This window comes from Chironomus tepperi, unplaced genomic scaffold, assembly GCF_022539635.2.
Source record: "Chironomus tepperi strain 1889 unplaced genomic scaffold, CSIRO-AGI_Ctep_v1 contig_235, whole genome shotgun sequence".
In the NCBI taxonomy this organism is placed as follows: Eukaryota; Metazoa; Arthropoda; class Insecta; order Diptera; family Chironomidae; genus Chironomus; species Chironomus tepperi.
Genome location: NW_027226357.1, coordinates 159,442 through 231,530, shown reverse-complemented (window position 1 = coordinate 231,530; position 72,089 = coordinate 159,442). Strand labels below are relative to the sequence as shown.

General features: G+C 34.1%; 1 protein-coding gene across 1 annotated transcript; it reads right to left on the bottom strand.

Moving 5' to 3' along the window:
* Nucleotides 1–27,794: 27,794 nt before the first annotated feature.
* LOC139091171 (kin of IRRE-like protein 3) lies at nt 27,795–53,223 on the bottom strand. Its single transcript, XM_070641115.1, has 6 exons — nt 52,759–53,223; nt 48,281–49,077; nt 46,864–47,021; nt 34,908–35,118; nt 28,325–28,582; nt 27,795–27,985 (listed from the first exon to the last, which is right to left on the bottom strand). Exons 2-6 carry the CDS (start codon nt 48,342–48,344, stop codon nt 27,795–27,797), a joined length of 882 nt encoding a protein of 293 aa, XP_070497216.1. The 5' UTR covers nt 48,345–49,077; nt 52,759–53,223.
* Nucleotides 53,224–72,089: the final 18,866 nt, after the last annotated feature.

Here is a 72,089-nt window from a genome sequence, read left to right as displayed (position 1 = left end):
CAAAAATATGAATATGTCCCATGAAAATGACACAAAAGGAAATAACGTAAGGCACATAGCACATCATGACTTGCCTATCCATCCCTTATTTGATCCCATCTCATTCTATTATAATCTTTATGGACATCCAAGTACATATCTTAAGATGAAGATCTTGATGAGCCTCTTTATGGACATGTCCATAAGATATATCCATAAATGTTCCTTTTTTTGTTCCTTTTGTTTCCCTTTTTTCTAATCACTAATTTTATGGACCTTGCTATAAATTTAATAATTTATCAGATTATTAATTTGAATTGATGAAAAGGATGTTTGATGTGTGTACCGAGTGGGGATGCATGGCAGTATTGTAACTAGGAATTACAGCATGATAGCTAGAGCAGGAGTGGGCAACCTGTGTGCCACGACACACTAGTTTGAACCTAATGCCGTGTGAGATTTCCATTGAGACTTACCACCAAGCTGTGCCGGCCGCAAGTAACAAAAGGTTGCGCACCACTGCATCAGGACAACGCAACATCGCTGTGTCAAAAGACAGCCTTAATGTCTCATAATTTCCGATTTTTAAGCAAAATTTTCCACCACAGATGCGAATCTAATCCAAAAATACGTTACAAAACCCCCAAGAAGAGTATAATGACGGTACAATAAATGTGTATATCCAATGGACCCGAAAAAAAAAGGGAAAAAAGACTAAAAGAAGAAAAAGTATGGACATTGAAAAGGCAGCAAGCTCAGAAATTATATCTATTGAAGATGCAATAAGTATCTTGTTGTGTAAGCAGTGACTTGAGGATTTTCAATTTTAGCTATGAAGCTATGCTACATTGATGTTCTTGGTAGTGCTGTGAACGAAATAAGAGAAATCTTATTTTGCTAATAAAAATTTATGCTGTCATAATGCGCCTTTTTTTTGTGCTTATGTTACAGCACCAAAAAAATATCCCTTTTCAATACCCATTTCAAGTCAATGTTCTTTTAGTCGTTCTCGAGTTCTTTATTTACTCATTCCTTATTTTTCATTCTATGTCTTTTGGTCATCGTTAATTTTTCAACAGAGTGAGGTGGATGTTGGATGGAAATGAGTGTCCAATTTGTCGTGAATGGACTGAGCTGCACAATTTGTCGTGAATTGTTCAAGTTGCACAATGTGACGAGCTGCATTATTTGTCTTAAAAATGGGTTGAATGGTCGTCATCCGGTGTCAAGGTGCCGTCAGAACAACATTGCGTCTTGAGGTCTGCTGACTCATTCAGTTGGATATCGACTTTTTGACCCTCGAGAACGTACAAAAAAAGAAGCTTCTTTCCATGAGCTTTTGGATTTGGTACTGGAAATTAGCAGGCGGAAGCCAGTGATAGGGCTATTTTCAGGCGGAACATGAGAGAAGCCATGAATCTAAATTGAACTGTAGGGGCAGTGGAGTAAGTAAGTAAGAGCATTACGTTATAGCTGAACGGTCTCTGAACGTTAATATGACGACTCGGCAATTTCCTCAAGCAGTCGTGGGTAACCTGAGTGCCGCGGGGCACTAGTGTGTCTCTTAAAATTGTGTGAAATGCTTTGAACAATATCCTTTGAACAGCTTCATTCGAGGCTCACCAATAAGAATACCACGGAAAACTAAAGGTTGCCCAACACTGTGGTGTGCTGTTCGGGTTAATTCCCTTTTAAAGTCTATTTTAATCAACTCAGTCTAATCAGAAAAATCCACAAACTATTACATAATACCAAAGCTAATTGAGGCTAGCTACATCCATCAATATTTCATCATCTCAACTACCATCAGCCATCACAAAATGCGCCTTAATTATTCATATCCCAACTACTTTCCTCTTCTAATTTCCATCCAAAGTTATTCCTCACTAAGTACGGTTGTACCGTGCATATATCTTATTTTCTCCTATTCAATGCTAGGCAAAAAAAAAGGTATCAATTTTATTTCATTCTAGCCAAACACCAGCAACAGTAAGCAATACGATTGAATAAAATACGGAGGTTGAATTGAGTGTGAGTGACGATAACATGAGGCTGTATATGGGAATATCCATACAGTAGGTGAGAGAAAAAAAATATATAGGATGTGCCTCATGGCTATAACAACATGGAGAGGATGTAGTAGATCCAGCAACCCCTTATGAATTATTCAATGTGCACAAAATAGTAAATGAGAAAGACATGATGTAATAATATAATATTCTATGAGCTCTTGTACTCATTGAATTTTCATTTTTTCTCTATCTCATTCCACTTCCTTTCCTTCTCACTCATTCATCCCTCTCCAACCCATTTTCATAGTTCGATTGAGTGTTTTGGAGTAGTTGAGATTCGTCGAGATGTACATATACATTTATTGACTCAAATAAGAAGGGAATAGAGATAGTGGTGCCATTAGGAAATGTTGAGTGCGAGACATAAGGGCGACTGTACTTAAAGTTTACAATTTTTTTTATTTTGGTTGCTTTTTTTGGAGGAAAGAAATGCTGAGTTTTGTGGTTGATATTTCGTGCTGGCTATTAAGAATGGGAATTGAAATTAAATTTATATGGAGATGTAGTAACTATATTCTGTCCTGTAGAAAATGCAGAGAGCCGAGCTAAGCTCAACTGAGTCGAGCTAAGCTCAACTGAGTCGAGCTAAGCTCAACTGAGTCGAGCTAAGCTCAACTAAGTCGAGCTAAGCTCAGCCGAGTCGAGCTAAGCTCAGCCGAGTCGAGCTAAGCCATGCCAAGTCGAGCTGACCCATGCCAAGTCGAGCTGACCCATGCCAAGTCGAGCTGACTCAAGCCAAGTTGAGCTGACTCAAGCCAAGTTGAGCTGACCCAAGCCAAGTCAAGCTGACTCAAGCCAAGTCGAGCTGACCCAATCCAAGTCGAGCTAACCCAATCCAAGCAAGACATTTAAACAACGCTTTAAGCATTCAACCCAGTCAACTCTATCAACTCATTCCGCTGTACTTTCATTAAAGATGGAAATTTATTTGAGTACTCAATGATTGCTATTCGTATTACAGCGATAAAAATTCTCAATCTATTCTCAACTGATTACATAAAGTTGATTTCTTAAGTATTTAAGTGTGATTTTTAGTAGCACTCGATATAATTTAATTCCCATAGTAAATGCGCCATCTATCATGTTGCTATAAAAGTGTCAAGCAATTTAATTTAATTATTCTCTATAAAATTAAAAGGAGGTGACTAGTGGATGGAGCAAAAAAGGGACGGCAAAACAATTTTAAGAGAAGAAAAAAAAATTAATGGAACCAAAAAAAAGGGAAGAATTTTCTGCCAAAAGTTCCTTTTTCCCATGAAATGCCATGTCAAAAACTGAAAATAAATATATTTATGTAAAGCATGCCAATGTAGATTGTGTGCGTGATAATGTTTTAATAGTAATAAAATTTTATGGAAATTTCTCATGGCAATTCTTATTTTTTAATACTTTATAATAACTTTTACTCTATTGTGACTGTCCATATCATAAAAATTGAGTAAATATTGAAGTTTATGATGAGGGTATGAGGGCGAAAATGGTTATCAAATATTGACAAAGATGGACGTTACTTTTTTTATGCATTCATACTATATTGATGATTATTATTTGATCGTAATTCTCATATTTTATGTCCGTGGTGAGCAACATGTGTGCTACGACATACTAGTGTGTCGGTGGGCCACCTATACCGAAGAACAACTTGCACCGGGGAGACAACCTGAACCGGGAAGACAACCTGAACCGGGAAAACAACCTGAACTGGGAAGACAACCTGAACCGGGAAGACAACCTGAACTGGGAAGACAACCTGAATTGGGAAGACAACCTGAACCGGGAAGACAACCTGAACCGGGAAGACAACCTGAACCGGCAAGACAACCTGAACCGGGAAGACAACCTGAACCGGGAAAACAACCTGAACTGGGAAAACAACCTGAACTGGGAAGACAACCTGAACTGGGAAGACAACCTGAACCGGGAAGACAACCTGAACCTGGAAGACAATCTACACCGGGAAGACAATATGCACCGAAGAGACAATCTGCACTGGGGAAGCAAACTTGTGCGCCGTGAGTAAGATGTGTGAAATAGAACATTAGTGCGTCGGTGGTCAACCTGTGTGTACCGCGAAAACTAAAAGCTTGTCAACCACTGCTTAATATTAACATGAATGCTCACTATGAGCTTGTGGCCAATCTGATAATGAATTCATATTAACTTTTATCTTTTTTTATGAAAAATGGAAATTTTTATGATTTGAAACTTTATAATCAGGACAAATTGTGAATATATTCTAGGGAAACATAATTATTAAAATTATTGACATTATAAAATTGGTTGAGGGTTTTTAATAAAATTTTATCATCACATTTATGAGTGTGGATTCAATTTACAAAATCATTAGTTGCTCTAGGAGATATTCCATAATATGCAAAAATTATTAGATTTTTCCCGAGAATTTTTTGTAACATTTAATTAGAATTTCAATTGGATTTTTGGATATTGATACTGATTATTTTGTTGTCATGCTCTTTTGAACTTTCAATTATATTATTTTAAATGACATTTATTTTTATGGAGCTGCGGGCTATTGGTTACGTAATTAAACATTTTCTAATGGATCGTTTAATTTTTACTTGGTATTTCCAAAATTTGTTGACAGCACAAAGGTTGTCCACCACTACATAAAGCTCTTAAGGGATGAGGTGCGTTACGTACTAAGTGAAGGAAGCATTCACTGATTATGTTCTGTGTTTTAAGGGGAGAAGGCATCATTCTAACAGCACAAGTCGGATAATCAATCCATAAATCTGACAAACAGCTGACGAGGCTCTGGTTTGTGTCGGATTTGAATCAGAAATCAAAGTCATGTCGACATTTGAATGGAATTTTGATAGATCAATCGATTTATGCCATTCAAGGTCAAGCTCTTCTCTTTTTCTGAAGATGATTTTACATCAAATATGGATGGATATTCATCCTTCTTCAAGTGTTGAATCCTGAAGGTTCTTAACAAGGATTCGAATCCAGAACTCAAAGTCGACTTGAATTTTGTATGGAGTCGAGTTGACTTGACTCAACATTTTCATATAAAATCAACTTCGAGCTCTGGTATATTCAGAGGAACGAAAGGGGTTAGTGGTCAAACTACCTCTTCCCTTTCTACCCCATTTTCTGGCTACACCCATAACTCTGGATATGATTTAACTCTGAATTAAAAACTTCCAACAAATTAAAGATATCCTTTCTCAAATGAAGAGTTTTGACACCAAAAGCAATTCTCTATCCACGTCCCCATTCAGAACAAATATCGAATTTGCCTTTGACTTCATTATCTCCATTCCAAACTGCATTTCATGAGTAGGAACCTATCAAATTTCAATTTTCTATTTTCAATTTTGATTCATTTTGTTTCCATATAAATTTAATAAAAAGTCATGCCATACTTCGTCCATAGACTATTTTTATATCGCCCAATTCAATTCAATGCCAGCATTTCCAACAATAATTTTCCAAGAGCAACCAACTCACGCAAAAACAAAAATTTTCAATAAAAATCTGTTGACTTGATTTCTGACCCTGAAGTCAATCCATTTTTTTTTGTTCTTATTCTTTAATGACATGTCTGTTTATTTCAAATTCTTCTTTATGACTGATTGTATCCTTGACCATTTTGTCCATGACAAACATAATCCCGAGTTGTAGGCTGTTGAGTATCAAAAATTCTAGACACTCCTGCTGTGTAGTCAGTTGGACGGAAAAGTCAAATGTAAATATATCGGAATAGACAATGAGCTGGCTGAGGTTTGTATTGACATGATGTGACTAACTTTAACTTATTGCAGTGGTGGGCAAGCTTTTATGTTTCGTGGTCCATCTAGGAGGCAAGCCTCGACCAAAACCATACATGGTGTAAGGTTCGTGGCATTTCCGGATGGATTAGGCGTCACATTGTGGGTAGATCATCAATAAGGATCAATAAAACAACAGTGTAGCCCATCCCAGCCTTCCTGTGCCACTCGGAACTTCATCTGAACTACATGATCCATAACTATATATTATCAGCACTGCCAGGATGCCAAACAGTCAGAAATTATTGAAAAATCACACAAATTAATGAAAAATCATCATCTCATCAATGAAGAAAATGTCCATCCAATAAGAAGATCTTCTTAAGGAACAAACTTCAATTACAATTATGTGCCGTATCATGGCAAACTCAATATTCAATCAATAAACAAGGAGATGACTGAAAAAAAAAGTATATAAAAACACAACATCAAAATTAATATTCTTTTCCTTCCTCATCATCATCATTATTCATTTATTGTGTAATAACTGACTGTATTATCAACACAACAGTCACCCATAATTGCTCATGTTATTAATGCCTTTGAGTGATGTTGATGATGTTGCACACAACATTATTATTTTATTATCATAATTGTTTGTTTTTTATATGCAACATTAGACTGTTAATCATGAATAACTGAATAAAAAGTATGAAAATATGTGACACATGGACGATGATGATTATAGTCAGTATGGTTGCACATACGCAGACATTCATAAATCAGTAAAATAAGAAAAAGTTTTTTTATTATGGATATACAAGTTTAGTAACAAACAAAAAAAAAATAAAGCAAGTATGAGCATCTGGTGACAAAGCTAAAGTGAGAATCAACAAGTCATGTCTATCCATATGTGAGTGGGTGTGTGTGTAAGGACTTAACAACTTTGTAATGTCATCGTTATTAACTTTCGTTTAACTTTGAAATAGGAATGTTTATGTCTGCATACTTTTACTGAAAGAGAAATGAATGTCAATTGTGTAATAATGTACACAGGCTGCTTCTAGTGAACTTGGGTGACTCGACTGTACATTCTGGTGATGTGATTTAAGTGAAGAAGAGTATCGTCTTAAAGATATTGGGTTGAAGGGCTTAAGAGAGCTGTTTTATGGCATTTAAAGGTGATCTACTCATGATGAACTTTTGGAAGCTTCAAGTCGACTTGAGAACATGAGGTCGACTAGCTTTGACTCAAAGTCGGCTTGTTTTGAGTCGAGACGAGTCAACTCAAGTCGACTTCAAGTATTTTGACTTCGAGCTCTGCTTGAAAGCTTGGATATGGCCAATATGGTGGAAAGGGTGATGTTGGGTTCTATAACTTCATTTTTGTGAAACCTAACATGCTTAACGTCTATTCAATCCAGTAAAAATTTAAAAATTCCATTTAAAACTAGATCAGCAACAAGAAGCACATTGTAAACTTTTCCATAAGAATTTCATTTCTTCTTCTGACTTCTCACTTTGATTGATAGCTTTTGTCATGTAAAAGAAGCAACAAATAATGGGCAATGAATGGTTTTCTTTCAATTTAATGACTCTTTTAGAGAATATATTCTTCTTGAAATGTTTCTATTTATTTCGATTAATAGATTGGATGTGTCGAGGAGATCATTAGAGAGTTATAATTATTGATAATGATTATTGTTGCTATAGTGAAGGAATTTAATGAATAGTTTATGGAGAGAGGGTTGGAAAACTATCTTCAGAGCAGAATAAAATGGATTGAAATATGTTGTCAAGGTCCCGTTGGAACAACATTTGCGTCTTAACGGTAATACGGCGACGTGGTGGAGTCTTAGCCAAATAATTTGTGCTGTTCGGGAACATCAGAGCAACAAATTTAATTTTTTGCAATCTTATAAAGCCTAAACGGCTGTCTGTTGATGTTTTGAATTTGAAATGACCGAGCTATACATATTGCGACTAGTCTACCTTATGTCAAGTGGAAAATTTGACATTTTTGGAGCTTCTCGTGGTATTTCAAGTTTTTAACTAGACGGGTTTGGCTGTTGTACTCGACACCGAATCTAAGCAGCACACAATGACTATCCCGAGCAACACAAATAAGGAAATCTCCGCCATAGAGCTTTTAAGGCTCCGTTAAACCTCTTTCATTAATACCAAACGGAATCCGCCTCTACGAAGAAGCAAATTTGCGTCCATATGGACATTAAATTGAAGCGGCTTGAATTTGGTGTTAATAAAAGAGGTTTAGCGGAGCCTTCTTCATTTGTGTCGCTCGGGTATGTTCTATAACTCCAGTAACTTATTTAGCATTCTCTTAATAATGCATGACTAGATTGAATACCGCAAAATAAGAATACCTTTATATTGTATAATAATTAAAATCAATTTAAATTTTGCATTGCACATTCTATGCTCAAAATAGAACAATTTAAGGATATACTCAACAGGTATTGAAATAATTATTAACAAAATAGCAATCCATCATTAAAATTATGCTTCATTATAATGAATAAAATATGAGCAAAAAATATAATTTAATCCAATAATATCTAAAAATATTCATTTCATCACTAATTGGCACTGAAGCAACCTACAGACTTCAGCCATAGATGAAAACAATTCATGTCAAAATTTATTTTATTTTTTCTAATTTTATCTTTAAATTATCTCAATTAACTAATGAGAAGTGACAGTTTACTGTTCAATTTACATCCCTAATTAATGCCTAAATGCTTTTTCAAGGTTGAAACGTGTGGTGTTAAAATTAAATTTACTCATTCCTACCTCCTACCTCCTGAAGTACGTAAATATATAGTCAAGGTGACATTTCTCTGCAGCAATAAAGTCTCCATCCCTTGTCCACTTATGTTAGACTTTATTTTATTGCTATTTTTACGTAATTTCCTTTTTATTATCCATAGAACTACTGTAATGCATAACAAGTATCACATGAGGGGCCATTCATTAATGACGTCCAGCAATTGATGTGTAAAGGAGATGAGTAAGGGTATATAAATATTAAGTTGTCATAGAAGAATTTGACCTCGAGAAACTACGTCTTTGACAAGAATATTTCCAAGAATAGTTCAATTAATTCCTCCATCGGAAATTTAATGAGAATCCTTGATGTTGGGAGGATACTAAGCTTTCTACCCGAACAACACTAGCCAGGTAATCACTCCAAATTCATGTTCTAGGCTGGATTAACTCTGAACTTGTGCAGGATTCGATCTAAACCCAAAGCCGACATGACTCTGTTCTAGTGTCAGATTCAGTTTGGATTCGGATTAAACTACAGGCCAACATGAGTCTGACTTAGTGTCGGATTCGGTTTAAATCTAGAGTCATGCCAGTCTGATGTCAGATTGTGGTTCCATTAGCCAACTTGTGCTATTCGGGTGAAACAGTCAGAATTCCTCCCAAAAAAAAATACAATTTATAGTCATGTCCGTCATCAAAATAAGAAGAACTTCTATAAAAGAGTCATTAGTAAAGTTCCAATAATTAGATAGTAAAAGTGTATGGCACTTTATGATCATTTCGGGACTATTATTATCGTAAGAACTTACAACGAGCTAGTCAAAAAAAAGAGTGGGACGGCAAAAAAAGAAGTTAAAGCTCTAAGAAAATTCTAATGGCATAAAACATGAACTGAAAGTTGACCTTTTAACATTCGTGCTTTGAAATAACTTCCAATTTTTTTTTTTTTTGGCTACCTTTTTTCGGTTTTTACTTTTTCTACTGAATGGTGGTGGAAGTACAAAGAAGACAAAAAAAAATGGACGAGGTTAAATAAGCATTATTTATTCAAAATGCGGACGGCATCCTTTAGGACCGATGAAGTCGATTTTCTTTTTGTCTCTGAATTTTCACGCTTTTCGCATAACTTCTGACCTTTGTTTTTGTTCAGCATTTGCCCTTATTATGTTGTGCTATTGACTACAAAAGGTGCAAAGGTTTAAAAATTTTTATTTTTGTTACTTAAATACTGTTGAGAATTTTGAATGCGGAAAATTTATCGTGACTTTTCATCAGGAAAAAATTTCATTTTATGCTTTTTGGCTCTGGTTTTTCCCAAGTTTTTCCATTACGAATTGTATCTGTTGTCAAAATTATGCGTGATTGTTTGTGCATCTATTTGGTTTGCGATGGGTGTTTTATGATATTTTTTAGGGATTTAGGGAATGTTTGCTTTTGTTACATTGCGGTATGGTCAGGAATGAACTGAATAATTTCACGAATTCGTCCTAAAATGCAGGTTTGCAGCCGAACTTTAAGGTACATTCGACTACTGTAGGCCTGCGCATCTTACTTACTTACTTTGCTAGCCGTACAGATCAATTGTGATCCATGACCTCCCTCAGATGCCGCCTAAAACTAGCTCTATCGCCGGCTTCCGCTTGCCAATTTCCGATTCCAAATGCAATACTATCTCGATCGACAGCTTCTTTCCATGGCCTATGCATTAAAGACACAAAAATTGCAAACCTGCAATTCTTGACCGAATCCTAGTTCTAATCGAATGTTACCTTAGGCTAAAAATCACAAATTAAAAGAACTCAGTACTTCCTGGGGCTGGTTTCTAGATTCTACTGGCGTTCCATACCTTAAACTGTAAACAGATGTACTTTATTTTGAGAATTAAGCAACGATTTAATGTTACTAGGGCAGTGTGTCCCATATTGCCATAGAAACCAGCCTAAGAAGCGTCTATCAGTTGTAAACCCGGAATTAGCATAGACACATTATCAAGTCTGCATGATGCTGTCCCTAATCCACATTTTCAAGTATATTTGAAGTCGTGTGATGCCAAAACTTTCATATGTATCCCAAAAATCACACTAAATATCTAGCTAACCCAAAAAGCATCCCGTGATTGCTAGGACAACGCAACGTTGCTTATCAAGGATCAGCTACTATAAGTTGCCCTGGCGGCACCACGACGACGGGATTCGATCCATTTTCACTCCGTCCTTTGTAGTTCCCCGAATTAAACCTATCAAATTATTGTGTCGCATTTGGCAAAAACTAGAGAAATAAAGCTTTAATGCTTCACACCCATCTCCAGTTTACAACATTCAAATCACATCCATCTCTCTGTCCCAGCAATAATAGCATTTTCACAAGAATTATTTTGACAAGATTCATTACACAACAGCACACAAAAAAAAATATAAATTTCATTGTCATTAAAACTGTCCTTCAAACAGACTTGACATAATTAAATTTCCGGAAAGTATGAATTCATTAACTGTGCCTTCCTCAATTAAAAATCCATTTTCCATAATAAATGGATATTTTTTTTATAAAATTTGTGACACTTTACAGTGCATAATGAATCAAGATGAAGTGTCATGAAAGGAAACAGCAACAAGCAACAAATCCTTCAAACATTTTCAATGCCACCCGCCTTCATCTATGGACACAAGGATTTACATGGGTGTGAAGTACTTTTGGACGGGACACGAATAAAAAAAGAAAATTTTGCCAGCTCGTGTTATGACCCGTGGGCTCGAGTGATCGAATTTACAGGCTGATGACTTTTTTCAGTTCCATTCATTTAATTTTGAAATATAAAACGGCATTTGGTACTTTTGGAATCGAATTTCAAGAAGAATAAAAGTCAAGGATGCCTGAGAATTTATTGGATATTTAATTAAATAGCTTGAATATGAAACCCCGCTGCAATCCTATTTGACAGCTTCATCTACAGTCCTTATTACCTTCAATAGCAGCTAATATGTTGTGTCCTTCACATTTCGTCTAAAAAGCTTTTACGCCCCAAACAAATTAATACTAAATATAGCAATTGCACGTCATTTACATTAACCCATGAGATTATGACTGCAATGAGTCAGCTATTGGTATTTAATACTTTTATTATTTTATGATTTGGAGCAGGTGTGGGCAACCTGTGTGACGCGCCACACCAGTGTGTTTTTGAACAACGAGTGTGCCGCGACACACCAGTATGTCAGTGAGCAACCAGGGTGCTACGACAAACTAGTGCGCCGGAGGGAAACCTGTGTGCCGCGACAAACTAGAGCGCAGGAGGGCAACCTGTGTGCCACGGCACCCATGGGAAAACCTCGATCTGCATGCCGTATGCAGTTTCAAGTACAAACTCATCCCCAAGCTATGCCACAAACCACGAAAGTTTGCCCACCACTGAATTACAGCTAATCTTCTCAATTGTGATGAATAAATTGCAGGTGTTATTGATTATATCATCAATGGCTTGTTAAATGACCTGTGCGTCATTTAAATGGGATAGTTATGTAACCCATAAAGTCACAAATTGTGGATAATTTATATTATGAGCGTGAAATTTCTTGACAAAAAAGTATTACATTGCATGCTCAATTTTAATTAAGTTATCAGACGTGTTATCTAAAGTTTGTCTGGATGTAAAAACTTTTTATGGAAAAGTCATGCAATTTGATGATTTAATGCAAACTTTTTGTTTCGATTTTAATAATCTTTGCACATTTTCAGAGCGAATGGAAGGCACTGATGAAGTCACATTGATGAGAATCGTGATGAGGTCAATGAATCTTGAACTTTTAGATGCTCATGCTTAAGTGATTGTGTAGGAGGTGACACCAACGATGGTATTTAGAGCAGGTTAAGCTTTTTATACAGCACTGTGTCAAGATTCTTGGAAATCCTTTGATAGCTTAGTGGTATGAGCATGCTGCTGAATATCGTGGGCTGTCAAGGATGTGGGTTCGATTCCTGCCTCGGGACAGATGTCAAAATCAAGCTTTAATAGTCTATGACATTTGCATGTCGACTATCTATAAGGTAGTAATGAACATTCTGAGAATCCGCATGTCCAAAGCTCATTAAAACGGAACTATCAAGCTTTTAGCATCTAAATTCACATTTTAAAATGCAACAAAGCATTTCCAATTCTAAATGCGCCAAATAAGCCACATAAACCAATCCAATATCCAAAAATATTCCATACTCATGGCTATAACATTTCAACTTTGTTCCCTAGCATGCTTAAAACATTATAAAACCATTCCGATCCAATAAACCTTATTATATCATTCTTCAAATGGGAAAAGCTAATTGAAATAAACTTATTACGCACACTTTTCGGGGTGGGAAAGTAGGAGAACCCAAAATGATGTAAGTTCATGGCATGAGTTGTTATAGTTCCTCTTAACATTTTCTATAAATCCATTATTGAAACACATGTATATAGTTACAATAGCTACAGAAGCATAATTAAGTTATTGTGTGTCTACATAATGGAAGGAAATACGATGAGAGATTCCAATCGACGGTGCCATTAAAAGCACAACACAACAAAAAAAAGTGTGTTTATATATTTATACACACACGAAAAAGGTATCAAGTTACGAATGTGAATAGGGGAATGAATATGAAGAAGAAGGAAGAATGGAAGGATAAAGAGTGAAAGTAGCTTTTGATATTAACTAATAAAAGCAATAAGAAGAAGAAGAAGAAGAGGCAAAAAATAGAAATTGGATAATGGATATCATCATATCATCCATATTTAATGCTTTCATGTACTTACTTTAGTTTACTTTAACAAATTATTCAGCACATTATGTGATGGTTTATTCATTATAGTTTCTGTTGTTTCTAGCTTCTTTGTGGCTGTAGGTCAGCTTCTAATCTCGGCCGTTTAGCTCATCAATAGTCATGCTCATCTCTAACATTTCAATAGTTATGCAGCACAGCTATACAACAGCTCAAATAAAGCTATAAATCAGCTTCAAAAGCTCAGTAATGTAGCTCAGCTTTAAATATCATTGTTGCAGATCAGCTTCATGGCTCATTAATGCAGTTCAGCTTCAAAGCTCATTAGTGCAGTTCAGCTTCAAAGCTCATTAATGCAGTTCACCTTCAATGCTCATTTATGCAGCTCAGCTTCAAAAGTTTATGAATTCAGCTCAGCTTCACATGCTCAGTAATGCAGCTCAGCTTTTAAAGCTCAGTAATGTAAACCATCTTCAAAACTCAATTCAAAAGCTCAGTAATGCTGCTCAGCTTCAAGATTCATTAATGCAGCTCATCTTTAAAAGCTCATTAATGCAATTCAGCTTCAAAGCTCATAAACACAGCTCAGCTTTGAAACGCATTAATTCAGCTCAGCTTCAAAGCTCATCTCCGAAACTCATTTATGCAGCTTAGCTTCAATTCAGCTTGAAGGCTCAATCCTCAATTTTAACCTAAATCATAGTCACTATGCCTATATAACTCAATATTAATTAAATCCATACAAAAATCATCCAAAAAAAAACAGCACAAAATTCCAATTCCACATTTCCCACTCTATGTCATCAATTCGTGTTTCCTTTCATGTTTCCATAGGCATGTATGAAATCTAACCTCATCATACAAAACACACACACTGAATAGAGACGAAAAAAAAAATCGCAAAAGTTGTTTACTGTAATCACACAATATGCTGCCATCGTTACACGAACAACCGAAATTTGAAAATGTGTATTTAGACATGTGTATAGAAATATGTTTGAAAATATCTATTCAACTAACTAATGTTCCTTTCAGCCTTATTCACTCAATATTTTTTATTGTTATTTCTGTTGACTTTAGGGGTTATGTATAAGGTATTTAAAGGTTAGGAGTTGATATAGATGTTGAAAGGAATGCTTTGTGATGTATTAACTTTAAAATATGAATCTGGTATAGAACTAGACTAAAGCTGTACTGAAGCTGAACTGCAGCTGAACTGCAGCTGAACTGGAGCTGAACTGAAGCTGAACTGAAACTGAACTTAAGCTAAACTGAATCTGAACTGAATCTGAACTAAAGCTGAACTGAACCTGAATTAAAGCTGAACTGAAGTTGAACTAAAGCTGACCTGATGCTGAACTGAAGTTTACCTGAAATTGAACTGAAGCTGAACTGAAGCTGAACTGTAGCTGAACTGAAGCTGAACTAAAGCTGAACTAAAGCTAAACTGAAGCTGAACTGAAGCCGAACTGAAGTTGAACTGAAGCTGAATTGAAGCTGAAATGAAGCTGAACTGAAGCTGAATTGAAGCTGAACTGAAGCTGAATTGAAGCTGAACTGAAACTGATCTAAAAAAGTCTAACCGATTCCATAAACAATCTCACTCCAGATAAACTCGAATCCCCATAATCATGCCCTCTGTGTTGACATGAAGCCCATAAGTATTGTGTTATAAGAAAATGCAAACAGAAGTCGAGAAAATAATGTATACAAAATACAGTCCCAAACAGCTTTTTTGCCTTCAACGTCATGATTTAATTTCGATTAACTAAATTAGAAATAAAACGTGCGCACACCCGGTTCTCTCACACTTCTTGTTCCTTTTATTTCCATATTATTTCTTTTTCTCTCCCATTCTTTGTCGTCATTGATTTGCTGTGTGATTTATTTGTGCCTTACTCTCCTCTTGTTTTTTTATTATTTTTTTGCTGGTGAATAATTCTACTTTGTGATGAAAAATGCTCGACAATATCAATGAGCGGCAACAGTAGTGGGAAAACATACTGAGATATAATCGTCATGTGGATTTCGTCGTGACAAAAAAAAATGTGTCTTTTAGTTGGAAAATTGTTATTGTCAGTTTATGTGATAACGCATTTTTTGTCTGTTTGAAGGTGTGACATGTGTCTGGGAGGGTAATGGGTGGAAGGATTGAAGTGTTAAGATTGTAATGAGATTATATGGATGGATAAGTGATGATAGGTGATGCAATTTGGTGCAGAATGGGAGGTTGTGTCTGTTCAGAGTGGGTACGCTCCCATTTGAACCCATTTGAACTTATTTGAACGCATTTGAACTTATTTGAACCTATTTGAACCTATTTGAACCTATTTGAACTCATTTGAACTCATTTGAACCCATTTGAACCAATTTGAACCCATTTGAACCAATTTGAACCCATTTGAACTCAATTGAACCCATTTGAACCCATTTGAACATATTTGAACCTATTTGAACCCATTTGAACTCATTTGAACTTATTTGAACCCATTTCTACCCATTTGAACCTATTTGAACCTATTTGAACCCATTTGAACCTATTTGAACCTATTTGAACCCATTTGAACCTATTTGAACCCATTTGAACTCATTTGAACCTATTTGAACCCATTTGAACCTATTTGAACCCATTTGAACTTATTTGAACCCATTTGAACTCGATCGAACTAGACATTGACTGGACCATAACTGGACATAGACCAGTAACCACGTAGTATTGTCTCTAATAGTGCTACATCCCTCAATACATCAATTCAATTCATCAAACTCCAAAAACAAACGACTAGACTAACAATCTTTATATGCCGCCCAACAATGAATCCATTTACATCACCAAACTATCCAAACAATGCCTCGAAGCCTCGTCTAATATATATAGTAAAAAAAATCAAATCGAAAGAATAATGGCGAAAAATTTATTCCGAAATAAATTTGAATAGGAAGGAAAAAGCGACAATTTTTTTTTTAAATATGGACATACATAAATGTATCGTACACAGCAAGCAGCATGTTGATTGATTTATATAGACGTGCATGAATTCAGTTGAGTTGACAAAAGAGTTTTGTTGAAAATGACTGAATGAAAAAGCAGTAAAGAGGAAATAAAAATGGAACTTTTTTTATGCATTATTAAAATGTTGAATTGTTTTAAAGTACTTTAATTAATCGATAGGCTTTAAATGAACTAGATTTGGGATATGGAGTGTAGTTAATCTGGGTTTAAGTGACACAATTTAATCATAAGAGATCTGATTTGATGCTGTGTTGCGTTGTACTGTCAAAAGGACCAAATCAGGTCACCGACAGCCCTGAGACGACTATTTTGATCCACTGCTGACTCATTTTATGGCAAAAAATGAGAAATGGTGCAGGATACCTCTCTATGGAACTTAATTTGAGGCAGACTAGCTAGTTAGTAGAGTTCATAGCTCCTAAGGATTCCTATAGCGAGATCCAATCAAGATTATCTTGATTTTATAGAATTTTTGGAAGTTAAAGTGCTTATAAGACGGGATTAAGATGCAGGATGTGTTCTTAAGTCAGGATTGAGTTGAATCCGGGTTTTCTCGACTTCGATCTCTTCTCAACCCTGAAAAACTGTCGAAATCAAGACATCTAAAAGCTATATTTGATTCCCCTCTCACTTCTCCCTCTCCTTAACTAGCTATAATATGCAAAACGAATCAATTTGTCAGCCATCTCCTTAAACTTGATCATGACCTACAAATCATTTCCTACAGCTCTACCCACGGCATAACTCCAAAATATTCCCATCTAAACTCACCTACCTATAAACTTCAACTCACGTTTCAGCCACAAACCATTCCCAATTATCCATCGATAACACGACTGAATTTATAATGAGTTCCATAAGCACAATCGTTAGTAGATTTAATGAATGCTTTTGCTCAAGGCAACCAACACCACACTTTGTCATTCTCTAAATCATCAATTAATGCTATATACGAGACTGATGAGAAAGCTCTTTTTTATCAAGTCTTAATTTAGTCATGTCAGTTGCTGAGCTGAGATGAGATGAACAGAAAGAAAAACTCAAGATCCAATTCTCGTAAAAAAGAAAAAGCAATTTACTTGTTAAGATTGATGACATGCTGATTTTCTTTTAGCTTTATATGGATTTCTTTGAGCAAATGGTTTGTTGAAACGTGACTTTATCAATAGGTAGGTGAGTTAAGGCAATATAGGAGTTATGCTTTTGAGTAAAGCTGTAGGAAATGATTTGTAGGTCATGATCAAGTTTAAGGAGATTGCTGACAAATTGATTCGTTTTGATGTCGTAGCTCAAAAGGTAGCGGGGGTTGTGGTAGAGGGTCTAATACTTACTTCCTTGGCTGAGATGCACGTGAAGAAGGGCATTGGTAGATGCGTAAAGCTCTAATGACTAAATTGTGTAGTATAGTATGGTATAGTATGGTATAGTATGGTATAGTATGGTATAGTATGGTATAGTATGGTATAGTATGGTATAGTATGGTATAGTATGGTATAGTATGGTATAGTATGGTATAGTGTATACTATTGTATACTATTCCTCGTGTTACAGCCGGCTTAATCGCTGACCATCGCTTAAATACTCGAAAACAAACTATATTTACTAGTAAAAAATACCTTCCATAACATTAAAGTCTCAAAATTCAAAATCCCATTCCCAACTACAATATATCTAAAGACGTTCCTAAAGTAATTACACAAAATGACTCGGAAGTCAACCTATTATTCAACATATAATCCTAATGTGCTTAAGATCCAGAAGAATTTTTTACTCAATTAACTAAAGTCAGGAAGTATTTGTAGTTTTTATAATACAATACAATTTGTTGTGTATGGCTTGATAGGTATAAGTCGTTATAAACTTTTCTACCATCTCCATCTAGATATTTTATAAAGGATTAAAAAATTTTTTTACTTTAACGATCCTTTAATCTTTCCTAAATAACGTAAAATTTCCACATTTAAAGGAAATTAAATGAGCACAATATGCTTTCACTGAAGACAGCTACTTAATCCTCAATGGATTATTATAAACTTTTATAATGTAACCACCAATGGAATGAGCGGAAGGAAGAAGCAGTAAACAGCTACCTTTAAATATTCTTTATAGCTATAGAATAAATGGAAAAATGTAAATACTTTCAAGTTATAAGCAATCAATCCAATTGATATCGGTAGGTAAATGTCTATAAGTATGGATTTCCATCAGTCTCGGGTGAGGAGAGGTCTTCTAAGAATTTTACTGAAGACCTTCGTCATTATATTCTGTACGAGCTTTGGGATTTAAAGCTTGATGAAATTGATATAAATGAGAATAAGGAGTAATGAGGGGTTGTATGGATGTTTGGGAGCAATTTTTCACTGGTGGATGATCCAAGAGCGTATTTCGAGAAGGGAGGGTCAACTCAAACACCCATCTATACCCCGTCCCCTCCTTTCTGATATAATTCTTCAACTTACTAACGTTTTTTGCGATAAAAATTCAAATATCCCTCTTAAATATTAGCGATTCATTCAAACTTCAAATACACCCACCAGGGACATGTTCAGGGGTTCAACCCCAAGTCAATCATATTCCCATTTGAACAAGAACTTTGCTAATATTTTCCGAGAGAATCCCACCACTCCTCCGTACAGTTCCCCTCCCTTCTACAACCCCATCAGTCCCCACTAGTACCCTCTCAGCCTCCCTTTTCCCCTCTGTAGCACCCTTCCATTTTCTCTCCCTACCCCTGCAATTATCCCCATGGAACTGCTTTTTGAGAGAAGTGATAAAAATTGCAAAATTCTGACTATTTTGTATGAAAAGAAACAAAATGAGCGGTATAACCCCCAAAAAAATCAATTCTAATTGACATTCCCAACAAATGCCCCCCAAGAAAGCAGTCATTAAGTGTTCCATTCTCAAACTTTATGCAAGTATCTGATGAATAAAATTCCTGGAAGTATTCTTATCAACTTTCCATATTTACATTTCCTAATGATGGATTTTAAGCTTAACATAAAATAGCTTTTCAAAAACACACAGTCTGATCCTCCAACCCCAATTCATACTAAACACAAAAACCTTAAATAATCCTAAAACTTTTTGTTCCCAAAAACTCCACAAACTTCCAAAATTCTATGAAACATGAAAGAATCAACCGAAATTCTTTCATTAAAAAATATGCGACCTTTAAAAAATATCATCCCTCAAAAAAGTGTCCCCAAAAAAAAGGACAACCACTGAAATCAACAAAAAAAAAATTCTTCAATAAAAAGGCATGAAAAAGATTCCTTTTTAAATGCCAAAGTATTTATTATAGTTACATAAAAAATTTTTCACATACAAAAAAAAAGAGAAAATTTAACATCGAAAATAATAGCGGAATTTTTCAATGAATGTCAATCATGCTGCCGTTATTTACCTGTTTGAGTAAGAATGACTTGATTATGAAAGATGTGGGGGGTTTGAGGAATGAGCGAATTTTTTTGGATTTAGATTAAAATGAGAACTGCATAGAGAAAGTACGTTTAAATGAGCATTGTGCCATACTTTGTATCAACCCCTGGTAGCTCAATCGGTAGAAGCACCTAACATGTAATTAAAAGGACGTGGGTTCGAGTCCCTCTTGAGCATTATTGGGTTTGGAATCCTACTCGAAGGCAATATATCAAGGTTGGACTCCCGAGCTATTTTAAGGATTCGAATCCTATTCGAGCTAAGTTAGCTTTTGATACTTTATATCAACCCCTGGTAGCTAATCTAGCTATACTAAGTTCGAGTCCAACTAGAGCTTTATAGAGTTCGAGTCCAACTTGAGCTATGTTGAGTTTGAGTCCAACTCCGAGCTTTGTTGAGGTTCGAGTCCCACTCCGAACTATGTTGAATTCTAGTCTCACTTCAAGCTATGTTGAGTTCAAGTCCTAGTTCAAGATTGACATGTAATTAAGCGAATGTTGGTTTGAACCCATTAAGACTATGTTGTGGGGAAGATGTATGGAGTTTTTAGGTTCCAAATCTCATCCCCAATTCCTACCTCATTTCTTCTTCAACAAAGAACTGCCTGAACCCCAGCTTCTTACAATGATATCCCCCATTCAGACAAAATAACAGCAAACTCTCTCAATTCCATCCATCAAAATATCCACAACAACAAAAAAAGGAACAGAAGAAAAATTTCAGCTACATTTTTCACTCATCGTCAACATTTTGCCTCGAGAATGAGACTCAAAACTGAATTAAATGTACACATATGTATGAGCAAGTGGAGTCGAGAATACTAAAAATATGTGTTTCCTACCTTCATATTGGAAATAAAAAAAATGGATTTACGGTAAGGAATGTATGTATCACAAATGGAATAAAAACACTCGCAACCACACATTCTAAATCGATTCCAATTTCTCGTCATCGCTTTAAGAACACTAATCGATATTGATTTAAAAATCTATAGCTGTATATGGCATAAAAGATGGTGCACGAAAATAAAAATAAAAGAGATTTTTATGTGTTAATGCGGTTGAATCCTTTTTTCGACATCAACAGACATTTTGCTGATTAGAGAAGATTTGCGTGTGTGTTGCGGATTGAAAATTAAATTCAATTCGTGCTCATTTTTAAGGATATTTGGATTGATTTTATTTTATTTGATGCTTTTTGATCTCTCTTTGTGGCTTATTTTTTAGGTGATATGAATGAAATATTGATGATTTTGATTAATTTTATTCGTGGGGGTTTTGAGTTAAAGGGGGTGCTTTTTTTGATATTTAAATTAAAATGATTGGATTCAGAGTTGCGAAGGCCGATGTCGGCGGCCGAGAGAAACGGCCAGTCGTTCATCGTTTTTATCGGCCATCGTTTTTTATCGCTCGCCGTTTTTTATCGGCCGCCATTTTGAAAAAACAAACGGCCCGCCGTTTTTATCGCTCGCCGTTTTTATCGGCCGCCGTTTTTTATCGGCCGCCGTTTTGAAAAAATAAACGGCCCGCCGTTTTTATCGGCCGCCGTTTTGAAAAAATAAACGGCCCGCCGTTTTTATCGGCCGCCATTTTTTATTAGTTAAAGTTTTATAAAAATTACAAAAGTCCTCGTGTTATTGATCGAGCGACTTAAGGGCATTTTTGTCCCAGTAATCAGTAATTGATTAATTAGTCACTTTAAGATCTACAAAACGAGATTCAGTAGGATCCAAGTCACTTCCTAACTCACAAAACGAGATCCAGTAGGATCCAGTTCACTTTCCGGTCCACAAAACGAGATCCAGTAGGATCCAGGTCACTTCCAAATCTTAAAAACTAGATCCTGTAGGAATCAGATCACTTCCAGACTTAAAATATAAGATCCAGTAGGATCCAGGTCACTTCCAAATCTTAAAAACAAGATCCAGTAGGATCCATATAACATCCAGACCCTTAAAAACATGATCCAGTAGGATTCAGTTCACTTTCAGACCTAAAAACAAGGTCCAGTAGGATCTATGTAACATCCAGATCCTTAAAAACATGATCCAGTAGGATCCAGTTCACTTTCAGACCTAAATAACAAGATCCAGTACGATTTAAGTCACTTCAAACTTTGATCAGTAAACACTGTAAAAACATCGAAAGCATTGAAAAACAATGAAAATTCGTGTTATTGTTTTTGTTGTTGTTGTTTATGAAAATGAAAAATTGTTAATTATAGCATATATGCGTTGATTTGAAACTTTTAAACGCCGTTTTTTATCGGCCGCCGTTTTAAAAAATAAACGGCCCGCCGTTTTTATCGCTCGCCGTTTTTATCGGCCGCCGTTTTTTATCGGCCGCCATTTTGAAAAAATAATCGGCTCGCCGTTTTTATCGCTCGCCGTTTTTATCGGCCGCCGTTTTTTATCGGCCGCCGTTTTAAAAAAACAATCGGCCCGCCGTTTTTATCGCTCGCCGTTTTTGGCCGGCCGATAAAATCAGGCCGTTTCACAACTCTGATTGGATTGATAGATAAGGGGGCATTCACTTATTCCGTGATGCTGAAAATCGAATTATTGAATCTAGACCTGAATCCAGACTAGAATCCAGACCTGAATCCAGACTAGAATCTAAACTTGAATCGAGACCTGAATTCAGACTAGAATCCAGTGCTGAATCCAGACTAGAATTCAGACCTGAATCAAGACTAGAATCCAGACCTGATTCAAGACTTGAATCCAGACTAGAATCCAGACCTGAATCCAGACTAGAATCCAGTCATGAATCCAGACTAGAATCTAGACTTGAATCGAGACCTGAATTCAGACTAGAATCCAGTGCTGAATCCAGACTAGAATTCAGACCTGAATCAAGACTAGAATCCAGACCTGATTCAAGACTTGAATCCAGACTAGAATCCAGACCTGAAACCAGACTAGAATCCAGACCTGAATCCAGACTAGAATCCAGATCTGAAACCAGACTAGAATCCAGATCTGAATCTGGACTAGAATCCAGACCTGAATCCAGACAAGAATCCAGACTAGAATCGACAATCCCTTCTCCCATACAAAGAGAAAGAGTGTTCCTTAACAAGTGAACGATAAGTGAATCTTGGGGTCCTTTATATGATGTAGCTCCTCAGATAAGGTTTCTCGTATTTAAGGTAACTACTCAACCAGAGCTCTATATGGAGACTACTCTATATGCTCGTTTTGACACATCTATGCTGCTTTATTAACAATAATACACAAAATTGTCCTGACTATTTCAAGAGGCATTGTGCAGCTCAGGAATACGATCTAAAAATTCATTTTTAACATGTCCCCTAACAGCTTTACATCCCACTGATTCGTTAGAGATTTCACACAATTATTGCACTATTGATTCTCCTTCCTATCAACTTCTAACATATTCATCAATATTAAATGAGAGCATGTTATTAATTCAATTAAAATAGACTTAATGGATCTGATGTTATTGATTACTAGCAAACCATTAGAAATTCTCTATCTCATTGTAAAATACCTGGTAAAATATTACATCTCGTTAGATATCTCAAGATGCATGTAAAGTACATTGAATCAAGCATGTTAACATATGCTTAATTAATATGCATTATAGACAGTAAATTCCTTAGAATTTCTTGGGATAGTTGCACATTTAAGCATTAGGAATTGAATTTATTGATCAAATTTGAAGGAAGTTAAGCATGATAATTATGATTGCATTTTTGTGTAATTAGTTGTGGCTTCTGTGTGAGAATTTTGGGAATTTATGGATGTTACCTTGAACTATTTGGATTTGAAGCTGATTTTAGGTATTCCTTCATTAACAGACTCGATGTACAGCATGCAGTTTGACACTAGACAACACCAAACTCATGGCAATTGATCTATACAGCCATAAAAGTAATCAATTCTTCAAAATTTCCCTCCAAACAATGAACTTACCCAACCAATCACAAAACATATAAATTCATGCATTAATCCCCTCAGCAAACATCTCAAAATGTCTAAAACAAGTCGTGACTTTATTCTTACCAAAATTAAACTTCTTTTTTTCACGAATTTTCAACCCTTCTAATCCATTTGACATTCATATTAAATTCGTGAATAATTGTAGCTGACATTATGCTACTTTCAGTTCTTTTTTTTCTCTTTATTTCCATTATCATGATCAGCAGAGTTGAGGGAGAGAAAAAAAAGTATAAATTTAATGCAATATTTCACTCACCTTATGATATACATTTTCATTATTCGCATGAATGAATGGCAATGAAAAAAGTAGAGTTGTGAAGGTTGTTGATTTTTTGGGTCGATGGAGCGTCAATTTTTGGAATTTTGAATGTTGGTGGGCTGGGTTGGTGACTGTTTTGACTGTGTGGCCTGGTTGCTGACTGTTGGACTGTTTGGACTAAATCGTTGGTCAGGTTAATGTGTTCCGACTACGACCACCAAGAGTCAGTTTGGGAAATGATCAAAAGTGATTGATCTGTTCCGACATATTTGGTCTTTTACCATAACTTATTGGTAATCCTTAGATGCAAAACCAAAAGAGAAGCTCAAAAGTGAATGTCATGAACAGCACAACCTCGGTATTGCTATTTATTTGTATCAAGTCGACGAACAGTCACAAAGTTGCGCTTGCGGCACCTTGACAGCTGATTTCAACACATTAATAAGTTAAATAATTACGCTGTCTACCGTACTTGTCACTCGGGTAATAATCTGCATGTGCTGACATTTTTCTACCAGAAACTTGCATGAAAAATTACAAAATAATCCATTTTTGTGCAGTCAATCGCAATTTTGAAGCTGTTCTCTTCACAAATTCGTACAAAATTCATTCCAAATTGCTGCGAGGGTTAGACTGGAACTAAGGTTGCCAACGAGGACATCCAGATATTCCTGGATTTGAATTTTGCTTCTGATTTTAAGCGACACAGATTTCAATAAATATTATTCCTTTTTTGTTCAATTAATAAGCCATCTTTGATATAGATTTCCACAACTAGCTAGAAACCCAATGCGGAAGTCTTAGAAGCTTCGCTTGGCAAATGTTTGAGGAATCAAGCTTAAATGTTTGAGGAATCAAGCTCCAGCACAGGCTTGACAAGCTCCAGCGGGCAGGCCAAGCTTCGCTAAATGTTTGAGGAATCAAGCTCCAGCGGACAGGCCAAGCTAAATGTTTGAGGAATCAAGCTCCAGTCAACGAAATTTTGAATCACAAAGCTTGCCCAAGCTAACAGGCAAGCTTCATGGCAGCTGATTTTAATCCATTAATAAGGCAAAATACGTAGTCCGACATACTGTGACACTCGAGTGTATACTCAGCATATGTTGACAATTTTCTGGCAGAAACTTACATGAGAAATGCACAAAATCATCCATTTTTGTACAGTTAATAGCAATCTCCGAGCAGTTTTCTTCACAAATTCCTACAAAATTCATTCCAAATTGCTGCGACGGTTAGACTGGAGCTGAGGTTGTCAACGAGGACATCCAGATAATCTTGGATTTGAATTTTTCTGCTGTTTTTAAGTGACACAGATTTTAATCAATAATATTCCTATTTTGTTCAAATTAATAAGCCATCTTTGATTATTTCGACAAAATATTGTGATCTTTTATGTGCCAAAATGCTATCAACTATCTACATCTCATCAAGCCTTGTCCAACATCATCATCCCTAACGTCATGTTCAAATGTCACGTCTTGTGTCATGTATCAGACAAACCTTCTAAAGCGTCAAATATTGTCTTACAACAGATAACCTTAAAACCCACAAATCACCTTCAGACATCCAGTCAAAACAATCCTAATCCCACACATCATCCTACAATAAGACACACACACAAAAGGGGTTGAAAGTTGGAAATAAAACCAAAAAAAAATTAGCATAAACCCCACGAGTGAATAACATTCCTATTGTTGTTTTAATAAATGCACTCATATCCATATTCTAATCATACATATTATTATAGCTGTTTTTCTACCGCTGAGTTGCGTTTATTTTGTACAAATGGAAATGCGTGTAGAGTGGATATGAGCTGCTGACTAAAAAGGAACAGGGGTTTAATTCTCAGTTGATATTGTTAAATGAGTAAAACATGTAAATGATATGTTTGTACAACAAATCAACAAATTATGTCCATTACTTGTGCGATTGAATAAATGATGTGATGGTTGACTGCCTCCGGTTTTGTTTTCTGTTTGTTGGGGAGGATGAGGATATAAATTTTAATGTGACCTGCTTGCATGTGATAAGCATTACATTTTAATAAATATAAAGCCTACGCTCTATACGTGTGCAATCAAAGGTATTTTTACCGTTATTTACATAATTCAGCTATAGAGGGGAAACAATTTAACTGGATTTGATGTTGTTTCTGTTTCTGTTTTCATGCATGACTTAAAATCAATAACAGGAGATTAACAGTGAATTTAAAATAGTCTCGAGGGGGACGACGGGGCTGTTCATTCATTATGTAGCGCTTTTAATGAGTTCCTAATTCTTCTAAGGTCACTAATCCGGAGAGTATCGGTCTTGGTCTCGGCATCGGGATCCCTTAATTTGTACCCTCTTGCATTCCATATTAAATACCCTCCTCCCTCCCCCGTAAGTGACTTTTTTGAGATTTTGATAGAAACTTAGGCTTTTGAGAGGGAGGGGCGTCCATAAACTCAACATCCCACGTCCCATACCAACCAAACTCCCCCTCACACAATTGCTGAAATTCGTTAATTGAATATTATTCATAGTTATGGTAATGAGGAACACCTTTTTCATCGTCTGAAATTTCTTCAACCTTTAAGAGATCTGAGTGGAATTGCTTAAAGGTATTTTTGTTTAAGCTTTATGGATGTGTAATCGATGCGGAAAATTGTAATCTGTGCTTTTAAAATATTATCACTTTAGAGGAAGATCCAATTATCAGATTATTTGCTAATTTAGTGATTATATTGTTAAGGGAAGAAGCTTTGATTTTGTGACTTTATTGTGGATGGCAATGTCTAGTTTTGGTTGTGTTTCGAACAGCACAATGTGGTCTCTAACAAGCAAAAAAGGATGCTTTCATGATGCAGAAAGTCGATAAACCTAAAAGCGGTCAACCTTGGTGTATCTGGGTACATTCTTGCTTACTTACTTCGCTAACCGTACAGATCAGCTGTGATCCATGGCCTCTCTTAGTTGGCGTCTCAAACTGTGTTCCGGACAGCACAATCTGTCCGCTGGGTGGATAGGCAAAGAGCATCCTTTCATGATACAGAAAGACAACTACAGTACCTAAAAGCGGTTTATTTGCCTGTTAGAATTCACTAAGATATTGCTTAATTACTTACTTTGCTGGATGTACAGAAAAGCTGTGGTTCATGACCTCTCTCAGTCGGCATCTAAAACTGGCTCTTTCGATGCCTGTCCTTTGCAAATTGTCAATACCAAGTACTACACTCTCTCTAATGCAATGCTATGTTGCCATATTAATGATATGACTCTAAATTGCCTTTATGGCACCTTGACGACTGGTTGATTCTTTTTCAATGGCGGAAAGTGCAGCATAATGCGGTCAGTTGCATATCCATGCCTTTTGTGGGTTTCTCATGCCATCCACAAGTGAGTACCAAAATATTGACACAAATTGTGTACCAAACACTTAATAACCAAAAGTATCAATGCCTCAATACCAATGAATATCAGTATATTTTCCACAAAATTGAAATTAAACAATTGACAATATCCAGTCAGAATATTAATATTATTTACCTATCAAGTAAACCAATATTTATTTATTTACATAACTTGAACCTACAACAAAATTATGACATGATACTCGTTATGACTATCAATTGCTCGTGCATGTAATAAGGCATTCAGCTGTAATATGAAAAATGTAAGTAAATATTGAATTAAAACACAAAACTTTTTTTTGTTTCTTCTTCAATTCATTCCATTTCATATTAATTAACATATTTTATTTATATATATATATTTATATATGTACAATTTTTACAAATTACTACTATAGTCACCTAATTGAAAATGATTTATTTATCAGTACTAATATGACAAGACAATATTTCCACACAATGAATGTTGAATGTTGATAATAATTGTTATATCTATATGATATTGAGAGACTTGTTCCGCTGTTGTTGCCGTGCTTCATGGCCGCTGGATCGATGTTGTTTATCACATGTACCATGACGAAATCAGCATCTATTGTTGAGATTTTGTACATTAATGAAAATTAGCGAGGGAGAACAAAAGCCGGAAAAAACAACGTTTGGGAATAAAGTTTGTCGTTGTGGTAGGCAGAGTTGGTGTGCTGACTATCAGGTGTGATTTGGGGGTTCAAATCTCATTTGTGGGTCTATTTACCCTTACAATTCAAAGCCTTAAACCTAGAAATCCTCAACATTTTTGAAAAAATCCCCAAGATCACCAACTCTGTCCAGCACACCATCCTCATACTCCCATAACAATTTAATGCATCATAAGCACAATCTCATTGTGCACAGCTACATCAATTGAGTCAAATTAATTTGATTAATTTACCTGAATTGCTCGGTGCACATGTATAATTTCCACTATCAGACGGTGCCGCCCTAGATATTATTAAGTTACTAGTTTTTGTGGTACGATCAGTGCTGACATTAATGCCGCCACGCTGTGAATAGTTTACAACACGACCACCTTTATACCAATAGATAAATGATGGTGGATTTGTGACGTGTGATGTCGTGCATGTTAAATTGATATCGTTGCCACTCTTTATGTACAATTCGGGATTGCCAAGAATTTTCGCCTTTGATACTGCATAATATGGAAATAAGAAGAAGAAAAAGAGAAATGTAAATGTTGTTAATGATGCAAAACATGAAATTGAAATCAGAATGGAAAGGGATGTAAATGTCTTGTAATTCAACGGAGAATAAGAAAATGGAAAGTTTTTGCAATTCATATCCAGACATTAATTTATGCGAGTGAAACAACATATGAACGCAGCATATCTTGATGTTGTTTTAATCCTGGGATTGGATACTTTGTATTTTTTGTAATGGAATGAGAGGTTCTTGCTTGGTATTCTGAATAGCATAAATTGGTTAATCGATCAAAAAATTGGATCTAGACCATCGTGATGCTGAGTTTTTTCCGGATTCGACTTAAATGCCAGAGACATGTCAAATTGATGCAGGATTTTATATCGAACAGTCGACATGTGCTATGCGTGATGTTGTCAGTAAATAAGTAATAACTGAGGCAAACAGGTTTTTATGGACTAGGTTTAACAGAACGGCAGTATACAGAGACCATGGACGAGACCGACACGGATATGGACACGGAGAGACATGGACACATGGAGAGAGACATGGACACGGAGAGACATGGACACGGAGAGACATGGACACGGAGAGACATGGACACGGAGAGACATGGACACGGAGAGACATGGACACGGAGAGACATGGACACGGAGAGACATGGACACGGAGAGACATGGACACGGAGAGACATGGACACGGAGAGACATGGACACGGAGAGACATGGACACGGAGAGACATGGACCGAGACAAAGAACGAAGACATGGACGGAGACATGGACACGGAGAGACATGGACACGGAGAGACATGGACACGGAGAGACATGGACACGGAGAGACATGGACACGGAGAGACATGGACACGGAGAGACATGGACCAAGACAGGGTTCAAGACGGGGACCGTGACAAGGATTGATACCGAGACTCCAGGATTGATATCGAGAATCTCGTTCTCGATCTAGATCTATAGAATCCCTACTTTCCCATCCAAAATCTAATTTAACTTCAAAGAAACCTTTACATCCCCAATTTTGCATCCCATTATCCCTGAATTTTAAGTAATTCATCAATTTTTCATCACATTTACATGTTATTGTGAATTTTTCCTCATTTATCTCGCATCTTTAACCTCAAAAATTCCACATCCACAGCATAATATAAACCAACACAGCAAACACAAATTACCACCCACAAAAATCCCAAAGTTTCCAACCACAGGTTACATGCTATTCATTCAGCTGTTTCATCGAGAGCTAAACTTATGTACTATGTATCATGAGATTGGGTATGAGGAGGAAGGAGTCAAATTCCAGCGGGAAATATTCAACAAAGCATATATTTAATATTATTAATTCATAGCCCAACATGAAAATCATCACGTTTCATAAAAAAAGGAAGGAATTTTAAAAAATTTCGTTTGTTAAAATATTAAAGCAACAAAAATTCCTTATTTGAGAATTCAGGAAGTGGCACAACAAAATTTAATATTCAAACTTATACGCCGGAAGGAGTTTAAAGGGTGAATACAACTCAAAATGTTAAATATCGATTCCATTTCAATGTTTTGGTGGGAAAATTGTAAACTTTTTTGTTCTAATGCCTTAAAGCTGAACGGAATTTAAATTACAAAACAATAGAAAATTCCGGGAAAAGTTTCAATTTAGCATATTTACAGAATAGGCTTCAAGTTAAGCATTTTAATCCTTTAATTGCTTCCATCGACTCATTTCTCATTCACATTAAAGAAATTACGCATAAAATCGGAAGTAATCATTGCCAAACCTTCAACTCATTAGTAAGGAGCACTTTAAAAAAAAGAGCAGCAATGAAAGTTTTTTTTCCCAATGGGGGAAGGCAACTATAAGCAACTTCCGTAGCTTTCTCCTCGTTACATGACGAAATAATGATATTTCGCATCTTCTTTTTACTTCTCATTCGTATTCTTACTCCTTCTCGTCATGTCATTACTTGCTACTTTTTTTTTTCAACGCTCTCGTCTCATTCCATTTTTGGAAAAATGGAAAAAGGCATCAAGAATGAAAGGAAAGTTGAGATGTGTGTGAGAAAATTGGATGGAAGGTGTGAGGGATTGGAGCGCATTTTATTGATTTGGGTAATTTTGTTGTGATTGTTAGACTTGTATTGGGAAAATGAGGTTTGTGGGATAAAGCATCTTCTGAAGCTGAAGCATATTCTGGTGCTGATGTAATCTGAAATAGATGGCTGAATAATTGGATTGATGCATCAATCTTAGCCATGACCAATAAGAGTCTATTAACTAAGGTGTCATCCCGACACCTGTTTAAAGCAGTGATGCTTAAACTATGACGCGACATGTGGATCACGACCGAACCTCAGGTGTGTCTCAATATTCATATTCTCGAGAAAAACAGGCTGAGATTAGTTTATACTAATTTATAGGTTTAAAACTCAGTTGTGTTCTGTCATCAGATTGTGGATCACAAGATGGACCAATGGACAAGAAGTTATGGTTCTGATTTCGGTTGAACTTGGTTTAGGAAGTCATCCGATATGTTGGAATCTGCCCGAAATCCATCCACATTTGGTTAAATACTGGTTAGACCCTTGAGTCATATCTCAATGGTACCGGCAACTGAAACACCAAGATTCGATTGGTCCGATGAGCCACGTTTGTATTTCACGTTTGTATGCCACGTCTATATGCCACTATTCTTGTTACATCTCTATAGCCTGAATAATCAATTCTTACAAACTTCTTCATTATCACCTTCAAAACGTCCTTATGCAGATGGTACTAAAGTAAGTCTACTGCATTATAATTCATAATGATCATAAATTGTGTACCTTTAACTACTATTACTGCGCAAAAATAAATGGTCTACGTGATCAACTGCATGGCACCTCACTGAACTCCCAAAACACCTCCATATTTCCATCCACCCAAACTGATCGTAAGAGCTCAATAGCTTCTCCCTTAACAATGCACCAAAAAAGAAAGCGAATCGACAGTAAGAAGAAGAAAGCATGAGCAAATGAAGGCATGGCAGTAAGAATGAGAGTAGAAATCATTATTGCGTAAATTGCGAAGCGGCAGCAGTAGCAGCAAAAATCGTGAGTAAGAAGAAGGCACAAAATACATACGAAAATGCTACAAATGCTTATGGAATCACAAAATAGGCATTTAATGTAATAATTTCTGTACTGCTGAGATTTTACTACCATTGCCTGATTGCTTTTTCTTCTTTTTTTCATCCTTATTTGTTATTGCCGCTGTTTGTTGCCGTTGATGTTGTAATCATTCCATAGAACTGACATGAGATTGTTGTTTTAGTATCAATTTCAAATGAATAATTTTTCCTTTTTTGCCTCGAGGCTTTCTCTTCCTTCTCATGCGATTGTGATTATTTGAAATAATAGCATCAAAATCCCTCTATTCAGCTAGCAGTTAATTAGAAAATGTTAAATGATCAAGCTGTGGGATAAATGGTGAGGATGGAAATTCATACTGGGAGATATTTACTAACTATTTACTAATGAACATGCTACCACTTTAGACATTCATCATTTCGGCTCAATGTTGGCTGTTGTGGCTTTTGGGAAGGAATGGATTGAGTGAGGAATTTGATTGGGTAGAGCGCATTTCAATTAGGCTTGAAGAACAATAATTTGAATTCAAATTTTTAAATTCAAATTCAATTTCGAAACTTCAATTTCATTTCGAAAGCCGAACTCAATTTCAAATTTAGAATTCAATTTTGAATTTAAAATTCAATTTCAAATATAGAATTCAATTTCAAATTTAGAATTCAATTTCGAATTTTGAATTTAATTTCGAAATTTCCTTTTTCAACTTAAAATTTAATTTCAAAACTTAAGTTTAAATTTTTAAATTCCAAGCTCGATCTCGAAATTTCGAAATTCTGACTTAGCAATCTGAATTCAAAAATTGATTTCGAAAGTCAAACTTTAAATTTGAGATTCGAATCTCAATCTTTGATTTTAAATTTCGACTTCAAAATTCAAATTTCCAATTTGAAGTTCAAATTTCAATTTCATTTCCGAAAATTCAAACTTAAATTTCAAAATTCAATTTTGAAAGTTGAATTCAATTTCGAAAATTCAATTTCAGCTTCGAAAATTCAAATTTCAATTTAGAGATTTAAATTTCGAAAATTCAATTCTAATTTCGAAAACCTAAATTTCAATTTCGAAAGTCATTCTTAATTTTCAAAGTCAATGCCTTTGAGCATTTGATTCAAATTTCAATTTAGAAATACAAACATGAAGTTTATAAGTTTAAGCTTCATATTTTAATTTGAAACTTTGCAAAAAACAACATTTTACTTCAACAAAACATCATAAGCACCGACCTACTTAGCGAACAAATGAACAAAAAGACTTTTCACAAACAACAGCATCTTTCCCTTTGATGATGAAAAAAATAAGCATTGCCAAAAAAACATTAAAGTGTTTTTGAAGGTTCAAGTTGGTTTGTATCGCAACCACAAAAGCCTTTTACATTTACTTGTTTTGCCATCATTCGCTCTATTTTCCTTCATTTCGTTTGTTTCAATTTCCATTTAGGAAGCATAAAGAATACATTTTTCATTCATAATGATGAAAATTCCACCGAGAAGAAACCACAAAAGCTTTATTTTTTGTTCCTCTCCTGCTTTTTTCTCCTCTTCTCTCTTTAATAAGACCCTTCCATTATTGTTATCATCATCATCATCAGTCTTCATGCTTTTATTATATATTTCCATTTTTTTCCTTTGAATATTTTTTAGATTTCTTTTCTTTTTTGTAGTCAAGCTTTTATGCAATAAGTAGATTCACTTTAGGTAGATTAAATGGGTGGTTGACTAATTAACATGCTGAAGTTGGGGGTGTTGTTCGATTGAATGCTGTGTGTTTTTTTGAAGATGCAATGCATCTTGTTGTCAAGTGGTGGAACTTCGAAGCATCCAGAAACTGGTATCCCTCGCTTCAACAGTGTTGGGTGACCTGTGTGGCCGAGCATGCACCTCAAATGAATTAGAAATGACATGAACCGTGTGCCATGTGCTGTTTCGGTTGAGGCTCACCACCAAAATAGAAGAGGTTTGAATTTTATTGTATGAAATGCAAAAATCCTTCAATTTCTTCAAAACCCGTTGGGGAAAATGAAGAGTCCGTAAAAATGAGGATGAGGTGTTTGGGAGTCAGCCAAAAAAGGGGGACGAAGGGTTTGGGGATCAACCAAAAAGGAGGATGACTCCTAACCCACTCGCTTCTTAAATATGTAGCATAAACAGTCGCCTAAGACGTTTCTAAGCTTAAACTTTATAAGCTTTCTCAATAGCATAATTGAAACATGTGCTTGAGCATCATGCTTGCATGCGTCATAGACGACTGCCTATTAAACAGCTGAAAACACCCTGTCCTGCCGTTTCTTCAGCTTTTTGGCATCCTCTTTCTTATTTTTGAACAAATCAATTGAATGACCCTTAAGCTACGTAATCAAATGACCTCTTATGCAACATAACCTCAAAATTCCACAGCATAACCTCAAAATCCTTCAACAATTCCCATCAATAAAACCCAATAAGACTGTTTTGCATCCTCAATTCTATTTTTGGACAAAACAAGTGAATGACCCTTAAGATACACAGTCAATCGACCTCTTAAGAAACATAACCTTAAAATTCCACAACAAAACCTCAAAATTCTTCAATAATTCCCCAAATTATTCCTCCAAAAATCAATAAAACTACACGATAAATCCATTACCAAAAACTCATCGCCATTCAAATTAAGTTCATTCACATAAATTCTGTCTCATCCAACTATCCAAAGTTCCATTCGCCTCCAAAAGACTACAAACAACAGACAATCAATTGTAAAAAATAAGAATAAGGCACAACAAACATTTAAGTAAACTTTTGAGACAACAATAAGCTTTGAGAACACAAAAAAAAAACTTTACGAAAAATAATCAACAAAAAGAAAACAAGAAACAGGACAGAAAGCAGTAAAACGGAGGAAAATTAAGGAAGGAATGAATTGTTCATCACAACTTGACTTGACGAGAATGAAAAGAAAATCGCTTTAAGCTTTTCATGTTACTTTAAATGATATTTATCTTGTTCTCAGGCATCGTTATTTATTAAATTGAAGACGAGTCAGACGCGGCATGTCATGGATGTAAAATATCAATTCTGCCACTGTTGTCTCACGGATAAAGAAGAAGAATTGACAACGAACTTAAAAATTTCGTTTTTTTTTGTGTCCCGAAAATTTTTGACATTTTTTGTTTCCATCCATTAAGTACGCATTCAAATAAATAATACTTACCGACAACATTGAGACGGTATGCTTGACTTATTTTCGGTTCTGTTGATACTTGACACTCGAACACGCCACTATCACGAGGCTGTGCTGATGTAACGCGCAACGACCACTCATCGGAGCCCTCCGTGTGTAGAGCTTGATAACGTTGATCATTTGTGTATGTTAGAATTCCAATTGTCATGATGTGAAGATCACGCTTACGAATCCATGAGACCTAGAACAACAAGAACAAAGTGTCATTAACATTAATTGAGTCATTAGGAAAGTTTTCAAATTAAATAATATGGGACACTTGATTTTCGTAATTTTCTGTTTGACTTTTTTTGTTTGTTGAACATTAGAAGCAGAAGGCTATCTAATAAGGGTTATCTTTATTGTTGAATAGGTTGGGTATTTTTGGAAATTCTTGAGAGATTTTCAATAAATTTTTGTCTATTTTATTTTTTTGTTTTATTTGTACTTATTGGAAGTTTTGTTTATAGTTATGGCTATTGGAGTATTGAGACTTGCTCTTTTGTTGCTGAGCTGAGCTTCCTTCAAGCTGAGCTTTTCTTCAAGCTGAGCAACTCTTCCAGCTGAGCTTCTCTTCAAGCTGAGCTTCTCTTCAAGCTGAGCTTCTCTTCAAGCTGAGCTTCTCTTCAAGCTGAGCTTCTCTTCAAGCTGAGCTTCTCTTCAAGCTGAGCTTCTCTTCAAGCTGAGCTTCTCTTCAAGCTGAGCTTCTCTTCAAGCTGAGCTTCTCTTCAAGCTGAGCTTCTCTTCAAGCTGAGCTTCTCTTCAAGCTGAGCTTCTCTTCAAGCTGAGCTTCACTTCAAGCTGAGCTTCTCTTTAGGCTGAGCTTCTTTTGAGTTGAGCATCTTCAAGCAAAGCCTTTCTTCAGCCAAACATTTCGCAAGCTAAGTTTCTCTTGAGTTGAGCATACCTCAAGCTGAGCGTCTTTTAAGCTGAACTTTTGATCAGCTGAGTGTCCCTCAAGCTGAACTTCCCTAAAGCTAAGGTTCTCTTCAATTGAGTATCCCTCAAGCTGAACGTCCTTCAAGCTGAGTGTACCTCAAGCTGAGCTTCTCCTCTGCTAGGGACACTCAGCAGCTGAGCGTCCCTCAAGGTGAGATTTCCTAAAGCTGAGCGTCCCTCAAGCTTAGCTTCTCTTCAGTTGAGCTTCATTTAAATTGAACACCCTTCAAGCTGAGCTTAACTTCTGCTGAGCCTCAATTAAGTTGACCTTTTTCCAAATATCAGCCCACAATCTTAACACTCCATCAATTCCCAAAGTACTTTTCAATTCCCAAAATATATATCTAATTACCATAAAATTACTCTCAAAAATAAACATATTTCCCTCCTACCTAATTAAAATTTTAAAAAACCAACAAAATAACATGATCTCAGTCTGTTATTTAATTAAGGCAATTAAAATTTATATCCGTTATTTACTCGCAAACTTCTTCCGAAATGATTTCCATAAATAATTAAATACATAGCTACGAAATGTAATGAAATGTCAAACCACTATAATTTTGGAAAGTAATTGATGTGAAATTAAGCTTGTGTCATGACGAAAAAAGTTTAAATATTTATGTTTAATATTGACGACGGCATTTAAATGATTTCCACCATTTTCTTGCGGTTTATTTATTTGGTTTTGATGAACAGGAACTGCTAAATAATTTATTACATTTTAAGAGGAAATTCTTGAATTTTATTTTATTTCCAGTTGAATTTATTCGGTGAATTGATTAATGAATAAGGTAAAAAAGAGTAAGCATGAAGCACAAAATTGATCATTAAGTATCTCATACAATATTCACATTCAGCTCAATTTCTGATTCCTTTAAAGCTCAACCTGTCAACCTGACATTAAATTTTGAGTATCATACATCCAGTACATAATATGCATGAACATAAATCCACCAACCAAATGCATTTTCAATGGTTTAAACCACATTAATCCCCCTTCTCGGGATGTGCAGTGAATTGAGCTTTTTTTTTGGACGTGAAATTTTTTTTAATCCTTCCGCATATCTCTACCCGCATCCAAAACAATTTAAATTATATAGCTTTTTGTAACAGCGCCTGATTGCAGGAGTGTATAAAGTTGAGGTATTTCGTAAAATGGATTTTTGTGTGTATGTGGAACTATAGCTGCGATTATATCGTCATTATGGTGGATTTAATAAAGTTTTCTATCGTTAGAGTGGAAAAGTTTAAATTGTGGAACGGAATTGAGGAAGTTTTGGAACGTTTTGATGCTTAATTTACCGCACAAGTGATGTTTTTCCTGTTTTTGGAGTTATGAATGACTGGATTACAGTATTTGAGAGTTGAGGCTGTGCGTGGATGCAGAATGGGGGTGGATTAAGTGTAGCGTACCTGTAAGGTAGGCTTAGTAAGTCAGCAGCCCTAAAAATCATCAAAAACTCCAAATTATCATCAAAACTCTCTTTAATCTCCCCAAAATACCCGACCTAATTTCCATATCCAACATTCTTCCTACACATTCCATCCTAAAAATCCACAAAATAATTAAAACAGCACAGATAATGACATGATTGCTCTATTTTCCTCACGAATTTACAATCGACTGAATGGTTCATTAAAAATGATTGAAATGTCTGAAATTTGAGTAATTCTTGTCTTCTTTATTTCCAAGCTCTGATAGCTTTTTGTGTCATTTAAATTTTGATATTCTTATTATAGCTCACGAACATCATTAAAAATTTTGATGATAGAATGTCTTTTGGAATCGAGACGACGATATTAATTTTATATTTTCAGATCTTGATGATTTGGTAACAAGCATATCATATATGGATGTAAATTGAATTGATTAAAGTGATGAATGAGATGTAAAAATATTCTCGGTAATCATCATGTGCTGTTTGTGATGGAAATTTATGGATGGAATGTGTTAAAATGTTTTATATTTTCAATATTTTCTTGAGCTTTTTTAAGAAAGGAACTTAAAGCTTAAGACAGTCGAGTAGACTCGACTAGAGCTCGACTAGAGCTCGACTAGAAACTCGACTAGAGCTCGACTAGAAACTCGACTAGAGCTCGACTAGAGACTCGACTAGAGCTCGACTAAAGACTCGACTAGAGCTTGACCAGAGACTCGACTAGAGACTCGACTAGAGCTCGACTAGAGACTCGACTAGAGCTCGACTAAAGACTCGACTAGAGCTCGACCAGAGACTCGACTAGAGACTCAACTAGAGCTCGACTAGAGACTCGACTAGAGCTCGACTAGAGACTCGACTATAGCTCGGCTAGAGACTCGACTAAAGCTCGACTAGAGGCTCGACTAGAGGCTCGACTAGAGACTCGACTAGAGCTCGACTAGGAGCTCTGGGCTAATCTTTCGTACAGATTAAAACGAAAGCTTCAATTTATTCGAAATCTAGATTTGAAAACTGTTTTCTTAATCATTCCATTAGTCATTTTGAAGCGGATTATTGATTATTTATGCTCAAACTGAATTACATATTCTAGACTTTAATATCATCGACAGATGAATACACAATGCCATTGAACTTCTCAAAGAATCCAAGTGACAATCCTTCAAAAATGTCACAAACAAGTCGTCTTCGTGCTAATATTAAATTCCAACATCTTATGAAATTCTATCCGAGTCAATAAATTCTTCAATAAAAACTGTGTGCGCGCGTAAAGTAATGATTCTCACGAGGAAGAAGCTTCAAACATTCCGTAAGGCAATTTACATAATACTTTCAGCTTTATTTTCCTCCATCATACTGACTCAAATTTATGTGCGTCGAAGAAAAAGGTGAAACTTTTTTAAGCCCATGGAATTCGACAAACGACTTAATTGTCTATCGCTTCAATTATTCTTCACACATAAATCAAGCTCGATGTGAAAAGTTTTTCACCAAAAAAAATAAAAACAAAAGAGAATCGCACACAAAAGCTGTGCGTGACAAACTCTTTCAATTCGTGTCTATACACATTGATAATTATTAAAGGAAACGTATTGGAAATGCCAAGTGATACACGTGAATGTTTGCTAATGGGTTTTCAGTTCTGAAGCTTTAGAATTTATAACCGGGAATGATATTTTAATTAGATTTTGTAGCGTTCATGTTTCGTATGCTATTTTGGGAATTATAGCGAAAATGAGTGTTGTGCTTGTTGGATGATGGAGGGATTAGAGACAAATTTTAAGGTAATTTTATGTTTAGACATGAAGCTGCAGTGCTAAAGCAATGATTAAGCTCTATATTTCTCACAATTTAACAGTTTGAGGTAATTTAATTTTGGATGTTAAAGATTTAGCTTCATGTTAGGGGATTAGAATGATATGATTGAATTGGGTGCTAGTTGATGAATAGCGTAGCGAGTATTTAAGCTTAATTACGTGAATTTTGGGCCTGTTTCTCGTCTCCGGGCTATTAAATTGGTCAGAAATGGAATAGGACTCGGTAAGAACCGCAAGACTGTATTTCCAGCATTTTTGATGAGCTGGTCTGTAGTTTTCGTCTGTTTCTTATAGTTTGTTCAAGATTGCAGACCTGTGAGACCTTTCAGGACTCCGATTGAGTCTAGAGAATATCCAAGTGTATCTAGAAGTTGATCAAGTGAATCTAGAAGCTCATCAAGTGAATTAAATAGAGCAAATAACTCAAATAAATTCAGAACAGATCAACTGGATCTAAAAGCAGATTTGGTGGGTTTAGAAGTACATCATGAGACTCAGGAAGTAGATCAAGTACGTACATGATTCAAATTCATCAATTCTGAAGAATATTTCACACAAATCATGCAAAACTTCCATTTAACACTGGTTTGAGTTGACACAAAGTTAGGGAATCTTTTATGTCACCTAAAATCTCATGCCTGCCCCTCTGACAATGTCCAATAAAGTATTCAAACAATCTTGATCGATGACACTTAAAAGAATTTACTTTCCAAACTCAAATAACCTTTAACATCACTTTTAACTTTCTCGAACTACCCAAAAGAAACTCTTTCCCAAAAATAAAACTTTTCTCTAAAAATTTGTACAAAAGTATTTCTGCTTGCTGAACAGCTCTGAAGAAGCTGAAGCTCAACAAAAAAAGAATTTAAGTATTATGAGAAAGTAATCGCTATTAAATCCTCATTACTCAGACTAAACAAGATAAAAAATGATCATTTTTCATAATTTTCTTAAAGTATTTCCATTCAATCATCCCACACACTCATTCCTATACATTTAGCTGCTGTCATTCTCGAACAGCAGCAGCAAAAAAAGAAAGAATGTGTAAAAGGTTAAGAGAATCCACATACATTAACGAAAAGGTGAGAAGAAGCATACGAACTGTGAATGAGTAAAGTGTTTTTAATGTAGAAAGTAAGCAGCAAGACTTTAAGTAAATGAAAAACTTTTTTTTACTCTATTTGGTGGCGGAAAATGGAAGGAAAAGTGAGGAAAAAAATCCTGCTGTGTTATGAAAATTTTTCCCATCTTTCTTTTCTTTATTTCATTCCATTTAATGCACTACCGTTCTACATTTCCTCACATTTTTCATTTCTCTACTCGTTCCCTTCTTGCCATTGTGACTAACTCCCGCATTTTCTTTCTTTGCATTACTTTAAGAATTATTTGCACAATAAAATAATATAAATGGTTGAATTTTTTTTTAGAGTAAGAAGAAAAGGTTAATGCTGCATATTGCAAGGAATAAATAATGACTTTTATCATTTTCATTTGCTTTGTTGCTGCCTTATTCTTTTTATTTCCTTTTCCTAATGTCATTGTTGCATTACTTAATGTGAATTTTAATATTTTTTATAGAAATTCTTCTTTGCATCTTACATACATTAATGCTATTAAGGTAGATTTGTAGATATTATTGTGAATTATTACATTATAAGTTATGTATGTAAATAAAATGCTTTTTTGTGAGGAAATTAAATTGCAATTTTAATACTCATTTAAAGCAGTGGTTGGCAATTTGTAAGACTCGGGACACTAGCATACCACCAAAACATTTTGAGAATTCCTTGATCTGAAGCTTTCGAAAAAACATTAGAATAGTTCTTCAAATTCAAAGATTTTTGGTCAACTCAACGTCGTGGAGGATCTCAAGACATGTGAAATTAACCATGTTTACGACACTTATTCGCCCAGTGGTGCTATATGGCTCAGAGTCAAAGAATATGACTACTAATGACGAGCATGCAATTGGTGTCTTTAAGAGGAGGATTCTTAGAGTCATCTTGGTATCCAAGGAAGAAAGAGATCAGTTTAATTGTAGGTGCTCCTAATTAACGCAGAGTTGTGTCAAATCTATAGAGAGGTTCAATATTGGAAGACAAGTCAAAGTAAATAGGCTTCGATGGGCTAGAATGTTACTAGAAGACCTTCAGAGGCTCCTAAATTCTTCAAATCCGACTTTATTGCTTGAAAAAGAGCTCGTGGACTACCAAAAAACTACTGAAAGGAAGCTATCGATAGAGACAGTATTTCACTTAGTATTGGAAATTGACAGACAGAATCCAGCGACAGAGCCACCTTTAGACACCATCTAAAGGAACTCTTGTATCCTAATTGATCCTTACATCCAGCAAAACTTCAATTTCAAATATTTATAGACCATTACCAAATATAAATTCCAATTTAAATACCAAAAAATGTAAAATGATTGACTTTAATAAAGCATAAAGCTTGTCTCCAAAAAATTATTATTTATAAATACTGCCTTACTCAACTTAGAGACATCATGTGTAGGAGTTTAAATGGCCCTTTTGATTTTTCTGTCTGCTGCGCTAATCTTTTGAGCGTGAACTTCCCACACTGAATTGAGAAATAATATTTAACAAAATATTTTCATCAAACTCGGTCGAGAGAGTTCAGATTGAGGAGCCTAATTTGGGAATTTGAACATTTTGTAATACTTTGTTGTAGAAAATGTCCAGAGTCATGACATCAGATGCTCATTTTTTTGGTGTATCACTAAGTTTGGAATGCAATCGATGGTATTATGGCTTGATGTATTCCCGATGCAATCTACTCTTAATCCCGAGCAACACAATATATTTACTAAGGTACCACTGGGTCGTCGTATTGATGGTATGACGCAAATTGACTTGAAAGTGGATTTGGATCCATTTTAATGACGAATAAACAAGTTCAACGAATTTTATTGCTCGGGGATGCAACAGCAGTCAAAGAGCTTGCTCTTAAGGGTAGACCAAGCTGAGAGTAACGCTCAGGACCATGCTATATTAGTGTATTTAAGTAGAGCAAGTTTTCAAAAGCATGCTCTTTGCCTATAAAGTATATTGATTCATATATCATCCACATTCATCGAAATGTAGCACTTGTGTAGCACTTCATGAAAAATTCAAATTAATTCCATAAATTGAACCCCAAAAAAAATTCCAATTTTCCTTTCAATTCTCAAATCTCAATCAATATGAAACAGTTTTAATCACAATCCATCGAGTTTATTCTGTAGCCATCTGATCCAATTTCACCTTCAATACAATTTAATTAGTTTGAACTTCAATTAATCACACACAAAAAAAAAAGTTGCTCATTGCGAAAATCCAACACGTATTCAACCTCAAATTTCCCATTCACAACAGATACAAAATTGTAGCATTTTTTGGTTCTGTTTGCACAATTCCTTTGAATAGTTGTTGCCTAGAGCTGCATGCAATATTCATGAAAAGTTTTAATTAAATATTTTTCGTACGGATATTTTTCGATGAATGGAAGCTCAATTTGAACTTTTCAAAAACTTTGACTAAACTCTTCAAATAAATCATATTAATTAAGGTCTTACTAAATTCGTTCCTGTTTCATTTTCAGCACGCAAAACTAACATTTTTGTCTCAATTGTCAGGAGCAGGGGTGGACAACCTTTTAATTATTCTAGGCACGTCTTGACCGAAACCAAGCTCGGCATTAGGTTCATAGAATTCCCAACAATTTCAAGAGTGCCGCGTCACACAGGTTGCCCACCACTGATCCCTAAAGTTCTAATTATGACGCATGATTAATTACTTTCTATTAAAAATTTGGATCAATAATTAGAATGTGATATATAGCAACATTCAACATGTTGTCTATAAATTAATACCTACATAATCTCATATTTAATGAATTTCACTAATAAAATTCATATGAAAGTGTTCAATTTATCACTACCTACACATTGTTATTCAATGAAAATTGCTTAAGATTTTATTTTTTTTAGATTATCTTAATTGAAAGGTTTTGATGTATAGGTAGATGTATATATTGATTATGATGGAAAAATTTCGTAGAAAATGTAATTAATTTTGCCTATTACAAATGTCGATGTGCGTAACATTAGGATGTGTAGTATATGGAATATACTATTTATTAGGCATGCATTAAAGCTGAGTTTACGTTGAAGTTGATAGAAAATCGAATTTTGTATGGAAAATGGAATTAAATGACTTAAAGGTTAAGTACCGAGCAGCTAGTTAAATGTAGGTTTATAAGCAGCAATGAGAAGCTGAGAAGCTCTTGGTGTGCATGTTGAATTCTAATCCGGAAAGTACACAGCGTAGAAATGGACGAACAGCCAATACCAAGCCGATTTGACTCTATGTTGATGCCGAATTTCATCGAATCTGGTCCAGATCCAGAGTTATGTTGGCCTAGATATATATTGATATTTTGACGATTAATGCCAATCAACCAAATTCTATCTCAAACAGCACAGAGTATTTAATATTTTAGGGACGCATTGGAGGCCACTCAACAATACCCACCCCTCCCTGCTCCCTACACCTCTTGCTACTTCCATGCTTTAGAGCACACTACTCCGTAGTCTTAACTGCATGAAGCGAAGGTTCAATGAATGCACATTCACGACTGATTTTGTACAATTTTTCTGCGAAAATGCTGTTCACTACATCGTTATCACCGACTACATATGTCCAATTATCATCTTCAATTACTTAAAAATTCATTCCAAAATTAAATTTCATTTCAATTTATTTCAATTTTCCATTCTTTTTTTTTTTCATCTACCGCCAATCCTCGCACAATCCAATTGTCATTTGCCAATATTAATTAACAACTGCATTTGATATGCAATCAAGCATGCTAATTCAACTTTCACGTACGTTATGCGATTTAAAATCTTAATTAATTGAGTGCCAAGTTTTAAATTAGTTTCTTACAAAGTTATATTAATTAACAAACTTGCTCGCTATCCACTGTGAGCATCAAGCTATGAAATTAGCATAAGGAATAATAGAAAGAGATTTTTTTGATTATGTGCTTTGGGATATTTTGATTGTAATTAAGAGTCGTTAAGAAAGAAATGGATGAGTATCGTTGAATAGTTGAGGAAATGGATGATCGTTAAGGGGTCTTTTACTTGTGTTTTATGGAGGATGGGGATAAGGAGGATGTAATGCTTTAGTCGGCTTTAGTCGATATTTCTATAAGTAAACATCCGAGACCCTGCTTTTTTTCAACCGCCAATCCTCGCACAATTCAATTGTCATTTGCCAATATTAATTAACAACTGCATTTGATATGCAATCAAGCATGCTTATTCCTTTACACGTTATGCGATTTAAAATCTTAATTAATTGAGTGCAAGTTTTAAATTAGTTTCTTACAAAGTTATATTAATTAACAAAACTTGCTCGCTATCACTGTGATGCATCAAGCTATGAACGGTGCAGGATGCATGTGCTATCCTATGGATGAGTATCGTTGAATATAGTTCAGGAAATGGATGATCATTAAGGGGTCGTTTACTTCTGTTTTATGGAGAATGGGGATAAGGAGGATGGGTTAGTCGATATTTCTATAAGTAAACTAGATCCAATACACAGTTAACCTTATACACAATGCAGGATGCAATCCTATCTAAAACACGGTGCAGGATGCAATCCTATGCAAGTTTCAATCGGTGCAGGGTGCCATTCTATGCATGGTGCAGGATGCAATCCTATAAACGGTTCTGGATGCAATCCTATACACGGTTCAGGATGCAATCCTATGCACGGTGCAGGATGCAATCCTATGCCCGGTGCAGGATGCAATCCTATGCACGGTGCAGGATGCAATCCTATGCACGGTGCAGGATGCAATCCTATGCACGGTGCAGGATGCAATCCTATGCCCGGTGCAGGATGCAATCCTATGCACTTACAGTAATTCCATCGAATGTCCGTTCTCATTAGGATTTACGTAATTCCATCGAATGTTCCCTCAGACGTCCTCATTCAATGATTAAACAATTCTCAATATACTGAACTTTAAATCAATTGATTTAAAACTCGACAAAATCCATTCAATCACTTTACAACTCTCTCGCTAGTTTTTTACAGTATTTTTTTTTTCTCTAGTTCCAACAAGCAATACTTAAACAAATATTCACAGTCTCCACTGAAGCGAGATTCTTCTATATAAAATGCGAATTAGGAATGATTTATTATGTATTCATGAATTGCTTTTAAGTTCCTTTAGAATATTCCAATTTTATTTTATATTGAAATAAGAAACTACAAACATTCAAGCTGCCTTCTCGGAAATGTGGATTATAAAAAAAAAATATTCACAAAAAAGCTTCTATTTTATGATCTTTTATTGAATTTTTATGTGCTTCTTTTGCATGAGAAAAAAATTAAAAAATTTTATGAATAATTTAAAATTTAAATTCATAAAAAACTTTTTTTTTTGTGCATAAAAATTTGCATACTTATGTTTTTCAATATTCATCAGGAAGCCCCTGAAGAGGTAATTATCACGAATCTACTTTTTTTGTTTATCAAAAATAATAATCAAACTTTGTTCGTTAATGAGCTCAAAGCTCGATGAAAATGTTTTTAAACAAAAAAAAACTTTGTGAATTGTTTTTTGAAAAAGCAGTGAGGACGGTGATTCAATAGAATGAACTTTGCAGACTTCATTGACTACTTTAAGGGAAATTTTGATTGAATTTTTGAATGAAATTTTCATTTTTACTGGGAATTTTAAAATGTTTTTTTTGGATTATTTTAATTTTAAAGTCATTAATTTTAATTATTAAAGAGTTGGTGGATGTTAGATAAATGCAAGGCATACAATTTGCTATAATCTACATTATATAGTAATATAGGGACTTTATGTTGGGATGATGCTGTATTTTTGACTCAAAAAATCCAAAAGGGGGGAGGAGGGGACCCGTTGACTTAGATCCATAAACCCTAGAGCAGTGTTGGACAACCTTTAATTTTTTTGCGGCTCGTCTTGGTGGCAAGCCTCGACTGAAATCTACCGAAAGTGAGTCGCGGCGCACAGGCTCCCTATAATTGCCCTAGACCGTCAAAACGCCCCCTCTCTCCCTCCGCTCCTTTATTCCGTGTTCTAAAACAAGTCAGGAACGTTCGATTTTTCATACAATTTTTAAGAAAAATCCACAAAGTCGATCAGAAGCTCATTATCTTCACTATATTCGTGATACCATGACTAAAGCTAACAATTCCAACAAAATACATCACAATTCTAGAGCTTTTAATCATTTATGATATGTAAATTACACTTTAAAGCTTAAACATCCCTTTTTATCTTTAAACAGAGCCATCAACAGAGTCAGATGGAAAGCCTTCTGTTATAACATAAGCTCCACATAGGAACATGGTTGTAGTAAATGAGTAAGTATGTTTCTACCCCTAAAAAGTCCCTTATTCCCTCCTAATCATCAAACTCTATCAAATTCTCCCCACAAATCCATCATCATCCTTAAAAACCTCATCAAAATTCATCCCCAATGTCAATATTCATCCCAACTCCCAAATTCCAAATAACAAAGTTCATAAATTGTCTCAAAAAATTCATCACGAATCCTTAAAAGTGGTGAGAATAAACAGAATAAATAAATGACTGCATATTAAATAAGTAAGAAGTCCCTCAAGACGAACTTTCATCAAGTGTCATTTTTCATTTGACATCGTACAAAAAAATATGAATGAAAAGATTGCAACTTACAGCTCTATCGCCAAGGTTCCTAACTTTACAATGAAGAATTGCCGTCTGTCCAATTGTCACGGTCATGTCGCGCTTCGTTGTATTGTCGAAATATGGCTGGGAAAGATTTTCATCCCAATATGATGCTTGTGTATCACCGCCACTTGTGTTTATTATCACTGTAATAAATTAAATTTCATCAGAATGAAATTGGCTGAATTTTGATGTAGACTGAGAGGTAAGAGGGAATTGTTGGTGGAAAGGAAGTGGTTTGAGGGTGAGCCCATGGGGTTTGGTTTTGAAATTTAATATTTTTTTTTTGTTGATTTTTGAAACAGTTTTTAATTTAATGGATGGAAAAAATGAATAAACTTAATTTTATTAAACCAAAGCTTGATCAAAGCTTTGAATAAACGAAATTGAATAAAAATTGAAAAAAAAAATTTCAAACCCTATGCTTGAAGTTAACTCGAATTTTGGATATGGTCGATTTCAAATTCTGCAAAAGTTTTCAAAACTAAAATTAAATTGAGTCTCCAAAATCTTAAAATCCTTCAAGAAATTGAAAAGTTTAATTTGTAAAAATATTAAAAATTCGTTTAAAATGCTTTTAAAAATTGAAAAAAATTGAAAAAATGTAAATTTTAACAACTTAAAACATTATTTTTAAAATTAAATAAATTTTTAAAATTCAAAAACTATCAAATTAGAAATTTTGAAAATATTTTAAATAACCTTCAAGTTTTTAAAAATTGCAATAAAACTTTTGAATTTCATGATTTTTGATTTATAAATTTCAAATTTAGGACTTTTCTTTTATTTCGTTACAAAATAACGAACATTATTTCTAAAAATTAATAATAGAAATCGGAATTCAAATTTTTAAATGAAATCTTTCCCTTCCTTCCTACCGTAGTAAATTGACAATTAATGTAATTTTAAAATTCTATAATTTTAAATTTTAATTTTCAAAAAATTCATATTTTCAAATTATAAATTGTGATTTCAAGTTTTAAATTAAAATTTGAAAATCATACAAATTTATATTTGAATAAAAATTAAAAATTTTGAAAATTTTACAAATGAAATAAATAAAAAAATTTGAAAATTTTAAAAATTAAAATAAATTTGAAAATTTTACAAATTTAAATCAAATAAATTGAAAATTTTAAGAAAGTTAAATTAAAAAAATTAAATTATTTATTTCAATTCTAGTTTGAACTAAGTTATCAAATTATTTAAAACTTCAAAAGAAATTGCATTAAAACTGCACAACATAATTAAATACGCTTTTAAATGAATAGTTTCTAACAAAAATAATAAAATTTTCATATGTTTTTCTAAAAAAAAGTAAAAAGTATAAAACAATCCATTGGCTCTCTCCCTGCAAGGCATTATCGTAACTATAAAAATATATAAAAAGCAATTCTCATCTCACCGATCACAATGAAAAGAATAAAATAAATTTGCATAACTGGCACTTCCATATGAAGGATCTTCATCTTCTCTCCTATTTTTTTTTAGAATGAATATTTACTAGGAAAATTTTTCGAAGGGTTTTTTTTTGTGTATTTTGTTTTCACGAAAAAAAAAGGAAAATTTGCTGCCTTTTTTTTGTGCTGCTATCGATTTTCCTCGTTCGTTATCTTTATTTCACATTCTTCTATTGTGTTCCTCTACGTTAACATTCACTCGGAACGAGTATGGAATTTTCTAATTAAGATCCAAGACAAAATACTTCATTTATTCACTGAGCACCAAAAATTGAGTTTTGCCTTAACTTTTTTTTAATTTTATCCTCAGCATTGGCAGCGTCGCTTTCTTATCAGCATCATCTCTTATGCTATTAGTTCACTTTTATCCATTTTAATGCACTATCTTCATCTCATGTAATAATTCCTTATTTTTTTTTTTATCTCATAAAACTTTTAACATTTAATCGATTTTTATGCCTTCTTGTGCCTTTATTTGGTTCACCACTCAAATACAAAAAGGATATAATATTATGCACTACACATAGCAAGGAAATCGCTTGGTTTTGTTTTGTTTTGTTTCGGCCTTCTTCAAAGGAATTTATAACATGGAAAGGCTATGTATATGTATCTATGCGGAATTTCCTTTCTTTCGGCTCTTTTTTTTCTATTTTTATTTTTTTTTTGTTGCCGATATTAAATACACAATATATAGCACTACTGACTGTTAGTGTCGGACAGTTAGTAAGTTAGCTCTCTATATCTGGAAGGATATGAACATATAAAAATAGAATGAAGATTGGTAATTTTGGAGGCTAGTTTTTGTTATTTTTTTCTCGACTAGCTGTTTATTATGTGCGTTTACCCTTGGGAAGGTTTTGTGCGTGGGAATAGTTTGTTGGATAGTTGCTTGGAATTATTTTGAGGATAAGTTGAACGTTTTAAACGATTTTAGTGTTGGACAAAATGCATTTTAGAAGTACTTGATGTAGTTTTATCCAGAGCAGCCAAAATCGGGTAATCAATCCGAAATCTGGCATCAGGCTAAATTGACTTTGAATGATGCCGGATTTAAACTTAATCTGAAATCAAGTCAGAGTCACGACGGATTAGTGCTGGATTATGGATCAATTAGCCAAATTATACTCTTATGCTATAGCTACCCTTCTAGTCATTCTACAAAAGTCTTAGATCATCAAATTCACAAAAACGTTGGAATTTAAATGAATTTGTCTAATTTGTGTCATAATCACGCCAAATTAATACCGAAAATTTGATCAAGTTTTACAATTTTCAGATGAAATTAGGCTTGAATGCTTATTGTACCTGAATGAGCCTTAATTTTATGCTAGTAAACTAGATTAAAGTGGCTTTTCCCAGCCAAAATCTAAGTCTTTTCAACTTCTGAACTATTAAATAGTCATCATTTATGAATATATCTGAACACACATGTAAGTATTTTTGTGCTGTCATGCAAAAGAGTTTCTACAATTTAAGAAGAGGAAAAGAAACATTTTTCGGACTTAAACCTTAGCAAATGTGGATAAGAATAACCTTAGGATTTAGAAAATGGATGATAATCAATTATCCTTTTCTGTACTTATTTTTCTATGTTATTGCTGGCTTGGGATATGAATTGTACTCCTTTAAAACTTTCATTTAGTTTGTTCTCTATCGAATCTTCTGAATTTTGTCTAAATCTGAATCTGAAATTGATACGCTGAAGGTACATAGCTTAAAAAAGACAAAAAATTCAGCTTAAATTGACGTAGGATTCACGTTTAGGATAGTTCCTCAAAATACTAGTTCTTTGTTGAATTTCCTACTCAATTGTTATATTTTTAAAAAAATTTAAAGTATTTTAAACGATTTGATCAAAATGTGTCGAATTTTTGATCTCAAGAAAGCTTAGCCTTGAAAATTCTCAGAATTCAAATTCAAAAGTTTTAAAATTTACAAAATAAGTTTTAAAATTTACAAAATAAGTCTCAAAATTCCCAAAATAAGTCTCAAAATGATCATATAAAGCAGCATGCATCATGCCAACAGAGCATACCTCTCGAGAATGACTCATCAAAAAGTCATATTAATTGAATTGAAATTTAAAATTCCAGGTCAAATAAAAAAAGCCATAATTAATTCATTAAAGAATCCAACAAATTATCATAAAACTGATTGTTTCCGTATTTGTTTCCCAACCAATTGGTCTGTAAAATTGTTTATATCAAAAATCAATTAAAATGTTAAATCTCTTTGTATTTTTTGATGTTTGAATGAATGACTGAATAATTAAATTTATGAGTAATTTTTAAAACCAATTGAATTGGAATAAACTTCATAAATCCTAAAGTATACATTTCAAATAGGTTCTGTTCTGACTTTAATTAAAATTTTTTAAGATAATTTATTATGGTCGATAATGTTGAAAAAAGGGATCCAAACTGTCAGTAAGTGCTGACATCCAACAAAATGTGATTTGGAGCATGGAAATTTATTCGTGAATAAATTTTTATTGAGATAATAATCAGATATAATTGCGAAATTGATTATCAGGCTGTGTGAATAAAAATTAAAATTATGAATAATAATTTTTTATGCTTTTTGATGATGATGAAAGGATGACTGGGGTAATTTTGAGTTTCTCATTTACTTCTGCTTTTTATTTCAATTTTAATGGACTCTTGATTCATTTTGAATTTAATCAAGATTGAAGGCTTTTGGGAGGATTTTTGTATGGTTTTAATTAAATTTTGTTGAGTTTGTCGAATAAGGTCAGATAGGCATTGACTTATATGACCTTAGAGTGCACTGATAGTATTATCATTGGATAGTTAGAAGAATATTGGAAAAAAACAAGGACTTATTTGAATTTCAATGAAAATTTGGAACATGAAAGACTATAATTAAAGAAAACTTGTTCAGAATTAAAACTACAAGTAACTGACTAAATTGTTCAACAATTCTTGATCCTTAAATTCAGAAAATAGGAAATTTCATTGAATTTTTGTTCAAAATTAATTTCTCAACTAAGTTAGACTATTAATACAAAAAAGCAAACCTTCTTCAAAGAGAAACTCTCATAAACATTGAAATTCTAGGATTTCTGTTGTTTAAATAAAATTTACTCTCTTTACGTAGGTAGAGAATTAAAAATGTACAGTTTTTTTTTTACAAAATTTAAAAATTGACGGATTTTTTGTTGTGAATTAACAATGTTGAAAATCGATAAATTGAATAAGAACACAATTTATCATTTTTTTTTTTGTGTTTCTTATCGATTTTTTTGTAGAATATTAGTATAAAACTATACTAGTACAATCAAGATAAATTTAAACTTTCAGGTTATTTTTACCTTTATTTAAATAAGTCTCATCATGAAACTTTTGTAAGTAAATAAAAATCAGTCGAAAATCGTTGCAAATTGAAATTTTTAACCAATTTTTTTTTATATCGTCTCCCAATTTCTCTAGGGCATTGCTATGTCACAGTGTCGACCAGAACTCGAAATTGACTCAATTTTTTTATGGACTTGTGTCGGCTTGAGTTAACTTTTTCATGCAAAATCTGTGTCGACTTCAAGCTTTGGTATTAACGATAAGACATGAAGCTGTCCTGATTGCAACATAATGACTTATTTAGATAGATATATTGGTGCTTGTTTACCATAAAGGTATTTGATTAAACAAAAAAATGATAAAGCTTTATTTTTATGATGAATAATGAAGTTCGCCGTATTGTGCAGCTCGTGTTTGACTCTTAGAAAAACTAAAGCAGAGCTTCAAGTCGAGTCGGATTTTGTAAGGAAAAATCGACTCAAATCGACTCGATTCGACTTCGAACTCTGAATTAAGAAATGTCAAAAATGCTCATTGTTTCTCGAAGTATCACTTTCGATTAATTTTCGAGATCAAGACAAAAAAGAAATTCTTCAAAGTCTCGGTTTCAAGAATCCTTATGAGAATCCTACGTAACTTAGAAATTTTCAAACTTTTTTGTAACTTCAAATTCTTTAAATTCTTAAAAATGTTTTTAAAAAATCCTCAAATTTGAACAAAAATAGAATTTTGCAGGATTCTCAAAAGATCTAAAAATGTCAAAAATTTACACGAATTTCAAGCCATTTCTGAGAATTCCTCGTTCAAATAAACAAGAATTCAACCTCAATTTTAAAGAAAACTTGCTTCAAAAAAACATGAAAACTTTCAAGTCCCAAGATTACAATCGTCATCCATTTCTCCGAATCTTTCAACAATTTTCCAGAAGGAAACTAATTCAACATGACCAAAAACTTAACGACAAATATAGCAAAAATTCTCAGAACTTGTCCTGTCCCGCAGCATAATAATCGGATGAAAGAACCTTTCCAAGGGTATAATTTCAAGCTAGTTTGTTGCCATTTCACATAATTTTCACTTTACAAACTGTTGTGAGTTTTCCTACTTACACATATATTAATAGCATCAACCAGCACATTCGTAGTCTATTATTAAATTCCAAAACTATTTTATTATTCACAAATTTATGGTCAAGACTTTCTTTCTATTCTGACCTTATCAGTTTCACTTTGTATGAAATGAAAATTAAAGAGCACTTTTCGCCATTTCCATTTTATGCATTAATTTATTATATCCAACATTATATTTTTTTTTTCACAAATTACACAACAGCCAACAACTTTCTTATCAAACGAACGTAAATTAAGTCGTAAGTGAGAAGAAGGAATTGATTCATAATTAAGCACTTTACTTCTTCTCTTTCACTACACGGTCTCCTGTGTTGATTTATTTAATGCCTTTTTTTTTGTAGCTGTATAGTAATAATTAAAAGAAACATAAAAGCACTTGTGCCTCAATCATATTTGACTATTTTTTATTTTTAATCCACAAAACTTTCATGATTCAAAATGATAAAAAATATATATTCAAGCGGAGCAGTCTACACGATTGCTGCTTACCTTGTAAATTATTTTTACTATACTGTGGATGTTGAAATAAAATCAGTTGATTCTTGGATATTGCTGACTGTGAGGATGAAAATTTATTTTTTTTATTTTGTGAGAGGAAATTTAAAAGAGAAAAAATTCTCACGCGAGAGTCCTGAGACTCTCTAGACATTCATGTCGCTCACCCGTCTGCTATGTCGCTGCAATATCGCATGCAATGTGATGAGGGGAAGTTGAGGGGAAATGACGCGCGCAGACTTTTTTCATACATTTTTCGTTTATTTTCATTCAATTTGTGATAAAAAATTACACATTGTAGCAGTTATGCACAATTCTCATTGACGCTCACTTTTTTGTACTCTCCCTAATTCCTCTCCAAGAAAGGAAAACAAACTTCCTCATTCTGATAATAATAATATTTTTTTTTCTTCCTTTACAGTACATTTATCGTCAAATACACGATTTTATAACATGTATCATGAACAACAACATAACCATTTGTAAGGAAAAAGAAGTACATAGTATGCATGGAGATGTGTAACGATTAGATGATGGGAGGATGAGTGAGAGAAAATGGAATATTAAGGCTCTGATTTAGTGGCATATTCAATGGCATGAGGCAGTATAATGACTTTTAATTTGTTAAGAGCGTGTATTATAATAAAATTGCCGTTGAGCTACAGCTTCATATGAAGCATGTTGTATTAGTTGATATTGTAGCCAAATATAGTCTAAGTTTGGCGAATAAGATAGGATAGACGAATATAAATTGGAATTAAAATTGTTGATTCCTTTTGAAACTTTATTTCTGGAGATTTCATAAGACTAGACTCATTTGATATTTTTGAGAATAAAAGAAATTGGAATTTGATAATTAAGAAGGCTTATAAACAGCTTATGCTGATAATTAAGAGTCTATACTGCTTGATTTTAGTTGAAATTAATTAATAAAATTTGTATTAATTTGTAAATAATTATTATACGTCTGGATAGTTCCTCTTAGTGAACTTAGGGATTATAACTGATGAACATAGCTAGAAAAGAGTCAGGAGTCAAGTGCTTAGGCACAATTCTTTCGATCATATGCAAGCTTAATAGTTACTACGAGTCCCGGATCGGCATAATGTGGAAAATCGCATTTTCGGCATAAAATTAGTCAAAATCAGCCGCTACAGAGCCGTCTTTGGTAACTTCGCGTCTTAACAAATCGATCCTTAGCGAACTCGTTGTCCTGTTTGGGGTTTTTTTGCAGCCATAAGCCTTTTTAATCATTATTATTCTTCAAACTTGACCAGAGTCACATTGGAGTTTAGTCATATTTTCTATATAATTAACAACAAGCCGGCATGACGTTGTCCTCTATGTCACACATTAGTTTCTTGTAATATTTCGGATTTTTAAGCATTAAATTGAATTTGTAATGAATTTTAGCATTTTTTTAAGTCAGATTGGACTCTGAACATCATAATTTGTTGCAAATACACCGTAAGTCGCTGTGTTTAAAGGCAGATGCGAAAATGTCCTGACTGGACCTTAATGGCTGATTTTAATTCATTTTAACGTTGAAAAATGGGATTCTCTACATCATGTCGCTATGGATCAACCTTGGACATGTAGAATAAGACTCAAATTCAAGCCCATGAATGACAATTGATCTGTAAGGTCAACAAAGTAAGTAAGTAAGCAAACTATCCAAACCACCTCACATATTAATTAATAACAATACACTCCAAAACCTCCCAAACTTCCTCCAACTAGAACTGCAACCAAAAAAAATTTTATTTTTCTGTTATTTCATGATGACGATCATTCCTAATGACGACAAATTTTATTCTCTATACTTTATATCAACAGAACCATTGTATTAACCATCATTCTACATTTGTCTGTGACATGATATACATATCAGATCAATAATGAGAGAGAAGCAATTCCATTATCATGATGATGATGGTCGGAAAAAAATAATTTTTGTTTATGTGATACGAGGAGATATACATATGGGAGGTATACTGTAATTGTGAATGTAAATTGGACTGTTAGTCGAGTTGGATATGTTGGCACACAAAAAACAATAAGGATGGATGATTGGAATTTGATTTTTTTTTATTCCTGAATGAGGAGGGTGTTGGCTCTATGTCATTGATAAAAAGTATGGGAAGCACACACACAAAAAACTTTTTTTTATCAGATTAAATTCTCTTCATTGATTTGGGGAAAATTTATTGACAACAGAATGATTAGACGATTTTTCAGGGTATATGGGAATATTTAGGATGTGAAAAAGTTTTTTTGTGGATTTTAATTAGACGAGGAAATAAGGGAGAATATAATTGGATTTAAAATATATCTGAATTGGCTCTGTTGAACTCTGATTAATGTTTGCTGTTGTAGAATCTTTAAGGCATGCCTCAGAGGAATCAATGAGTCTTATTTATTGAAGGAATAAAGGCAAATACCAAGAACAATGTAGGAATTGGTGTGGAATTTTTTGGGTTATATTGGGGCTGGAACGCATTTTTGTCGCATTTAGTTGATAGCTGAGCAAGTGTTTTGGATGGATGGAAAGTTAAGAAGGCAATTAAGCATATTTACATAGAAATGACAGAAGGGCCAATCCTTTGCTGGTTGTGCTGATCAATTTCGATCCATGACTTCCTTTGGACGTCTCCTACAGCTGGCTTCAGTCTGCCAATTAACGTTACCAAATGCCATGCAATCTTGTTGATAACTAGACAAGAGTTTTGGAAGAATGAACTGAAAGGACACCAGGAACCGACACTTTGCTGGTTGTTCAGATCAATTGTGGTCTTCGAATAATTTGAGGAGAATTTTAGAATAAACTCAACAAGATAGAGAATTTTTAACAAATCAGAGGCAGCAATTGACCCCAAAACAGTCCCTCTATACATTGGTTACGTCTCTGTCAAGGTAGTACCTGAAACTGGCTCTTCCATTAGCTGCTTAATGACAATTTGACGCGCGGTATGCCAAAGAACTCGTGGAAAGAAGCTGTCGATAGATATAGTGTCACACTTGGAATTGGTAATTGGCAAGCGGTAGCCAGCGATAGAGCCAGCTTCAGGAGCCGACTGAGGGAGGCCATGGATCACACTTGATATTTAAGTAAGTAAGTAAGTATGACAATTTCCAAAGAAAAGTGCAAGATTGTCACTCAACAAGCCTACCTCTTAATTTATGCTCCACAACATCCTCACAATCCCCCAAAAAAAGTGACATCCAGCCAAATTCCAATCAACGTCAACCTACACACTGAATAAAAACCTCAAAAACACACACAAAAAATGCCAACTCTCCGTCTCAAACACACAATCCGCAAAAGCCTTCACTTTTATTTTCTGCTGACATTCTTTGTTAGTAAGCATCTCGATTCTCCCCAACCAATCATAATAACCTCGTCTTGAACATTCAATTGTGGATTCCATTCCTATATTTCCATTTGTTCCACAACATGTTTTCACTTAATCATCATATTTAGAATGTTTTTTTGTGATATAATTATTATCATTCATTTCCATCTCACAATCGAATTCACATAACGATGATGAATATGAATTCATATAGGAATAACAAGAAGGAATGACGATGTATGTAAATAATTCTGTTCCTTCACTTCTTCCTCATCCAATTCGTTGCCGTACATAATTTTACTGCCTTTATTGTAGCTTGAAATAAGGAATAAAAAGAGAGAATAGAACAGCAGATGATTAATGGCTTATTATCTAAATGCGTAACGAGTCAGCCCATTAAAATTAATTAATGTGATTCCCATATCATTATTACATCCATAAATATATCTTGTGCTTTTGTGTTTTGCTGAACGAAGCACAATTGACAAAACGGCGGAATTTTAAATATAAAAACAAAGAATCAAAAAAAAAAGGAAATGGAAGTTAATTGTGGATAGTCATGAGCTTCCTTGGGGCGCTTTAATGAGAGAATCTGAGCTTTTTATTTTGCTAGTTTGCGTCGAATAAACCACAAAGTTTTAACTATAGGATTGTTTATACAACAATGACAATGCTATATTTAGTTTTATTCTGGATGCTTTATAATTAATACTCTATATCCGCCATTTATTTATGGCTTGTAGACATAAATAAGAACTTTAATGTTGTATTTTAATAGGTTGTGACTTGATAACGAGCTTATGGTTCATTGGATATAAGTTGGCTATATTATATGCATTTAATACGAGGAAACAAGGATTCCAGTCACTTTAATTAGTTGCGAGTTGATAACGAGCTTTGGGTTCAATAGACCTAAATGGACTAGATTATATGCAGTCTATAAGAGATTTCCAGCCATTTTAATAGGTTGTGACTTTATAATGAGCTTTGGGTTCATTAGACCTTAGCGATCTGGTTTATATGCAGTATATCAGAAGATTCTAGTTGCTTTAATGCGCTTTAATGCGGACTTGATAATGAGCTTTGGGGTCATTAAACCTTGGCGAACTAGTTTATATGCAGTTTTGAAGAGGATGCCAGCCATTGCTAGTAATATCTTCAGTCGTGACATATTAGGATATCAAAGCTGTATTCTAATGAAGCAAAACTAGCTGGATTGAGGCTGGTAACCTATCATTTCAAGTGAGGATGAGCCAGACCTCTGCAATCAGTTGACCTATAGTTTAAAGTGGGATCAGAACCTCTACTTTGATGACATTATAACCTGTAACCTACAAAACAAGGCTGTAAGTCACATGTGCACTGCATATGATTAAAGAATGGACAATTGAAACCTTTCTACTGCCGAGTCTCGAACACATGATTGCTAGATCGATATTGCCCAAATTTGGCACCAAAGTACTAAATCATTCTCCCACCAAGCCATTTCGACTCACAACTCATCAGTAGAGTAACTTATCATATAAATCCTAAGAATCCTTGGAGTTAGGAAGCTGTCGATAGAAGGAAGCTATCGATAGAAGGAAGCTGTCAATAGAGACAATATTGCACTTGGAATCGGAAATTAGCAAGCAATAGCCAGCAAAAGAGCCAGCATTGGGCGTCATCTGAGAGAAACCATGGTTCACAATTGATCTGTACATCCAGCGAAGTAAGTAGTAACTTATTATATAGCAATTAACCTTATACCCAGTAATGAACCATACCACAGCACAGTCTATCCACTCCAACTGTCATAATTGAATCAGTCAAGTGTGAAAATCCTTAACTTAAATTCATTCCTAGCTCATAAAACCTCACGGAAGTTTTTTTTTTTGTTTTAACATAATTTTTATGTAATCCCCCATTTCTTTCGCTTTCATCATATCCATTCACATTCACATTTCACAAATTTTTTAGTGAGCATTGTCATGTGAACAAAAAAGACAGCGAAAGTTCTTTCTGTTTTTTGTTGTGTGCATGCATATGTGTTGTAAATTATATCACAATGTTGAGCTGAATTATGTTACCCAGCATAAAAAAAAATAGTAATAAAGGATATAAAAAATAGCGATGCCATGTTCTATAAATATCTGCATTTGTCGTACACTGATGTCGTTGATTATGGCACAAAAAAAAAAATTATTATTAATTTCTATATGTTCAGCTCTTCCAGAATCAATGCATAATGAATTGCATATTACATCCATGATAATAAATTTACTCAACAAAGAGGCGAACTTGGATGCTATAAAAGTGCTTGTTATGCATTCATTATTACCATTTTTTATGAAACATCGTCAGCGTAACCAATAAGCTGCAACATCAGTAGCAGTAGTAATATTCAACTTTAAATCAAAGTGATGCTGTATACCATGGATGATGGTATGACAGTTAAGGGAAGGGAGAAATTCGATAAATTTATAAGCAAATGCTGCTCATCAAATATCAAAGTTTTTTGCAGAATGAAAGCTTAGCTTGTTGGATTTGAAGGAGAAAATTTATAATGCATGGCATATAACTTTTATCATCAAATGCAGAAATTTTCATAAAATGCATAAGATGTGCTGATTTTAGGAGAGTTATGAATGGTAAGATGGAATCAATCAAGCTGAATAAATTCTAATTTTCAATTTCGATTTCGATTTCGAAAGTTGAAATTTTGAATTTTGAAAATTTGAAAGATTTATTTTCGAAATCTTTTCGATTTGATTATGTTTTGAATTACGAATTTAGCTTTTAAAGTTAAAATTGAACGCTCAATTTCGAAAGTTAAAATTTCAATTTCGAAAGTTAAAATTGTCAATTTCGAAAATTAAAATTGTTAATTTCGAAAGTTGAAACTGTTAATTTCGAAAGTTAAAATTGTCAATTTCGAAAGTTAAAATTTTCAATTTCGAAAGTTAAAATTTTCAATTTCGAAAATTAAAATTCTCAATTTTGAAAGTTAAAATTCTCAATTTCGAAAGTTAAAATTCTCAATTTCGAAAGTTAAAATTGTCAATTTCAAAAAGTTAAAATTGCAAATTTTGAAAGTTAAATTTCAAAAAGTTTTTCGAAAGTTAAAAATTTCGAATTCGAAAGTTACAATTGTCAATTTCGAAACTTAAAATTTTCCATTGTAAATACTTCAAAATTGTCAATTTCCAATGCACTAAACTTCCCCATTGAGCCATCGAACTAACAAACAATAACAACGAACCATCGCATTGATAGATGAAGAGGAAGTTTTGATCACATATTGCTCTAACTGATAAATCTCTTCTATCTCCCCGCATCATACTAAAAAATTTTCAACGATTATTGATTATATTGAACATCTTTACAAAGTTTGATTGAAACTCGATGTAAAATAATCAATCCAATATGTAAAATCCCAGCATCGATACTTCAACTGAATATGTTTTAAGGCTGATTGAAAAGTTTTTTGATGGTTTTATTTTGTCGAAAAAAAAAAATGTGAATGTTTTAATGGATCTCAATAGCTTTCAGCGAATCCTTTTTATATTGTATCTTTTGATTTATAGGAAGATGTAGTTTCGATGCTGTTGAGAAAATGAATATGTACAATGGTTTTTCGAAATGGATTAATAAAGTGGTTTAAATGCATTTAAACGAAGATATATGTAAATTTGAAAATCTGAACATTTATTTAACTTTGAGTTAGTTGAGAGACTTGAAAGTAATTAAATTAAAATGTTCTTCAATATTTAATGTGGAACTTTTAATTGGCATGTTCTAGTTTTGATGTATGTCTAGAGCGTGGGGTAGCAAGGAGATGAACTGGCTTCGTTCCTGAGATCAAGGTAGGGACTATCTTAGAGTTAATGATGAGCATGGTGAGTCAGGGTGGCACACTTCGCCAATCTTAATTTTAGTTCTCAAAATAGACCATTCGACAGTCAAAATGGACCATTAAACATCATTCTACCATCTTAGCATTATATTGACGTATTTTGATTATAATTTGATGACAAAGCAGTGGCTTCGATCCAGTTCTTTCTTTTTAAGGATTTTATGTGTTCAAGGTCAGGGTTGAATGGTGTAGTCATTAGAGAACAATCAACTAGATAGCACAAACTGTCAATTGTTCAAAAATTAAGCCTTTGGTCAGAATGACCCCTCTAGACTGAAATAGATGCAAATCCAGTACCATGTCAGTGTCATATCAGCCTGGTACCGAATTATGGATCAATTGCCCAGCTTATGATAGCATAACCTTACTTTCTTACTTTGCTGGTCGTAAAGATCAATTGTGATCCATGGCTTCCTTCAGATGACGCCTAAAATTGGCTCTATCGCTGGTTTCCGTCTGCTAATTACCAATATCAATTGCAATACTTCAGTATTGTCTCTATCGACAGCTTCCTTCCAAGAATTCTTTGTTCGAAATCCAGTTCCAGAAATTGTAAAAATGCCAGCCAAGTCACCCTTCCCATAACATATCAAACCATTTCCATTCCGACCCCATCTTGCAAAAGAATCAACAAAAAATCCAAATCGACCTGCACTTCCTCCCCTCATTCATTATTTATTAGCCAAAAAATAAACAAGAACCAAAAAGTATGTTTCAAAAAATACAAAAAAATAATATGAATAGAAATGCACTCATTTGCAGATGTGTACATACATACATCCAACAATTGAAACAAAGCAACAACAAAATAAGTCTTCAAGTGTACTCAAGAATACAACTCAGAAACATACGCCCACATAATGAACCCCCATTCATCAATTTATTGCAAAATGCTCTTTTTTTATTTCCATCCTGCACAAAAACAAAAGAATAACGTATAAAATATTCGTAAGTATGCTCATGTACTGAATTCCATACAAAAAAGTGCAATTCACTTCGCATAATTTACAGAAGTACAACACATCCACATCCATTGAGCATTTTTTTGAAACCGGAAAAATATGAGACTCATTTTTGTATAATAAAATAAAAAAAGGGAGAAAGCTGATATGTAGATGACTGGCATTGAATGTACTCTTTGCTTTGCTTTAACAAGAATAAGAATAAATGAGTGAGGAGGAAGGAGGTGGAGGACACATAAGAATTTTTTCGAGACTTTATTGTTGAACTTGCGTGCATGAAAAATTTTGCTCTGCTTTATTTTGACTGTTTTGGAGATGAAATTCACTTTAGAGATTCTTTGACAGTTTCAATGGATGGTATATGAGTGGCTTGTTGAATGAAATGATGTGGTTGGAGTATTCCATAGTCATGAAGTCATGCAATATTCAGAATATCGATGTAGAGCAGTAGAACAATCATTTTCAAGCTCTACTTAGTGTACCGCTGCATTAAGGTTGGATATTACTAATCTAAAGACCCAAAATCAACAACATCGCATCATGACGCTGACATTCTAAATGGATTCATCATGACGTCTGTAAGAAATATCGATTTGATCTTCATGGCCGTCAAGACGTCATGATGGATGTGTTTATAACGTCATCGACATGATGTATAGCTCGGGGTAGCTTATCTTTCAAATTAGACGTCAATGAGCTTAATATAAATGACAATCAAGTAACATCATAATTTGGTGGATCAAAAATTATCCACAGGAAGTCAAAAAACTGTTAAATCTAGTCATTAACTACCTTTAACTACTTTTGACATATTTTGGTCCACTATAAAGCTAATCAAATCAGAATGCAAATTTATTGGAAATTGTTAAGCGATGATTAGCGAAAGAGCCAGTTTCAAGTGCTATTTGACGAAATCCATGGATTACAATTGATCCAAATGGCTAGCTATGTAAGTAAGTATGGAAATCAGGAATTACACCAAGAACAAAGAAGTCTTGGAAGGATACTGTCGAAAGAGACAGTATTGCATTTGGTATTTAAAATTGGCAGACAAAAACCATCGATAGAGCCAGCTTTAGACGTCATCTGAGGAAGGCCATGGATCACTATTGATCTGTACGGCCAGCGAAGTAAGTAAGTATGCATTAAAGCAAGATTAGCTTCTTTTTTTCCAGACTGCAACTCAAGCATGATTGAGCCTAATTTCCTACACTTCATATTAAAGACATATTGCAATTCAGTACACCAGCAGCCATCCCAAGCCATATTATGACGTCAGTAGATCCAATAAAATTCAATTCATTCAAATATTCCTTGATATTCTAATTTAAGTAAACATATTTAAAGCAATTCCTCCCCTAGAATTTTATATATATTCTTTTCTACTTCTTACTATCCTTCATTTATTCTCTGTGTATATATTGTTCCTTGCCTTCATCCTACTTGATGATGCAACAATAAGAACGAACAGATGATGTGATGTGTACAGTATACACACACATATTTTTGTTATATTGTTGTGTACAAAAAAAGCACATACACGCAATTGTGCTTTAACACAATAAAGATGAAGAGTATCAAGGCATGGAAGCAAAGTAAAGTAAAGGGAATGAAATAAAAGGGAAAAAAATGGGAGCTACACACATTTCAATGGCTTGTAGAATTTATTGCTTTGTAATATCAAGTTACAATCCAAAAGAATCGAAATGAAAGAAATGTGTATTTTATGTGAGTCGACTCCTACTTTCTTCGTCGTCGTTCCTTTATGTTTCATACTCTTATCATTTTACATACTTGAAGATGGAAAAGAAAGCGAAAATAATAATATATAAATTTATGTGAGTGCGTAAAGTTTTGAAGGAAATGAACAGGAAAAGGAAGAAAATATTTTTCGTCACATTTCTCCCCTTTTTGCTTCATTTCCCGACTGTTTTGTTTTGTTTGTGGATGAAAATGTGAGATCAGCATTTATTATTGCTTATTACTAATTGAGATATGATATTGCACTTTTTTTGGATGGTATTGATGTGTAAATTTAATCAATATATTGAAGATGAGTTGAAGATATTAAATTAATGAGATTGTTAAAGAGGTAGGGTTTATTGACATCTGGATAGTAATTGATGAATCATAAGAGTTGGGGTAGATTCCGATGTGTTTTCATGATTTTGAGAATGATGTTGATCAATAAGGTAATGCTATACAATTGATGAAATTTTAAGATTGTTTTAAGATGTTGTTAATCAACTGTCGTATCCTTCTTCGCAGCAAAATCTTGAACCTGCCCGCTACTCTTTCCTAAAGAGCGTTACGTTAAGTGAACGACCGAGATTAAAAACCTGCGTGGTTCATCGCCAAACTTCGATATTGATCAAAATAATGTTAAGCAGAAAGCCTTACTTTAATAGCAACACTATTCATAACAATGCTTGAGATGGCAAGCCAAGTGACGTCAGTCCTTAAGGTAACTTTTCAGATTTTGTGATGGCAAAAAAATCGCGAGGAAACAAAGAATTTTAGAACGTGATCCTACTAGTGTGCCAGATCCCTACAGATTCGGCAATGGGGATAGGACTCTGCTAAAGAAGGAAAATTCAAGAAGCTTTGAATTTTTTTACTAAAAACTCTAGCAAATTGAAGAATTTTTTCCTGAAATCGGATAAATTTGACTCCTCTCCCTCTGACTGCATCAGTGCGTATCCTGTATTAACCACACTGAGGCATAGACTGCACATGGCTTTAAATTTCACTTATAAGATTTGGGATAGATGGTATGCAGGAGAGTCCTGTGTCTCACATCTATCACTCTGTCTGGACAACTAGTGTACCCATACCACTGTTCTCCATTATCATCGAAATAAATTCAAAAATTCCATTAAATCACAACGTCACATGTACTTATTATATATCAGAATCCAAAAAAATCAAGGTCGCATTCTCAATAAAATTATCAATTCAAATATCTGATATACTCATCCTAAATTGTTGACATTGCCAAAAATTCTCGATAAAAAAAATTTAATTTTATATTCAAAATGAGAATAAATATAAAAAAAAAAATGAAAACCTTTTTAACAATCATAACAACTTCTCAAGCATCAAAATACAGTAAACAAAAATTTTATTCATGGAAGGTTAAAAACAATTCTATTTCTTATGCTGATTATCAAACATTATTTTCCATTTTTATATTCATTTTAATGTCTTGTCATCGTCATCATCATCATCATTTTGAGCACAAAAAGTGATTTAAATTGAATATAACATCAACAATATGTAAAGTAATACAAATTGCATATTTTAAATCCTAGCATATTTATTATAGGTGTTGATACTGTGCTGATTTAACATACAAAAATAAGAAGAAGGATAAAGGGATTCGCGTTAGAGGATGAACACGTAAATACGCTCCACTTAACGCGCATAAAGAGGTTCAACGGCATTCAAGTGTCGATTCCTTTTTTTGATTAAATTTTTTCTCTTGCTTTCGAAATGAAGAAATTCAATTTTGCTGCTTGATCATTTATCTGTCTAGCTACTTAAAATGAGATTTTTTTACTAAATGTCTCTTGAGAAATTTGAAGCTTTTTTTGCTGGAAATCTTTGAATTTATTATACATATTCTATCATTCTTATAGGAGCTTTAAAAATGAATGAATTTAAAAAGGATTTGAATAGGAGATTTTGTGGAAGAAGAAGTGACATGATAGAGATGGGTGATTGATTTGTAAGTATGGATCGTTCACTTATTACGTTCGCTTTGTAAGGAGGAGACGAGTTTGTCTGGGAAGAGAGTCTAGACCTCCTAATGGTCGACTAGATCTCCTAATAATTGACTAAATCTCCTTTTAATCGATTAGAATTCCTTATAGTCGACTAGACCTTCTTATAATTGACTAGACCTCCTTATAGTCGACTAGACCTTCTTATAGTCGATTAGACCTCCTTATATCGACCTCCTTAAAGTCGACTAGACCTCCTTATTGTCGACTAGACCTCCTTATTGTCGACTAGACCTCCTTAAAGTCGACTAGACCTCCTTATAATCGACTTGATCTCCTCATAATTGACTAGACCTCCTTAAAGTCGGCCAAACCTCCTTACAGTCGACTAGACCTCCTTATAACTCTTATTGTCGACTAGACCTCCTTAAAGTCGACTAGACCTCCTTATAATCGACTGAATAAGACTCCTTGAATAGTCGATTAGAGTATCCCGAAAAGCAGGATGAGCCAATCTTCAATTCCCATCATGAAAATGAGCCAAAAGAGCCATCACAGGTTGTCAGATACCAAGCCTATCTCATTCTGCATCAAAAAATAGCTACAAACCTGCAAAATCTTGCAAAAAAATTTAATAAATTTCCTAGTAAACTTTAAACATTCCATCAATTCAATTTACAGCTATATTTCTCCCTATATAATTTCATAACAACATAATAAATGCGTTATTATAGCAAACGATATACAACGAGCACTTGAATCTTCTCCCCTTTTTTTTCTAATTTTCACTTGAGGAGCAAAAAAGAAAAGAAAAGTATTTCAAGCATATAGTAATTTGCAAACGTTCCGTAGACATATGCTTCACTCCACATTCTTTTATTTTTTTTAATAAGAATACGCGCAATTCTTTATCCATGCTTTACGCTGTTAAAAGAAGAGTTGAATGGGTGCTCTCACATTCAACCCTCGACACTTGAACATGCCGCATATTCATAATATTATGTACTTTACAATTTATACATCTATGTTGTATGTGCTAGGTATGCATACGTATCATTCCTCAAGTTCTTCTCCTTCCTTTTTTTATCAATTTTCCTCTCATTTTCTTCTGTTGAAATGCGTAGCATTTAATCCAACGATGTCGTGACACTTCATTTTATAAGATGAGGAAGAGAGAAATAAAATGAATGAATAGAAGACAAAAAAGGATGAATGGAAATGGAACACAACAATTATTATACACTGAGAGATTTTTTCATATTATTAAGTTAGAATTTAATAAGGATTCATTTATGAGTGTCATTTTGTCTGAATTGGGGATATGCAAATTAGGTCCTTGAAATTTGCAATGTCAATGAAACATTAACAAGTGTGTGGATTGATTAAGGATAATAATCTCAAATATCATCTTAGGAGGTCATTCACTTATTACTTTCAGAGGTAAATTTGATTTAAACAATAAAACTTCCTAGACAATCACATTATGCTAATGGGTGTAGTCACAAAATTAAGCATGTATTACTCTGAATTATTTGGACTGAGTACTCATTAGTAGCCTAATCTAGGTGACTAAACTCATTGTTTGTTGGGGACAGTCGTTCATTCCTAAATATGATGGAGGCAGGAAACGGTTTGGCACATGAAATAATGTCCTAGACGCTGATGCTTACCTTGGAAACTACGAATTCGATTATAAATCTCTATACTACTGAGCCACCCCTGACTACGAACTTCAAACCACCCCTGAGCTGATTTAAATATGATTTTTGAATAAACCATAACTCATGATAATCATCACTTCCCAACATGCAACTGCGCTCAAAGCATCAATCAAAATTAATCTTCTTCAATCTTCATTTTTTTTCCATTCTTTAAACAGAAACAAAAAGTTACAAATAATGACACTGCTAGAGATGAAAGGCTTAACATCATTTTTTCCTCATTATTAAAGGATCCTCATTTTCAATTATCCTACACGTACATACACACATCTTTTTTTCTGCTTAAGGAGCACTTTTTGTCTTTTGCTGTTTCATTCAATGACGCACTCACAACTCGAGCTTTACATTTTTTTTGCTGCTTCTTCGAGTTTAGTGAACTCTAAAGTAATTCTCATTCTATTGAAAGATGTATAACGATGTGAAGGAATTACAAGTGCATAAGTGATGCTATAAAGATATCATAATTAAAAAAATGTTTGATGAATGCGTACTTTGTGAACCGAAGCGTGATGAAAAACGCATTTGAAGAATCAGAAATGGTGTATTATGCACGAGAAATGAAACACAATGAAGCACTCTGATTATATTCTTCAGAATGTCGTGAATGGATGTTGAAATGAAACAAATGGATGAATAGTGAGACGAGATTGTTATGATATAGGTATGAATGCGTATATTGATGAATATGTGTGAATAGTGTGAGTATTATGGAATAATCAAAGGATTTTTTCATCTAAATCACAGACTGTGAAATTACATAAAGTCGGGATATTCATTTATCACGTCTACAGTCACGAAACTCTCTAATATTGAACCAACGGTCACTTGAGCTCGTGTCCAACTGATAATAATCCTCATTTATGACTGAGTGGACTTAATAACGTTAAAACTAGTTGATGGAAAGTTAACGTCCAGTTGATGACTAATTCTAACGTATTTTTGTCCACTAAGGATGTATAAGCAGCTCTAAAATGATGCTTGAGGCAGAATTTTCAATATAAATCCATTAAACATCACAAAGATCAACTGTGATCCATGGTCTCTAACATGACAGATGTTAACTAACATCTGAGGTTGGCTCTATCGCTGGCTGTCCTTTTCCAAAAGATACACTGGGTCTAGCAACAGCCTTTCAACATATAGCATGCTTATTTACTTCGCTAGCTATACAGATCAACGGCAATTTCATGGTTTCTCTTAGTTAGCATCTGGAGCTCTGAAAATAGAGTCTGAAGCGCTGAAGTTGACGTCTGAAGCTCTATTGATGGCTGCCAATCATCAATACCAAATGCTACAATGTCTCTATCAACGCAAAGCATTCACATCATATAAATTCTCAACAATTATCTCTCATTCTATTCAAGGACATCCGATAAGTTAAATTTAGAAGCAATAAGCATAAGAAAAAATACGACAAGGCTGTAACTTGAATCAGCAATTCAGCTCATGGTTCTACAAATTGTTTCTACTTTCTTTTTTACGAGAAATCAATTCGATACAGATCGACGAAATAAAAGAATGGATGGAAATTTAACGCAGTAAGTGTAAAATCAGTGCTGAAATATTTACGCAATCGATGAATTTTTTTTTGTTCAGCCTCAATTTGGTGCTCAGACGATTGAATTTTCTTTTTTTACTTCTCCATATTCTCTTCATTCATCCATGAAAATAACAACACATAACAATCAAAGCATAGAAAATACAAAAGCAACTCCTTCATGCTCCATAAGGGATGGAAATGAGTTTCACGGAATAAAGAGGATGTCGTGTAAGGAAGTCAGGGATTGATTGGTTGTGGGGGGTATGGAGCGCATTGAGGTGGGAGGAAGAGAATTTGGACCAAAAAGAAGGTCGCGAAGCTAGCCCGAGCAATACAATTTAGTCGCTAAGTTGCCTTGTGATGGCAGCACTTGAGGGTGCCTTGATGATACCTTGGCGGTTGTTTCTAAAGTTCTTTCAAAATTGAGGGCCTGCTGCCATGGACGAACTATAAGATTAACCCCAAAATTGAAGTCCTGCGTATCGAAAATACAAGAAATTGCCAAATCCTGGCTGTTATTATTGCCAAAAACCTAAATTCGACACCTTATACTGATCGGGCAAGTGATAACCAAGTTATGAATCCTTAAATTCAATTCCATATCCACAAAAACAATTCAAATTGTCTGAGACAATATCCATTAGTCAAGAAGAAGCCCAAAAACCCTCATCCTGCCTGCCTCAGCCAATTATTCAAAGCACAATCAAACCAAAATAAATAAGCCATATGCTGACAACAAGACACTGAACAACAAGACAATTCAACTTCAAATGTCCTCAAATAAAAGGCATAAAAAGCAAGTCCCAAAAAATATGCTAAAAAGCAAATAAAAAAAGACAAAAGAAGGAAGCAGCACACACAAAAAAAAATGAATTCTCTTCGGATCATTTAGGAAATTTTTATTTTTTTGAAATTGCTTTCTTCAGTTTGAAAAGGGGTTGAAGAGATGTCGACGAAAGTTTTGTGCTTCTTATTCTTATTTCTTTTCCAATATTCCATTTGTTTTCCTCTTGTTCCTTCAATATAGAAGCTGTATGTGGATGAAGATTGAAGGAGATTTGATGATATTATTATTAGAGTTTGTCCTACAAGTAGGAAGACAGCAAGAAGCTTTAATATTTATGAAGTCCATTTTTTATACAATATAATGGCACATCCAAGTGAGGAAAATTATGCTTATTGTCTCTTTTTTTTATCTATAATCGAAGTAGATACACAGTCATGAGAATGATAAGAAGGAAGATGAAAATTGTAGCTGGAAGGAGGAAATTGAAAATGTTTTAATATCCATTATTGGTAATGTTCTTTTATCTTTTATCTTTCCTATTAAATCCTCACTTTGATTCTTTTTTTTTATTCAACATCCAGCTGGTATACATACTTTGTATTTAAACTTTATCTTCTTAAATTTTGAGTGGTTTTCGATGCGAAGCTTGATGGGATTTAATGGTAACGCTATCATTTCTCTATGAATTCTTTGAACTATGAAGGCTTTGTACTGCTTGGTTTAAGGATTAAAACTGGTCCCGAATTGCTCAAGTCGGTTAATCAATCCAAAATTCGGGACCAGACTAAAGTGACCCTGAGTTGAAATTCGATTTATATTTTGACTAGTTGTATGTCAGGGAAGACTAAAATCTCTTCCAAGATATTGGTCAGTCAAATCGTAACCTAGTGATATAGAGGCTAGCTTTTAATGACTGGTGACCAACTAAGAGAGGTCATGGATCTCTAAGTCCCGTGAAGTAAGTAAATACGATTGCCAGAAAAGTTTGGTACATAGTGAGCCTGGCCCGGACTTCATCTTGAATTTTATAAACAGCAAATGAATCTCGGAAAATACAAGCTTCCTTGAAATCTCCAAAATTGACGTAATTTGGTGGTGTAATTCCATTTGGAATATGATGAGCTAATTTGACTTATTTCCCATCAATACCTTCCCATTGAAAGCACATTAATTGCATGAATTTTTACAATAAAAAAAGAAAACAATTTTTATTGAATAAAACCTTTTGCCACTCGAATGAGCTTTTCTTGCTGAATTTTCCTTTCTCGGCTCAAAAAACTTTTCTTGTTGTTTTGAAGATTTTCGTCATAGCTACATAATGTTCAAGAAAGCATGTGTTTTTTTGTGGTAAATTTTTCTCTCTTTTCATGACATTAGACAAATGACAAGATTGAAAGTTCGCTGAACTGTCTCCATCAAATTTGATTTTTTTTTATATACTTTGTAAGATGGGATCAAATTGGTGACGACAATTAAGAAATTTAGTCATGAATGGTTGGATTTAGCAATTAATCAAATGATTAAGGAATGAGTTTTGGGTGGGTATGGACAGTGGTGTAAAGCATGGAGACTTTTCAGCAAGAAAAGCTTTGTTCATTTACTTCGAGTGGCAAAAGGTTTTATTCAATAAAAATTTTCTCTTTTTTATTACTAAAAAATGTTTTCATGAATTAATGTGCTTTCAATTTAAGGGAAAAATGTATCTGGATGGCTTGAAATAAGTCAAATTAGCTCATCATATTCGAATGATCAATTATTGAGGCTTAATTTGTCTCAAAAAATTTGCTTCCTGTGAATTAAAGTTCAATTTTGGAGAAATCTGCAACATGTAAGCTTTTTGCCATAAATTGAAGCTTTTACTTAGGTTGAATACTGAATTTTTCTCTTTAAGGAGGCTGTTTAAAGAGTCCCAATTTTTCATAGAGACTGTGAAGCACTTTGTATTGACAATTGGCAAAGGGCAGCTAGAAATTTAAATAAAGCAGCCAGTTTTAGACGTCAACTGAGTAGCTTTGAATATTACAGACTAAATCTGTACGAAACACCCATATGTCAAAAAAGAAGAAAGAGTTGGACTGAAAATTCACTTGGCAATGGATCCACAGGTTATTAAAAAGTGGACACCTCCTGCATTCATTTCGTGATGATAGACCAAGGCCATAATATGACTAATTCTCTGAAAAAAAGTGCAGAAAATTTGTAACCTGAATTTCACGAGCCCTCAAAATCCCTCCTGACCTTCTTCACTTACTTCCCAGTCAAAGTCTCTCCATTTTTCATCATTTCCATACAGCACATTGTGAATATTCCTTCCTATACCTCAAGGCATCACTAACTTCATGCAATTTTCCTTAAAAATATATGACAAAAGCCATAAAAATTTTCCAGACAAACTCAATAAAAAATAAAATGAAATTTTACATCAAAGAAGTTGATAAAGCATTCCTTAATATCATCATATATAACATATTTGTCTGGAAACTTTATGTTATTAATTCTTAGACATGTTATATCGAGTATATGATTTAAACTTGATTACAACTTATAAACATTATTTAATTATTTCAGTCATTGCCAATTTTAGATAACATTTCCAAAATACTTAAAAAATTCCTCAAAGGAATATCAAAGAGAAGAACAATATACAGCATACGCAAAGATGTAGAAAATAAGATAACAAAGTGGTAATGAAATTCACTCAAAATAAACAAGCTTTATAATATTATTGCTGTTTTCTTTCAATAAATCTATTCATGTACACATCAACAGCAATGTAGAGTAAAATATCAAATATATAAAAGCAATCTATATGCTTGTTTTAACCCCTCCGAGAGT

Bases quoted from the DNA above. Each gene is read 5' to 3' on its own strand.
- LOC139091171 (XM_070641115.1), bottom strand. From the start codon at position 48,344: ATGAAGATCCTTCATATGGAAGTGCCAGTTATGCAAATTTATTTTATT. The intron at 28,583-34,907 runs GTAAGTATTATT...CATATTATGCAG, and splicing joins ATACCGTCTCAATGTTGTCG to TATCAAAGGCGAAAATTCTT. The intron at 27,986-28,324 runs GTAAATTAATCA...TCTCAACAATAG, and splicing joins ATGTGCACCGAGCAATTCAG to ATGCTGATTTCGTCATGGTA.